Genomic DNA, 72,089 nt, shown 5'->3' with positions numbered 1-72,089 from the left:
GCCACTAAGATAAGTCTTTAACACCATGACTTAACTGTGGGCTTTAAAAGCAATGTGGGAAAAAGATTAGGGTCGTTTACCGCCAGCAATCATGTACACATTCGTTATATACAATGTGTACGATTTCCCATAACCTGCTAACTGAACAACAGCATTTACACACGTAATAGTGGGCATTAATAGGCTACCGGGAATGTTTTCCAGGAGAGTAATACACCATACATTTTGAAAAATACACCATATGTTCTGAAAAAATAAAAACCATGATTGGCGGCAGGGAAAACAAACAGTTGGTTTAGAAGCAGACCATGACTTAGGCACTGTAGCCAAGATGGAACTGCTACTATGAAACCATAACTGCTCTTACGCTCCATTTGTGTACTACGGGCTGGTAATATAGTAAATCACTATGTTGATGACTGGAGTTTGTGGTAGCGCAAGGCCAAGTTACGCAAAATGATATGGATTTGAAAATGCATTTATACTGTGTTTTATTTTGCTAGTCAGATTTCCGGCATAAGTAGTGACCCTCATTCCACTAACGGCCTTGCAAGAAGGGCGGAGGAGTGGACAGAGGTTCAGGTCGCTCCCTTGCCCTTGGGGCAGCCCCTAATGGCACAAGAATCAGCAATGATCAACGACATGAGGATGCAGAAGGCAATGGAAGCCACTGTATTAAACACACGGAATGTGTGTCCACAACGACAAGGAGCTAGTAACTGAAAACGTGTCATGATGACCTATCCAATTCACAAACGATTCCAGACTAGTGCCCCACTATTTCACCGGGAGGAGACAGCCACGCAGGAGGAGACTATGAGCAAAAGATTGAATAAGTGAAAGTGAAGAAGTATTAGAGGATCTGCTGAATGAAATGGACAGTCGAATGAGCATTGAGCATGGATTAAGAGTAAATCAAAGAAATACAAAAGTAATAAGAAGGAGCAGCAACGAAAACATCGATAAACTTTAACACCTGCTTGGTGATTACGAAATAGACGAAGTTAAGGGGTTCTGCTATCGACGAAGCAAACTAACCCAACAAGGGACACATAAAAATCGGACTGTCACTGGCAACAAGGGCATTCTAGGAACAGAAGTTTGTTAGTATCAAACATAGGCCTTAATTTGAGGAAGAAGTTTCTGAGTGTGTACTTCTGGAGAACAACATTGTTTGGTAGTGAAACATAAACTTTGAGAAAACCGAAAAAGAAGGAAACAGAAGTATTTGGGGTGTGGTGTTACAGAAGAATGTTGAAAACTGTGGGCTGATAAGGTAAGGAATGAGAAATTTCTCAGGAGAGTCATCGAGGAAAGGAATGTATGGAAAACACTGACAAGAAGAGGGGATGGCATGGTAGGATGTCTGTTAAGACACCAGGGTATAACTTGCATGGTATTAGAGGGTAAAGACTGTGGAGAAAGACAGAGATTGGAATATACCCAGCAAATAAATGAGGTCGTAGGTTGCAAGTGCTACTCTGACAAGCGGAGGCCGCCAATTGTGAAATTCAGATTCAATTCATACTGCGCATAATAGGAGCTCATGGCCAGAGGTGTAATGTGGCAAAGCACTAAGATGCACTTCTCAGCCGTTGTCGAGAAAATCGACAGTTAAAAGAAACCGTAGCGGTAAAATACTCTCTACGATTAATGAATTACTACAGCGTCGTGGCGCAGCGGTAAGGGCTCGGGTTCGTAATCCGAAGGTCGCGGGATCTAATCTCGCCCTATGTGATTTTTTATCATTAGTATTTTGTAATCCAAATGAATTGCTTATGCATATTGGTGAAGGCGGATCGCTCTCCCATTGACCGCCTCCATTTTTCCGTTTGTTTAACAGGGTGTACCAAAGCTCTCACGTCCGCACTTATTTTCGACGATGTTATAAGTTGCGCTAGGGACCGCATCTACCTTCTTTCGAAGTTAGCAGGCAACTACGCTGTTATGCGGTGGCTCGTTTCGGCCCATTCAACATCTGTCCTTCAACTGTAACGAGCGAGTAACGGAATTTATATTTCATACCTGCCACAGCAAATTTGTGTTCGTGGGGTCTCTGTTCTAATTCGAACGTTTGACTTACGCTATACGTATTCGTTTCGGAATATCGTTTCTACGTCTTCCGTTAACCATACGTGGTTAACATTATGAAGTCAATTAATAACATTTGTGAAATACAACTTTTTTTGCGGAAAACATAATCATGTTCGAAGTTGGCAGTTTTTCCACGACAAACGACTTTCAACAATTTATTATATGCATAATTGATGCAACTGATTGCCGGGAATTATTTATACATAAAACATTTGAATTAAAAATAACAAATACTAAAAAAAAAATTTGCATGGCTCGAGATTCGATCCGGCGACCTTTGGATTACGAACCCAAGCGCTTACCGATGCGCCACGACGCTGTTGAAAATTATTAATCGTGGAGAGTATTTCACCACAACGGTTTCTTTTAACTGTCGATTTGCTCGACAACGGCTGAGAAGTGCATCTTGGTACTTTGCCACATTACCCCTCTGGCCATGAGCTTTTATAATGCGCAGTATGAATCGAATCTGAATTTCATAATTGGCGGCCTCCCCTTGTGAGATGAAGAGGTTGGCACAGGAGAGGAATTAGTGGCGGGCCACATCAAACCAGTCAGAAGACTGATGACTCAAAAAGGAAGTCAGACTTTTTTAATCCTCTCTTTACTTTTCCATGAAAATGAGCGAATGAAAGCGTGAATGTTTATGTTGGGGAAACTATAGGACTAAACAGAGATGAGCAGATGGTGGTGGCTTTGTGAAGATTAATCTGTGGGAAAGGTTGAGCAGACAGGTCTCTTGAGGTTTTCACAACGTATCGATAGCTCAGAGGGAGTCAGGTGGCTTAGCCAAGGGAGACTTGTCCCCCCCCCCCCCCCCCCCAATGTTTCAAGCCAGATGACGTTGGCTCCAAGGTGCGCCATTCAGGCATTGTGTAGCTGGAGAGCCCAGAGAGGGGAAGCCTCTACGTCAGGTACACTGGTATGATAAGAAGACTAGGTGAAAAAGTGCTATATTATCTTGGATCCATGATCTAAACGTACTAGTTAAAGTCAACATGTTTAGGAACCAGTTCTCGGCAGTTAGTAATCATTAGTGTGTATTATTTACTGACGTTCGGTCAAGGTTAAGGGAAATAGCACACCGGTGAGTGCATTTTTATTGATAAATGATTAAGTATAGTGTTTGTTTTTCTTTTACAATGACTGGCGCTGCCACATGTGTGGCTCTGTACTTCCTGTGCTCTTTACAGAGGTACAGGATGCAGTATTAGTTCAGTGAATATCAGAATTATTGTAGTTCTGCTATGCAATCATTACTGTGTGGCGAACTGTGTATGAAATTTGAGTGCTTGAATTTCAGTTAAATTCCAAAATCGTGGTGTAAGCTCACTTAAGATAGAATTTCATAATGCTTGTGACAGTTAAATTCCGTAATTTCTCTAATAACAGCATACACATTTAACGTAATTTTGATAATTTAAATTAACTACATTTAACATAAGACACGAGAGAGACCGTATAGACGGTCATGTCTGAATACTTTCTCTTAAGTGATTACTATAATTAAACTCCATTCAGTTTCTTGCTGATGTGTTGGGGATAAGTTTTTCATTGATTAACGCCTTCTTTAATCATGTAAGTAGCACGATAGAATTTTGACTGGATGAGATTATTCCCATTATATGTTACATGTAGCTTTGCAGTTTTAATCTGAAGGGGTTAAAATGATTATCAATCTGATGAATAAATTCTGTGTAGCAAGATCGATGTGTTGTTCCTGATGATGGAAACCTTCTTTCATGATCAGTGAAAGTAAATTTCAGTAATTCATTGCATTTTCTTGAGGAGGATAATGAAATAACTAAGAAATGAAAGGTCAAAATTATAAAGACTCAAAACAGTTTATGGGCAAAGAAAACCTATACCCCCCTTTACTACTCTCATTGTACTAGCTGATGACAGTGTCATGGTGCATTATTTCAATTAATCTGATTGATGAAAGATAACTAATATTATTCATTGAATTATTCAGGCCATAATTGGAAAGGGATAACCTGTTGGCACTAGCCATAGCAAATAGTGAGAGGTAGCTTCAAGCTATTACCATCCAAACTACACTACTGGCCAATAAAACTGCTACACCGCGAAGATGACGTGTTACAGAGGCGAAATTTAACCGACAGGAAGAAGATGATGTGATATGCAAATGATTAGCTTTTCAGAGCATTCACACAAGGTTGGCGCCGGTGGCGACACCTACAACGTGCTGACATGAGGAAAGTTTCCAACCGATTTCTCATACGCAAACAGCAGTTGATCGGCGTTGTCTGGTGAAACGTTGTTGTGACGCCTCGTGTAAGGAGGAGAAATGCGTACCATCACGTCAGATTGTAGCCTATCGCGATTGCGGTTTATCGTAAACCGACATTGCTGCTCGCGTTGGTCGAGGTCCGATGACTGTTAGCAGAATATAGAATCGGTGGGTTCAGGAGGGTAATACGGAACGCCGTGCTGGACCCCAATGCCCTCGTATCACTAGCAGTCGAGATGACAGGCATTTTATCCACATGGCTGTAACGGATCGTGCAGCCACGTCTCTATCCCTGAGTCAACAGATGGCGACGTTAGCAAGACAACAACCATCTTCACGAACAGTTCGAAAACGTTTGCAGCAGCGTGGACTATCTGCTCGGAGACCATGGCTGTGGTTACCCTTGACGCTGCATCACAGACAGGAGCACCTGCAATGGTGTACTCAACGACGAACATGGGTGCACGAATGACAAAAAGTCATTTTTTCGGATGAATCCAGGTTCCGTTTACAGCATCATGATGGTCGCATCTGTGTTTGGCGACATCGCGGTGAACGGACATTGGAAGCGTGTATTCGTCATCGCCATACTGGTGTATCAGCCGGCGTGATGGTATGAGGTGCCATTGGGTACACGTCTCAGTCGCCTCTTGTTCGCATTGACGGCACTTTGAACAGTGAACGTTACATTACAGTTGTGTTATGACTGGAACTTTGAACAGTGGACGTTACATTTCAGATGTGTTACGACCCGTGGCTCTACCCTACATTCGATCCCTACGAAACCCTACATTTGAGCAGGATAATGCGCGACCGCATGTTGCAGGTCCTGTACAGGCCTTTCTGGATACAGAAAATGTTCGACTGTTGCCTTGGCCAGCGCATTCTCCAGATCTCTCAACAATTGAAAACGTCTGGTCAGTGGTGGCTGAGCAACTGGCTCGTCACCATACACCAGTCACTACTCCTGTCGAACTGTGGTATCGTGTTGAAGCTGCACAGGCAACTGTACCTGTACACGCCATCCAAGCTCTGTTTGACTCAATGCCCACGAGTATCAATGCCGTCATTACGGCCAGAGGTTGTTGTTCTGGGTACTGATTTCTCAGGATCTATGCACCCAAATTGCGTGAAAATGTAATGACATGTTAGTTATAGTATAGTATATTTGTCCAATGAATACCCGTTTATCATCTGCAATTCTTCTTGGTGTAGCAATTTTAATGGCCAGTAGTGTATTAACAAATGAAACAGCCCAGCGCCCATAGTAAGCATGAACCAAAAACAGACTCGATAATAACAGATGGTAAAATCAAACTAGCAAGTAGGGGTGAATTTGCAACTATTAGTATCATTTAAAATCCGTCTCTGTTCTACTCGCTAAAAAAGTGAGGGAAAATCTACTGTTCTCATGTTTCCGCATGAACCCTCATTTATCTCACATTGCCCTCGCTGTCCTTGCTATACGTGTAAGTAGGGGGTAGCAGTAACGCTCTGCAACCGGTCGCAAATTCTGGTCCTCTTAAAGTTCTTAATAGCGTTTCCCGAAAATAGCATCTCCTTCCCTCCAGGGATTTCTATAGCGACTCACGGAAGAACAAGGAGCGCTGCCGCAGCGCGGTGGGAAAAATAACGATGCAATTATTGTAGAAAGCAATCATAGCGCCGCCACCGCCATCTTTGCGAGCCACCGCACCCGACCACGTGTTTACTCACAGTGTCTGTCGAAAGCATCCTACAACACCCTTCAAAAAAAAAAAAAAAAGAAAAAAAGGGGGTGGATTTCCTCCCTACGTCACCCACCACCCACATGAGATTACACGCTTGCGGGAAAATGAACGTGACACGTGGCGAGATTATAGCACCACAATGAGAGTTCTGGAACAGATAACAAGGTGACACCTCTGTGGTGGGCAAACTCCTGGACCAATAAAAAAGAGGCTTACCACCTCCCACCTCCCCTCTCTTCTTAATATAAATGCAACTGCAGGAGCATCGACGTACTTGTTCTGTTAGCCGTAAGAGAGGTACAGCAAAGCCATCATCGAAAGTGTATCCAATGGTAGTGAGTTCTCCCAGTCAGGGTGGAAAATATTGTGGCAGAAGAAGCTCAGTAGCGGAGTCACAGTGATGTAGTGATTATGATGCTAAACTGTTGAATGGAGTGTTGTGAGTTCAAAACTCACCTTAACTGTAAAATTTTGATTTCTATATTCGTTTCGTTTTCATTCTAGAAGTATCTACAAATGTCAAAAATCATTGTACTGGAATGTTCTGTAACTGTATATATACCGTATGTCTTCTGGCCGGAGACAGTTTTCTCCGCGCTCTTGTATGTGCAAGTGATGAATAAACCTTCGTTAAGTGAAGTTAGTGTTCGTCATTCATGTAATTACACCGTCTTCTACGTGACATTATTGTGGTGGAGACGTTGGTTATTGGAACTTGTGATAGCGCACATTATCGACGACACAGTTGCTCCCATCAGGCCACGACAGAGCCGCCGTTTACGTGGCGAAAAACCCGAGTTCGACAGATTGCATTGTGTTGAATATGGCTCGGAGACAGAAGAAGAAAAGGACGTTACGATGACAGTAACTGTGTGCGACCACATGAGACATCCTTCCGGCTTCTCTGGTGACGATGACCAAGATTCAAACAAGTGGCTCAAGGTATATGATCGTATAGCCATGTTTAACAAATTGGATGACTTCATGTGTTTGGCTAACGTATTTTTCTATTTGGAGGTCACTGCCAAGCAATGGTGTGAGAATAACGAGAAGTCCACAAGCTGGGGAGTATTCCAAGCGGAACTGCGCAAGTATTTCGACGACACACAGCGACAGATGTGCAAAGCTGAAGATAAATTAAAGTGTAGGGCACAGCGTCCAGGAGAAACTACAGCATGCTACATTCAAGACGTCTTGGAGCTGTGTAAAATAGTGGATCCTAGAACGAAGGAGGAAGATAAGGTCGCACATCTCATGAAAGGTGTTGTTGAGGACATGTATCGAGCCCTACTCCTGAAGGCGTTTTCGACAGCAGACGACTTCATAAAATGGTGCCAATATATCGAGACAATGCATCAAAAAGTATCGATGTCTGTTATGGAGGAAGGAACTGTTTTTACAAGTGTTCTTCGTCAGATAGTGAGAGAGGAAGTTCAGAAGGCACTTGGTTTGCGCAGCAAGCAAAAAACCGAGACGCTTCAAGAGGTCATAAGGGAGGAAGTGGAACAGACATTGAACCCAATCTCTCGTTCTTCATTTCCCCTAAAAACGGTGAAAAAGTCGAGACCCTGGCGAAGCTACATTCCTACAATGCCGCATGAGGAACATGTTTGGGCACCAAGGAAGACTGACGTCTAGAGAACCCAGGATAACCAACCAGTATGTTTGCGCGTCGGACGACCGGGACATGTTGTGCGCTATTGTCGAGAAAGGCTGCGGATATTTGATGACGTCGACGTAGGTCACCATCGCCGCAAGCCAGCCGCTTGAGAGGACACTCCCCAACACGCAGATCATGGTCTCCATCGCCGTTTAGAAGCTCCAGGCGATCACCTGGCCGCCACAACCTGGAAAACTAAAGGGTGCGACCTTCCTTGGAGGTAAGGCTACCGAAGGGAACAATCCTCCGACGTCGATCACTACAAAAATGATAGGAAACTACGTCGATATCCATATGGATAGCCGACCAGCCCAATCTCTTGTGGTCTCTGGAGCATCATATTCAGTCATTTAGGAGAAGTACTGTTGCCAGTTGCAGAAAACCGTATTCGTCGACAGCCAAGCATCTATGCTGACGGTGGCTAATGGGAAATATGTAAAACCTACAGGAAGATGTGTCATTTGTGTGGGTATAAGTGGCCATACACAGCCCTTAGAATTCATCGTCTTAAAAAATTGTAGTCATGGCGTCATTCGCGGTCGGGAGTTTTTGAAAGCTTCTCACGCAATTATGGATTGTGGTTGCTCGAAGATTGTGCTAGACGAGATGAGATACTGTGGACAGGAAGATGCGGAAAATTGGAAATTTGCGGTAAGGTCTTATGGGACCAAACTGCTGAGATCATCGGTTCCTAAGCTTACACAGTAATTAATGTAACTTTGTAACTTTCGCTAAGGACGACACATGCACACCCATGCCCGAGGGAGGACTCGAACCTCCGACGACTGGGAAGGGGGGGGGGGGGATCCTAGGAAGCTGCTGCTCATCCGAGTGTGTGGAGACTAAGTGTCCTGGATGAAGTGATCATTCCTGCAGTCAGCGCTAGAAAGGTAAATGTCATGTGTCATGCCATGCATCAACCCATGGACCTTGTGGTGGAATGTAAGAGAAGCATACCACTGTAGAATGAACATCCCAGTCTCTGTCGTCTCGTTTAAGAACGTATTCGGTGAATTGTGGATGGTTAACTGGTGCCGAGAACTGCAGATCCTTCCAAGACACATCTGCGTAGCAAACGCTGAACCGTTAATTGCCGAACATCTGAGCGTCATAGACACTTCCCATGCCGAGTCTGTGGGCGAAATTGGCGCTACGACTACGAGACAAGATCTTCTAGCTCGACTATCACCAGATCTCACTAAGGAACAACAGAAGAAGCTACTTGCCATTCTTCAAGAGTTCTCTGAATGCTTCAATTCACAGGTGAAGGGCAAATTAGACAAATCGACGGTGAAGCACCGGATTAGAACTGGAGATCATCAACTAATAAGCCAGAGAGCATACCGTGTGTCAGCAACTGAACGTCGAATAATTCGCGACGAGGTAGAGAAAGTGATGAAGAATGGCATCATTCAGCCTATGGTCGTCACTAGCGGTTCTCGTTAGGAAGAAGGATGGCATTTGGCGCCTTTGTGTTGATTACACGCAGCTAAATAAGATAACTAAAAAGGGCGTTTACCCCTTCCATGAATAGACGATACATTAGGTAATCTGATGGGGGCTAAGTTTTTCTCAACCGTGGACATGTACTCGGGATATTGGCAAATCGAAGTAGATGCGGCTGATTATGAGAAAACTGCTTTCATCACCCCTGAGGGCCTATGAGGTAATGGCGTTTGGTTTGCGTAATGCACCAGTAACTTTTGAACGGATGATGGATAATCTTCTAAGTCACCTGAAGTGAACGATTTATCTTCGTTATTTAGATGACACTATAGTGTTCTCAGAGACATTTTATGAACACGTAAAGAAGAGTGAGGGCCGTTCTTAAGTGTCTCCAACAAGGTGGACTGAAACTTAATCTAAGAAAGTGTCTTTTTGGAGGATAATAAATCAAAATACTTGGACACCTCGCGTCAAACGAAGATGTGCGGTCAGACCCAGAAAAGTGGAGATCTATAACAGAATATCCTATTCGTAAAAGTATTAGAGATGTGAGAAGCTTCCTCGCATTATGTTTTTATTACCGTCGTTTTATCAAAGACTTCTGTATCAAAGCTAGGCTACTCCTAGACTTGCTAAAAGCCGATACTAAATTTATCTGGGGTGGTGCTCAACAAGATTCGTTCGATGTCCTGCGAAAATCTCTGACGACTGACCCTATACTTTGTCTGTATGGTGAGATAGCACCTACAGAACTACACACAGATGCCAGCGAGTGTGGGATCAGTGCTGCCCTGGTGCAAATTTCGAATGGATAAAAGAAGGTTATAGCCTATGCTTCTAGGACACTTACAAAAGCCGAGAGAAACTACTGAACTACAGGAAGAGAATGTCTTGCTGTGATCTGGGCCATGTGCAGATTTCGACAGGATCTCTATGGAAGGCCATTCACAGTTGTTACAGATCATCATTCACTTTGTTGGTTGACAGGTCTTAAGGACCAACAGGACGACTGGCCTGGTTTGCACTACGTCTCCAAGAATAATACATTACTACAGTGTATAAAAGTGGAAGAAAACACCAAGATGCCGACTGTCTCTCAAGAAACCCTGTGCCAGACCATCAAGGCTTTGATGAGGATAGTCACTGTCTCAATGCACTCCAGGATCTCTCTGCAGAGCAGCAGAAGGACGCCAAGATATGCTTGCCTTAAATCGGTCAGAGGATGTGAAAGGACAATTTAAGGTAGTTAACGGACTACTTTGAAAGAAAAACTTAGATCCATTAGGAAAGAGGTGGCTACCAGTGATCACATGCGCTTAGATGTTCTACAGAAATTCCATGACACACCTGAGGCCTGACACTTAGGATTTATGAAGACATACGATAGGATCCGCAAGAGATTTTTCTGGCCAGGTTTATTTAGTAGTGTCAGTCACTATGTGTCGCACTGTCGAGAGTGCCAGAGGAGGAAGGCAGTTCCTCAGAAACCACCTGGCCGACTCATACCAATTCCACCAGCCGAAACGCCTTTCCAGCGCGTCGGTATTGACCTCCTCGGACGATTTCCAACGTCTGCTAGTGGCAATAGATGGATTATTGTTTGCACTGATTATCTGACATGCTATGCCATTACAAAAGCCGTGAAAACAGCCGAAGCATTCGAGGTACCCAAATTCGTGGTGGGAGACATTGTATTAAAACACGGTGCCGCAAGGTCGTTAATTACAGATCGAGGGAAAGTTTTTCAGTCGAATCTGGTGACAGAGATAAACCGTCAATGTTGAGCAGAGCAACTGGGATGAGGTACTACTTTTCGTGACGTTTGCCTACAACATCGCCAAACAAGATACCACCGGATTTAGGCCATTTTCCCTGGTGCATGGGCGTGAAGCTACTGCGACGATGAACACGGTGTTTCCGTTACATCCTGATGATGTGGACGACGACTACATCGGCCAGGTGTTAACCAGAGCTGAGGAAGCTCGGCAGTTAGATCGACTCCGCACGCTCCAGACTCAAGAAAACAATTGCCGAAGGTATGATGCGAGCGACCTCCCTGTTGTCTACCAGCCTGGTGACCTCGTCAAGATTATCACTCCTGTTCGGAAGGTTGGTCTCTCTGAGAAGCTCCTCAGGCGCTACTTTGGACCTTTCAAGGCTGTAAAACAGTTGTCTGATGTTACTTATGAAGTTGAAGATTTCGACCCCGACACAAGACGACGGAAGATCAGAGATACGGTGCATTTCCTAGAATGAAGCCCTGTAAGGATCCAGCAACCCAGGGTAAATTCGAAGCTCCATCGACAGGCAACAAGCGGAAAGGTGACGAAGAGCGTAGCGGCGAAGGACGTTCTAAGAAGATCACCTCCAGGGCGAACATCAGTCATCGGGAGTATGAGTATGCAGGACCGCTGACTCGTTCCCGGTCTAGGAGGACGCAACACCGAGACGCCGTTCTCTTATGGAGGGAGCAATGTCGCAGAAGAAGCTGAGTAGCTCATTCACCGTGGTGAAGCGGTTATGATAATTTACTGTTGCATGGAGGGTCGTGAGGTCAAAACTCACCTCAACAATGAAAATTTAATTTCTATATTTGGTTCCAGTACAGTCTAGAAGTATCCACAAACGTCGAGAATCCTTCTACTGAAATGTTCTGTAACTGTATATATACGGTATGTGTTCTAGCCGGAGGCAGTTCGCTCCGCGCTCTTGTGTGTGCAAGTGCTGAATAAACCTTCGTTAAGAGAGGTTAGTGTTCGTAATTCATCTAATTACACCTTTTCATACGATCTGCAAAATGAAAATAAGGACTTTACCTGCAAATGTGAGAATGACGGATGTCGTCATCATAAGGACAAGATATCAGAGAGACTAGTGCGGATACACACCCTTTCAGTATGGCGAATCATACACAGCGCGCCCATGGACGTATAACGGTAGTTGTGGATTTATTGGCAAGGTGAAGAGGTGCACCCGAACGTAGCCACCAAACTGCAAAAATGACAACCGGGTCTGCGAGCGAGGTTACGTCAACGTCAAATGAAGAATGGGACTGCATTTGTCATGTTTGCCATAGTACCTATTCGAAGCTGGCCGACCACACAGTTTGCGAGGACGTAATGGAGCAGGACGGGCCTCTGGAAAGCGCAGATTGATCTTTGTGGAAAAGTATATAAATAAGTAAATAAAGGAATGTCATATGGCAAATTATGTATTTCACACCCACTGCTAATTGCATGCGAAGTCAGGTGGTCTAGCTAATATTCCGTCAGACATGACCTGGCGCAAAAGACAAGACGTCACAGCTATACCTCTGAGAAGCTATCGCATTCTATAAACAGTCTGCCTATCTCTCTAACCTGCGCCTGGCAAGCCACCAGACCCTGACCTACCGTACAACTCTGTGACTACTCGCTACCAGAGATTTTATACAATTTCTAAAGGTTGAGGGGAAACGTATGCCCATGTAATTTACATGTAAATAATTAAGACTGCAGACAGAAAAGATATACCTTTTTTCTCTGTTTAGCAAAAGTGTCTATATTGCAAATCGGTGCTGATGAATAAAAAAGCTGCCGCTTTTTGGAGACGTTTTGAAGAAACTTTCACATTAGCTGCATACCCTGGTACAACTATCTAATCTCTGCTCTGACAATTTGTACTATCCAACCCAAGATTCTTTCTTCTAATTCCGTGTATGGAGCAATGATGTAGACATTAGGCGATGTCTCCCGATTGCCCTATGTATACAATGCTTTTCTAAGTGTATCTATAATTCAAGATTAATATACCCTCTGAGAACAGCAACCAATCTATATGTTTGTGGTGCTGACCGGCTGTGTGTGGTAACTGGTGCATCTCTGTTCTCACAACTGTTGCTACAGGCTACAGTTTGAGTTACAAAATTTGACACGTCACCAGTAAACTTCAGACAGCGACTATGTTAGGGAGAGAGAGAGAGAGGCTGCAGCATTAAAACAAAACAAAATTCCTTGAAATTACACTCAGCCGTCAGTTCCTGAGAACTCATCGCCATGACGTGTTTACTTTAACGATGTGTTATGTTGCAAGGTATTTACGTGTTTGTGTTGTCTATGTATTTCTGTAGTTGCAGAAAAGAGATTGCTCATACATAAAACTACACACGAATAACATAGCTTGTTGCTACACAATGACGGTTATTCAGGAGATTAATTTCTATTCAGTGTAAACATAACATTTGACTCATCACAAGTGAACCTCAGGCAACGACTATGTAATAAATAATGATATCTTCAGTAACATTCCAGCTGTAAATCCATCACGATATGATAACAGATCTATAGGGGATATTATTATTATTATTATTATTATTACTGTTATTACTGTTATTACTGTTATTTAGACATACATTTACAATGATTATCAAACATGACATTTATTTTATTTGTTCGATAACACTAATTTTTGAACTCCGCGCTACACTATATTACACCATTGCAATATATTAATTAAAAAAATAATATCTTTTGCAACGGCAACACTCAGAATGTTCGTATTCCAGCAGTTTGCTGTTTATGAGCGTGCAGCAGCAGCACTCGTATTATGTTAGTTGGTATGTCGCCTCACAGTGCTGTGAGACGACATATACCAGCTTCAGCTTTGGTATCCATTATCAGCAACACTTAGTGACAGCAGCAGCAGTTTTCGAGGAGTGTTATTGGCAGATTATTTGCCAATATACGAATGCGATTGGCGTGGGCTGTAAGATGAGATGTCACCTTCATTCGATGACAGCATGATGCAGCTTGCGGAAATATACGTCTTTCCAATGTTAAATAACTTAACAAGTAATAAAGGTCTTTGGAAAGCATTGTGATATTAAGTCTAACACAGTGTCACTATCATGTAATTACAGATGTGCATATCTACCATGGGCTGACTGTCACCATCAGCCAGTAATGTACTGCTCCTACCGACAATATAATAATCTAGTCCAATGTGACGCAAAAACATACTACTAAATATACTTACTGTTAGGGAACTCTACAATATCCGCACTGGTGACGGATGAGGCCTCATTGATAACGAGATCCATCTCTGTAAAATGAGAAAGACAAAACACTGTTAGAACTCATACCACAAATGTTCGTCATTGCGTTTAACAGCTAAACGACTATGACCGGAACCTGGGCACCAACGCACATTTATAGGTTCCCTATCTACCGACCTCCAGAGTCAGCAATAATTTACTTTCAATGTTTCGCGTTATAATTGGCCGCCTTTAAAAAATGAAAATGCTGGCGCAACCTATTTATGAAGAAGTACAATATCATATTAGAAACTATGTGCTAGTACCGAGGTTACGTAACTGACGGAGCGAACACTTTCGGAATTTATTGATCCACTATCTGAGCGACTTCCAACAAATGGCACCGCAGACCACCACTCCTGGGTGTCGGGATGTACGGCGGGCGGCATTCAGGTTGGCGACCCACCGTCGTCTCGAGTGTCCCCAGACACGACTTCGATGATCAACAGCGCTCAATTCCGTCTCGTCACTGGAGACAAATCTACTTCAGTCAATGAGATTCCAAGCCGAAGACGTCTCTGGAGTTCCCATAGACAGCGGCGGTATGTCTGCATGACAGAAGGGTGCCATATTGGCCGACGACCAGGGGTGGTCATCTGGGATGCTATTTCATTTCATAACAGAATCCCTTTGGTTGTTGTCCGTGGCACCCGCACGCCACCTTAGTACTTAGACGATATTCTACGCCCAATATCGTTCCCATTCGTTGCAGGCCATCCCGTTCCTTACATTTCAGCAAGACAATGTCCACCTGCGCATGGTGAGAGTCTCTAGTGATTGTCCCCGAGCTTGCCGGACCCTACATTGTCCCGCAGGACGTTTGGAGCATTATGTGCGGGGTCCTCCAACCACCTCAGGATTTTCAGGTTCTAACGTGCCATTTGGACAGAAATTGGTGCGATATCTGTCAGGATATATCAGCAGCTATATCAACCAATGCCAAGCCAAATAACTGATGTCATAAGCGCCAGAGGTGGACCAACGTACCATTGAATTGCTCAATTTGGGTATAGCTTTCTCTGGAAGAAATTATCCAATCAATCCACCGATTTCCGTCCCAACTGGATAATTCCTTCATGGTGTGTCGTTTTCTCTTTTTTGTCTTAGAATGCATTTTTGCATTCGGAGAAGCAAGTTTATATTTATTTATTTGAGTCATCAGTATTCTGACTAGTTTGACGAGTGTCAAAATCTCTTCATCTCAGAGTAGCCCTTGCAACCTACATCCTCAATTATTTGTTAGATATAGACCAATCTCTATATTCCTCTACAGTTTTGGCCTTCTGCAGCTCTCTCTAGTATCCCTGATGTCTTAACAAATGTCCTATCATCCTGTCTCTTCTCCTTGTCAATGTTTTCCACATATTCCTTTTCTCTCCGATTTTGTGCAGAGCCACCTCATTCCCTACCTTACCAGCCCATTTACATTCTATCATTCGTCTGCAGCACATCTCAAATGCTTCTTTTCTCTTTCGTTCCGGGTTTTCCAGAGTCCATGTTTCCCTACCATACAACGCTGTACTCCAAACGTACATGCTCCGAAATTTCTTCCTCAAATTCAGGCCTATGTTTGATACTAGCAGACTTCTTTTGGCCAGGAATCCCGTTTTTGCCAGTGCTAGCCTGTTTTTAATGTCCTCCTTGCTCCGTCTGACATTCATTTGCTGCCTTCGTAGTCGAATTCCTTAACTTTATCTACTTCGTGAGCATCAATCCGGATGTTAAGTTTCTCGCTGCTCTCATTTCTGCTACTTCTCATTACTTTTGTCTTCCTTCGAGTTACTCTAAATCCATATTCTGTACTCATTAGACTGTTCATTCCATTCAGCAGATCCTGTAATTCTCCACTCAGGATAGCGCTGTCATCAGCGAATCCTATCGTTGATATTCTTTGACCTTTAATTTTAATTCCCGTCCTGAACCTTTCTTTTATTTCCGTTATTGCTTCTTCGACGTACAGGCTGAACACCAGGGCCAAAGCCTATATCCCTATCTTACACCTTATTTTTAATCCGAGCACTTCGTTCTTGGCTGTCCACTCTTATTATACCCTCTTGTCTCTTGGCTATATTGTACCTCGTATATTACCCGTCTCTCCCTATAGCTTAGCCCTATTTTTCTCAGAATTTCGAACATCTTGCACCTATTTTGCATTGTCGAACGCTTTTTCCGAGTGGACAGATCCTACGAACGTGTCTTGATTTTTCTTTAGTCTTGCATCCATTATCAGTCGCATCGTCAGAATAGCCTCTCTGGTCGCTTTACCTTTCCTAAAGCCAAATTGATCGTCATCAAACGCATCCTCAATTTTCTCTTTCATTCTTCTGTATAGTATTCTTGTAAGTAACTTTGATGACTGAAATTTAAGGTGATTGTACGATAATTCTCACACTTGTCTGATCATGCAGTCTTCAGAATTCGGTGAATAATATTTTTCCTAAAGTCAGATGGTACGTAGCCAGACTCATACATCCTACACAACAACGTGAATAGTCGTTCTGTTGCCACTTACTCCAATGATTTTAGAAATTATGACGGAATGTTATCTAACCATTCTGCGTTATTTGATATTAAGTCCTCCAAAGCTCTTTTAAATCCTTATTCTAATACTGGATTCCATAGGTCCTGTAAATCAACTCCTGTTTCTTCTTCCATCATCTCAGTCAAATCTTACCCTCACAGAGGCCTTCAATGTACTCCTTCCGTCCATCCGCTCTCTCCTCTGCATTTAACAGTGGAATTTGTGATGTACTCTTAATGTTACCACTTTGGCTTTTAATTTCACTGAATGTTGTTTTGACTTTCCTGTGTGCTGAGTCCGTCTTTGCGACAATCATTTCCTTTTCGATTGTTTCCAATTTTTAATGCAGTAATTTTGCCTTAGCTTCCCTGCACTCCCTATTTATTTCATTTTTCAGTGAGTTGTATTTCTGTATTTCTGAATTTTCCTGAACATTTTTGTACTTTCTTCTTTCATCAGTCAACTGAAGTATTTCTCCTGTTACCTATGGTTTCTCCGCAGTTTCCTTCTTAGTACCCATGTCTCTCTTTTCAACTTCTGTGATTGCCCTTTTTACAGGTGTCCATTCCTCTTCAACTATACAGCCTACTGAGCTATTCCTTATTGCTGTATCTACAGCCTTAGAGAACTTCAAAGGTATCTCGACATTCCTTAGAAAGAGAAAAATGTGGACTAGTAATTAATGTTCAGGGAAAGATATAGAAAGTTTGAGGTTTCCCGATGACATTGTAATTCTGTCAGAAACATCAAAGGACTTGGAAAAGCAATTGAACGAGTAGACAGTGTCTTGAAGAGAGGCTAGAAGAAGAACATTAACAAAACTAAAAATCGGATAACGGAATGTAGTCGAATTAAATCAGGTGTTGCTGAGGGAATTAGATTATGAAACGAGTTTTTCTACTAGGACAGTAAAGTAACTGATTATGGCCGAAGTACAGAGGACATTAAATGTAGACTGACAATGACAATAAAAGCGTTTCCGGAGAAGATAAATTTGATGACATCGAATTAAGCTTAGGAGAAAAGAAATTTGTGCGCAACCTGACTAAAAGAAGCAATTGGTCGATAGGACACATTGAGAGACATCAAGGGATCACCAGTTTAGTGTAGGGGGGTGTGGGGGTAAACATCGTAGAGGGAGGCCAAGAGATGAATACAGTAAGCAGATTGAGAAGGTTGCAGTAATTATTCGAAGATGAAGGTGCTTCCACAGGATAGAGCCGCATGGAGAGCTGCACCAAGCCGGACTTGGGACTAAAGACTAGAACAACAACATGAACTTACGCTTGTCTGCTTGACTTACGAGATGTCCTATTTTCCTGTTTCACCTGCTGCCGATGCCACACTCACAATGAGATCGAGATATACTCCGAGCTGGTCAAAGTATTAGAATATATTAGTCCAAATCATGGCACAAATGTTCACAATGAGATCGATATTAATGGCTAGCTGGATGCAATACTGGAAGTCGCCACTCCAAATGATATCACACCCACTCACAGGCAGACTAATATTGATGCCAAGCTGGATAAAATATTAGAAGTCAACATTCCGATGACAAAAAATTTCAGCTTGTGATGAAGAAGAGGGTCTATCATTAGGAATTCTAACGAGTGGTTCGACGAAAACTGACGAGCCTTGCCGTACTCACCAGTAAACTTTCATGCACTGCTAGAACGGATGCAGAGTATGGGCATACGGTGTATACTTGGCAGTAGTTCGGCATCCCTACTTTAGGGAAATATGCCCTACCAATACACGGACACAGACGTCACCTGCTCGCGGGTATTTACGAGGAATTCTGAAAAACATGGACTCCGGATCTGCCTTTTATTACACAGTGACTTTTCCAATGTGCTTAGTTATGCCAAGGGAAATAACCCGCTATTGAGCGAAGAGGAGTACAAGGGTTCCGAAGATTTGAGTTACATCCCCTACTTGTGTGCAAAACAACCAGTGAGAGCATACTACGCAGCAATATCTCGTAATTGGAGGGTTCTGATAACTGTCCGAAAAGGAAATCGTCGGACTAGGTAAGTTCAGAGCTGTGGCTGCGGATTCTGGTAAGGGATATGTCATGGGAGAGAACTAGTATATCCTGCTTCTAGGTGGTTCCGTCTCTAAGCTCACAACGACGCTAGGGATATCACAAGTAATACAGTAACCTCCAGCAGTACTTCAGCTTCGGAATGGATCTTTTTAAAGTCACCTGTGCCTTCTCCTTCAAACTCTCATGCTGGGCGAAGGAGTACATAGCTGTTAGTACCCAAAAGATGGCTTCTGCGACATGTGATTTCGAAAAAGATTTTTTTTTAAATTAATGAACAGTTCAGCACTGGGGAAAAGTATTGAAGATTTGAGAAGGCGTCGCGAAAATAATTTAGTTTACCTTTGGGATTGACGTTACGGCACTAGGGATTACACCAGAAAGTCAAATGTTAAGTGGGCCACTATCTTCCATCCAGACATAGTTGCTCTAGAGATGCTTAAGGTTTTGATGGATTCCACGACAGCTATCGGTGTCAATGTGTGTAATGGACCTTTACAAACTCCACAAGTACGACTTCCATTATGAAATTGCAAATCCAAATTTTAGAGATCAAGAGTTATTTTATATGGATACTGACAATTGCATCTATTTGTTGAAACGCTGCGATGCATATCGAGTCATAAAGAAGTGAGGTGGAGCAGTGGTTAGCACAGTGGACTCGCATTCGGGAGGACGACGGTTTATATCCCCGTCCGGTCATCAAGATTTTTGTTTTACGTGATTTCTCTAAATCTCTGTAGTCAAATGCCGGGATAGTTCCTTTGAAACGGACATGACCGATTTCCTTCCGTAATCCGAGCTTCTGCTCCGTCTCTAATGGCGTGGCCGTCGACGAGACGTTAAACTCTAATCTTCTTCTCCAGTAAGGTACTAACCCCAAAATTCGACATGTCTGGATACGCAGCTGATAATGCTCACATCATTACATCTCAAAACAAGAAGGTAAATGTCCTGATGAAGGACAAGGCGAATGGTTCACACAGCGTGGAATTTGTGAGGATCAAATCTAAAACGTACGCAATCCATACAGATACAGGCGCCCCGCAGAGACGGGCTGACTTTGTGTATTGTGAGGCCTAGAAGGCTCTCTCGATCGAAGATTACAGTTCGTGCCTGCTCGTGGGTGTCGGCGCTGCTTCACACTTAATGCGCCAAGTAGCCGTTACGTTGGGAGGCCATTAAGTCCATACTGCACTGCAGGTGAAAGATTGGCAGTGGCTAACTGACGAAAAACGGTTAATCTATGGAGAAGTAGTCGGCAGCTTCCCATAGTCACCCTATTCACTTTGATGTTTGTGTGTGTGTGTGTGTGTGTGTGTGTGTGTGTGTGTGTGTGTGTGTTGGTGTGTGCGAGTGTGTATGTGTGTGTGTGTGTGTGTGTGTGTGTGTGTGTGTGTGTGAGAGAGAGAGAGAGAGAGAGAGAGAGGAAATTTTTATACTGTACGTGTGAGTGGAATAGTGGTACGAACCGATTTTCGTAGATGTGTGTATATGTATGTATGTATATACATTGAGTATGTATGTATATACATTGAGTGCCCTTAATCGGGCAGGTAGGCTAGAAAATTTAAAAAGGGAAATGGGTAGGTTAAAGTTGGATATAGAGGGAATTAGCGAAGTTCGGTGGCAGGAGGAACAAGACTTCTGGTTAGGTGAATACAGGGTTATAAATACAAAATCAAATAGGGGTAATGCAGGAGTAGGTTAAATAATGAATAAAAAATAGGAGTGTGGGTAAGCTACTACAAACAGCATAGTGAACGCATTATTGTGGCCAAGATAGACACGAAGCCCACACGCGCTACAGTAGTACAAGTTTATATGCCAACTAGCTCTGCAGTGAAAAGAGACGAAAACTTAATAGTCACGGGTGACTTGAATTCGATAGTAGGAAAAGGGAGAGAAGGAAGCGTAGTAGGTGATTATGGATTGGGGGTAAGAAATAAAAGAAGAAGCGCAAAGTATAACTTAATCATAGCTAACACTTGGTTCAAGAATCGTAAAAGAAGATTGTACACTTGGAAGAAGCTTGGAGATACCGACAGGTTTCAGATAGATTATATAATGGTAAGACAGAGATTTAGGAACCAGGTTTTAAATTGTAAGACATTTCCAGGGGCAGATGTGGACTCTGACCACAATCTGTTGGTTATGAACTGTAGATTAAAACTGAAGAAACTGCAAAAAGGTGGAAATTTAAGGAGATGGGACCTGGATAAACTGAAAGAACCAGAGATTGTACAGAGTTTCAGGGAGAGCATAAGGGAGCAATTGACAGAAATGGGGGAAAGAAATACAGTAGAAGAAGAATGGGTAGCTTTGAGGGATGAATTAATGAAGGCAGCAGAGGATCAAGTAGGTAAAAAGACGAGGGCTAGTAGAAATCCTTGGGTGACAGAAGAAATATTGAATTTAATTGGTGAAAGGAGAAAATATAAAACTGCCGTAAATGAAGCAGGCAAAAAGGAATACAAACGCCTCAAAAACGTGATCGACAGGAAGTGCAAAATGGCTAAGCACGCATGGCTAGAGGGCAAATGTAAGGCTGTAGAGGCTTATCTCACTAGGGGTAAAATAGATACTGCCTACATGAAAATTAAAGAGACCTTTGGAGAAGAGAGAACCACTTGCATGATATATCAAGAGCTCAGATGGAAACCTAGTTCCAAGCAAAGAAGGGAAAGCAGAAATAGGGAAGGAGTCTATAGAGTGTCTACACAAGGGCGACGTACTTCAGGACATATTACGGAAATGGAAGAGGATGTAGATGAAGATGAAATGGGAGATATGATACTGCATGAAGAGTTTGACAGAGCACTGAAAGACCTGAGTCGCAACAAAGCTCCGGGAGTAGACAACATTCCATTAGAACTACTGACTGCCTTGTGAGAGCCAGTCCTGACAAAACTCTACCATCTGGTGAGCAAGATGTATGAGACAGGCTAAATACCCTCAGACTTCAAGAAGAATATAATAATCCCAATCCCAAAGAAAGCAGGTGTTGACAAATGTGAAAATTACCGAACTATCGGCCCGCATCTCGTGGTCATCCGGTAGCGTTCTCGCTTCCCACGCCCGGGTTCCCGGGTTCGATTCCCGTCGGGGTCAGGGATTTTTCCCTGCCTCGTGATGGCTGGATGTTGTGTGATGTCCTTAGGTTCGTTAGGTTTAAGTAGTTCTAAGTTCTAGGGGACTGATGACCATAGATGTGAAGTCCCATAGTGCTCAGAGCCCTTTGATCCAATTTTTTACCGAACTATCAGTTTAATAAGTCACGGCTGCAAAATACTAACGCGAATTCTTTACAGACGAATGAAAAAGTGGTAGAAGCCGATCTCGGCGAAGATCAGTTTGGATTTCGTAGAAATATTGGAACACGTGAGGCAATACTGACCCTACTACTTATCTTAGAATCTGGCTCAGTCAGTAGCGAGCCAGTGGGTGTGTTGGACCTTCCATCGAGCTACAGACCCCCTTGAAGATGTCTTCCGCAGTCGGAGGGGAAACGTTGGGAATTGACTCAGAATTCATCAACCGACCACGGCATAACAGCCCGGATAATTATAATGGACATGATATTTCCGGCCGTGAAGTCTACATTTTAGATGTACTATCTGATTTTCGGAAAAAGATTATCCACGCAATTCTGAAGATCGCAACAGCCGACAAGTGCAGGAATGATCGCACAAACAGCTTAACATTTCATGCATCCAAGCGGATGACAAGAATAAGATAAAAAAGAATGGATAAGAAAATTGCGGACTTGTTTCATGACAATCAGTTTGGCTTTAGGATAGGTAAAGGCACCAGAGAGGCATGTTTGGCGTTGCGGTTGATTATGGAAGAAGACTGAAGAAAAAATAAGACACTTTCATATGATTTGTCGGCAATGTAAAATGATGCAGGCTGTTTGAAATTCCGGGAAAACTAGGTGTACGCTATAGGAAAAGAGAGGTAATATATAGTACGTACATGAACCTATGCGGAACAATAAGTGTGGAAGATCAAGAACCAAGTGCTCAGATTGAAAAGAAAATAATGTAATCTTTCTCCCCTACAATTCAATCTATACATCGAGTAATCAATGGTGAAAATAAAAGGAATATTCAAGTGTGCGATTAAATACAGAATATGGATTGAGAGTAAATCGAAAAAGAACAAAGTGATGAGAAGCAGCAGAAACGAGAGCAGCGGGGAACTTAACATCAGAGCTGCGGATCACGAAGTCAAGGAATTCTGCTATGTAGACAGCAGAATAACCCGTGACAGATGGAGCAAAGAGGATATAAAAAGCAGATTAGCACTGGCAAAAAAAGCATTCTTGGCCAAGAGAAGTTTACTGGTATCAAACATAGGCTTCAACCTGAGGAAGAAATTTCTGAGAACTTACGTTTGGAGCACAGCACTGTATGTTAGTGAAACGGTCTGTGGGAAAAACAGAATAGAAGAGAACTAAAGCATTTGAGAAGTGTAAGAATGAGGAGATTCTTTGCGGAACCGGCGAGGAGAGGAATATATGGAAGAAGAAGGATCAGGGTGATATGACACCTGTTAAGACGTCAGAGAATAACTTCGATGGAACTACAGGGCGCTGCAGAGCGTAATAAATGTAGGGGAAGATAAAGATTGGAATACTTCCAGCAAGTAAATGAGGATAATAAAAAAGAGTTGATGGTAAATCGACCCCTGTTGGCCCAGTGCCATTAGCACATAAAAACAAGAGTCCTTTGTTCCACAACCAGCCCTGTGGTTTGGTGACATCGCTTCATGCCTGAGGGAAAGGAGGGGAGGGAGGCTTACATTATTGGTGGCCCTGATATAATATCATTATCTTGGGCTGGACTGGCACTACCTTTATCTGTGGTATTTTTTACTTCCACTGCCGTTTATATGGCCAAAACTTCAGAGCAGTGATGGAACACGCCACATTCATTTGGTTGCTAGGAGTAAAGGAAGATTCCAGAAGATTAACGAGGTGGTCCTATGATTCTGTGAATCTGATTACCAAGTAGTTCACAATACAAGGAAGAGTTGTAGTAACTCAGATTGTTAGAGTATGAAAGTTGAAATTCTACGAGTATAAGCACTGTGCACAAACATTTCTGAATGGAAAAACGCGCAGGCAGGTCTCACTGACTAACAGATATTCAAATCTCTACCTCAGTTGGTCATACGTGGTGGTTTATTGTCCAGAAAGGAAATGTGTGGACGGCGAGTGGTAGTACACGCACTGTTCTGGTACGAAGTTTTGAAACAAGCACTTTAGCAACTGTTGGCAGGTCATGGTGGTTCCCGAAAAATTTTGGTAGAGGACCAGGAAATGAGATGTCATACGACATATCACTAACTGCGTACTGTGTGCACAACTTCCTGAAATTAGCCACTGACCAGTTTAATTACAAAGGCTACTGGGAACATCTCAACCATTTCATAATAGGGGCGTTAATTTTTGGCACATATTGACCAAAATAGACCACTTCTCTTGATATATTGTGATATTTGCAATCCTTGACCAACGAGCGAGTACAGTTACTGAGGCAATGGTAAACAACTGATTGCTCACATTTGGAATTCTGGGTATTCCAATCGCAGATCAAGGTACTAATTTGGTGAAGTAATTGTGTCGACTGCTACACATTGACGAGCTGCTGACAAGCCGCTTTCACCCTCAGGCCAATAAGAAAACAGAATGAGTTAATTTGAAGATGTTGAGCTGTCAATAGTAGTCACGTTAGCAGCAGTAATGACAACTGAGATGTGTACCTAAATTACGCGAGCCCTATGCTCCGAGATAATATATGGAGGAAAAATGCTTTTACCTTTCGAAGTAATAAAACTGAACTTTGAAACGGACGATAAACTGGTGAAAAAATTCCCGGAAAGGTTGTGAGACGTTTGTCAACAAGTGGAACATGCAAGTACGAAGGCTTAAGAACGCCAGTAGTGGATAAGACAATGCATGGGGAAGTTGCCACACGGTTGGCCAATGGGCACTGGTAGCAAATCTGTAGACATGGAAGGGCGAAACAAATAAATTCGTGACTCGATAGCATGGACCATATAAAATGTTGGAAATGGCATCGACTGTCAGTCTTAAGATACACATGCCAACGGAAACTTCCATCATTATTCATATGGGGCACATTAAGCCATTTAAGGGAGCTGTGGATGCCTTGCCGCAAGTACGACTATCATCACCAACTGCAGAGCGGAATGCGAAATCTGAGAAAATCCAAAGAGATTCTGGTCGTATGTCAAGTACTTTAGCTGCAAGAAACAATCAATGCCTTCTGTGTGCGATAGCAATGGAGATACTATCGAAGACACTGCTGACAAAGCAGAGTTACTAAACACAACCATCCAAAATGCCTTCACAAAAGAAGACGAAGTAAATATTCCAGAATACGAGTCGAGAACAGCTGCCAACATGAGTAACGTAGAAGTAAGTATCCTCGGAGTAGTGAACCAACTTAAATCACTTAATAAAAGAAAGTCTTCTGGTCCAAACTGTATACCAGTTACATTACTTTCAGAGTATGCTGATGATGCATTACCTCCATAATTGACAATCATATACAATCGTTCTCTCGACGAAAGATCCGTACCCAAAGACTGGAAAGTTGCACAGACCATACCAATATTCAAGAAAGGTAGTAGGAGTAATTAAGAATTACAGGTCCATGTCATTAAAGCTGATATGCAGCAGGATTCTGGAACATATATTGGGTTCGAACATTATGAATTACCTCGAAGAAAACGGTCTATTGACACACAGTCAACATGGGTTTAGAGAACATAGTTCTTGTGAAACACAACTAGCTCTTTATTCACATGAAGTGTTGAATGCTATTGACAAGGGACTTCAGATATATTCCGTATTTCTGGATTTCCGGAAGGCTTTTGACACTGTACCACACAAGCGGCTTGCAGCGAAATCGCGTGCTTATGCAATATCGTCTCAGTTATGTGACTGGATTTGTGATTTCCTTTCAGAGAGGTCACAGTTTGTAGTAATTGATGGAAAGTCATCGAGTAAAACAGAACTGATTTCTGGCGTTCCCCAAGGTAGTGTTATAGGCCCTTTGCTGTTCCTTATGTATATAAACGATTTGAGAGACAATCTGAGCAGCCTTCTTCGCCTTGTTTGCAGATGACGCTGTCATTTATCGACTAATAAAGTCATCAGAAGATTAAAAAACTGCAAAACGATTTAGAAAATATATCTGAACGGTGTGAAAAGTGGCAGTTGACCCTAAAAAACGAAAAGAATGAGGTCACCCACACATTGCTAAAAGAAACCCGTTAAACTTCGGTTGCACGATAAATCAGTCAAATATAAAGGCCGTAAATTCAACTAAATATCTAGGAATTACAGTTACTAAGAACTTGAAGTGGAAGGGTCACGTAGAAAATGTTATGGGGAAGGCTAACCAAAGACTGCGTTTTATTGGCAGGACACTTAGAAAATGTAATAGCACTACTAAGGAGACTGCCTATATTACTGCTGCGGGGTGTGGGATCCTTACCAGATTGGACTGACGGAGTACATCAAAAAAGATCAGAGAAGGGCAGCACGTTTTGTATTATCGCGAAATATGGGAGGGAGTGTCATTGAAATGACACAGGATTTGGGCTGGACATCGTTAAATACTGAGGCAATACTGACCCTACGACTTATCTTAGAAGCTAGATTAAGGAAGGGCTAACCTACGTTTCTAGCATTTGTAGACTTAGAGAAAGCTTTTGACAATGTTGACTGGAATACTCTCTTCCAAATTCTGAAGGTGGCAGGGGTAGAATACAGGGAGCGAAAGGCTATTTACAATTTGTACAGAAAACAGTTATAAGAGTCGAGGGACATGAAAGGGAAGCAGTGGTTGGGAAGGGAGTGAGACAGGGTTGTAGTCTCTCCCCGATGTTATTCAATCTGTATATTGAGCAAGCAGTGAAGGAAACAAAAGAAAAATTCGGAGTAGGTATTAAAATCCATGGAGAAGAAATAAAAACTTTGAGGTTCGCCGATGACATCGTAATTCTGTCAGAGACAGCAAAGGACTTGGAAGAGCAGTTGGACGGAATGGATAGTGTCTTGAAAGAAGGATATAAGATGAACATCAACAAAATCAAAACGAGGATAATGGAATGTAGTCGAATTAAGTCGGATGATGTTGAGGGTATTAGATTAGGAAATGAGACACTTAAAGTAGTAAAGAAGTTTTGCTATTTGGGGAGCAAAATAACTGATGATGGTCGAAGTAGAGAGGATATAAAATGTAGACTGGCAATGGCAAGGAAAGGGTTTCTGAAGAAGAGAAATTTGTTAACACCGAGTATAGATTTAAGTGTCAGGAAGTCATTTCTGAAAGTATTTGTATGGAGTGTAGCCATGTATGGAACTGAAATATGGACGATAAATAGTTTGGACAAGAAGAGAATAGAAGCTTTCGAAATGTGGTGCTACAGAAGAATGCTAAAGATTAGATGGGTAGATCACATAACTAATGAGGAAGTATTGAATAGGATTGGGGAGAAGAGAAGTTTGTGGCACAACTTGACCAGAAGAAGGGATCGGTTGGTAGGACATGTTCTGAGGCATCAAGGGAGCACCAATTTACTATTGGAGGGCAGCGTAGATGGCAAAAATCGTAGAGGGAGACCAAGAGATGACTACACTAAGCAGATTCAGAAGGATGTGGGTTGCAGTGGGTACTGGGAGATGAAGCAGCTTGCACAGGATAGAGTAGCATGGAGAGCTGCATCAAACCAGTCTCAGTACTGAAGACCACAACAACAACAACATCGTTAAAAGAAAGGCGTTTTTTGTTGCGACGGAATCTTTCACGAAATTCCAATCACCAACTTTCTCCTCCGAATGCGAAAATATTTTGTTGACACCGACCAACATAGGGAGAAACGATCACCACGATCAAATAAGGGAACTCAGAGCTCGTACGGAAAAATATAGGTGTTCGTTCTTTCCGCCCGCTATACGAGATTGGAATAATAGAGAATTGTGAAGGTGGTTCAATGAACCCTGTGCCAGACCCTTAAATGTGATTTGCAGAGTATCCATGAAGATGTAGACGTAGAAAGCCAATAGGAACAGACGACTTGTGAACGAAATACGTCCAACAAGCTTTATGCATTGGGCCGCATTGATAGATGGGATTTGAGATTATTCTTTGATTATATTTTATTACTATTTTTATCTAGATTATTGAGCAGGATTGAAATTTTATTTTTGTTCTGTTCTATTCGGAATATGTTACGAGCTGTATGTTTACTTTACATTCATAACTAATGTAATGGAGTAGATTCAGTATTACCTATGTACACTATGTGATCAAAAGTATACGGGCACCTGGCTGAAAATGACTTACAAGGTCGTGGGGCCCTCTATCGATAACGCTCGAATTGAGTATGGTGTTGGCCCACCCTTAACCTTGATGGCAGCTTCCACTCTTCTAGGCATAAGTTCAATCAGGTGCTGGAAAGTTTCTTGGGGAATGGCAGCAAATCTTCGCGGAGTGCTGCATTGAGGAGAGGTATCGATTACGGTCGGTGAGGCTGGCACGAAGTCGACATTCCAAAACATCCCAAAGGTGTTGTATAGGATTCAGGACAGGACTCTGTGTAGGCCAGTCCATTACAGGGATGTTATTGTCATGCAACCACACCGCCATAGGTCGAGCATTATGAACAGGTGCTCGATCGTGTTGAAAGATTCAATCGCCATCCCCCAATTGCTCTTCAACAGTGGGAAGCAAGACGGTGCTTAAAACATCAATGAAGGCCTGTACCCTGATAGTGTTACGCAGAACATCAAGGGGTACAAGCCGCCCTTCCCCCCCCTCCCCCCCCCCCCCCATGAGAAACATGACCAGACCTTAACAGTACCGCCTCCGAATTTTATTATTGGCTCTATACACACTGGCAGATGACGTTCACCAGGCTTTCGCCGTACCCACGGGCTGCCATCGGATCGCCACATTGTGTACCGAGATTCGTCACTCCACACAATGTTTTGCCACTGTTCAATCATCCAATGTTTACCTCCTTACATCAAGCGTGGTGTCGTTTGGCATTTACCGGCGTGATGTGTGGCTTATGAACAGCCGTTCGACCATGAAATCCAAGTTTTCTCACCTCCAGCCTAAGTGTCATAGTACTTGCTGTGGATCCTGATGCAATTTGGAATTCCTGCGTGATGGTCTGTATAGATGTCTGCCTATTACACGTTGCGACCATCTTGAACTGTCGGCGTTCTCTGTCAGTCAACAGACGAGGTCGGCTTGTACGCTTTTATTCTGTACGTGTCCCTTCACATTTCCACTTCACTATCGCATCGGAAACCGTGGACCTAGGGATGTTTAGGAGTGTGAAGTCTCGCGTACAGACGTATGACACAAGCGACACCCAATCACCTGACCACGTTCAAAGTCCGTGAGTTCAGCGGAGCGCCTCTTCTGCTCTACTGAGTTCACCGATATGGAGTACCTGGCAGTAGGTGGCAGCACAATGCACCTAATACGAAAAACGCAAGTTTTTGGGGATGTCTGGATACTTTTGATCACACAGTGTATGTGCAGTATTACCTATGCATGTGAAGCTGCACTAGTTTTGTCTGAGTGCTCTCGCCTTTTGCAGGAGAGAGAAGTGATATGGATTCCTTTCTCTCAGGCATAATAACGAAATGGGGATTGTAGAGGAATGACGTTAACATCTCACCAAAAGGTGAGTGGCAATGGACTTACACAACCAGTTCTAGACTCGGGAGTACAGTTCTCCAGGCAACTGGATGCCCTACTGACAAAATCGGTGGGTACTTAGATTGACTTTCAGTGCATGGGAAGGAAGGAATGAAGTGCGTAAACTGCAGGATGCATTTTTCGAGTTGCATTAAGATGCATAGAAGGAAGGAGTACCAACAGACGTACAAGGTGCATACTGAGGTTTACAATCCTCTCGTGGAAAACCAAGGAAACAGTTGAAGCAAGTAATGATCGGATACTAAGTGTTTTGGCTGTAGAAAATGTTAATAATTTTAATTACACTTGAGATCAGAAAAAGTTAATAATTTCAATTACCAAGTCAGATTATAACGTAAGAAGCGAGTTGAGTTTCGTATGCAAGACAGCCCAAGTGTGCGACAGAAGAAAGATAAACAGGATAACAGGATCAGAGAGTTTCAAAGCAGCTCTCTTCGAGACTGGTCAAACGCACCTGCAAGCAATACACTCGGCATTTCACCAGCAGCGCTGAGGGATGAGGTCAAAGGAATGATGGGGAACATTACAATTTGCGCAGTAGAAGAAACCTTAGCACAATTCAGAATGACAGTCAAACATTAAGACGATCACATATCGAGGAAAGCATCCAAGAGAATGCTCCCGACAAAATCGCAGAGGGGCGTGTGTACCAGCAATTAATGTAGATCAAAATAAAAACTTCAGAGAGGGGCAGATTAGACGGTGGAGATAGCAGAAGTAACAGAAATAGTTAAGAGGAAATTCCGTGAGTAATTCGAGCAACTGGGGTGCCGTAACGCTCCTCAGCAGCATCTGATAGAACAACAGAAACTTGATCTACGAGAACGTGGTGACTAAGTCTTATAGACACACGGAAACTGTAACCTAAGTAACAGTTTTCAGTATTCACTGGAATACCATTGAACCGAGACTTCTTGTCTCCGTCCGAAAGAAATAAGTTAAAGGAATTCAATGAACAGTAGTTAAAAGTTACTAATTGGCAATTGTCTCTTGTACTGTAGGGCAAGTGACTGATAGTGAATTACACTCCTGGAAATGGAAAACAGAACACATTGACAACGGTGTGTCAGACCCACCATACTTGCTCCGGACACTGCGAGAGGGCTGTACAAGCAATGATCACACTCACGGCACAGCGGACACACCAGGAACCGCGGTGTTGGCCGTCGAATGGCGCTAGCTGCGCAGCATTTGTGCACCGCCGCCGTCAGTGTCAGCCAGTTTGCCGTGGCATACGGAGCTCCGTCGCAGTCTTTAACACTGGTAGCATACCGCGACAGCGTGGACGTGAACCGTATGTGCAGTTGACGGACTTTGAGCGAGGGCGTATAGTGGGCATGCAGGAGGCCGGGTGGACGTACCGCCGAATTGCTCAACACGTGGGGCGTGAGGTCTCCACAGTACATCGATGTTGTTGCCAGTAGTCGGCGGAAGGTGAACGTGCCCGTCGACCTGGGACCGGACCGCAGCGACGCACGGATGCACGCCAAGACCGTAGGATCCTATGCAATGCCGTAGGGGACCGCACCGCCACTTCCCAGCAAATTAGGGACACTGTTGCTCCTGGGGTATCGGCGAGGACCATTCGCCACCGTCTCCATGAAGCTGGGCTACGGTCCCGCACACCGTTAGGCCGTCTTCCGCTCACGCCCCAACATCGTGCAGCCCGCCTCCAGTGGTGTCGCGACAGGCGTGAATGGAGGGACGAATGGAGACGTGTCGTCTTCAGCGATGAGAGTCGCTTCTGCCTTGGTGCCCATGATGGTCGTATGCGTGTTTGGCGCCGTGCAGGTGAGCGCCACAATCAGGACTGCATACGACCGAGGCACACAGAGCCAACACGCGGCATCATGGTGTGGGGAGCGATCTCCTACACTGGCCGTACACCTCTGGTGATCGTCGAGGGGACACTGAATAGTGCACGGTACATCCAAACCGTCATCGAACCCATCGTTCTACCATTCCTAGACCGGCAAGGGAACTTGCAGTTCCAACAGGACAATGCACGTCTGCATGTATATCGTGCCACCCAAAGTGCTCTAGAAGGTGTAAGTCAACTACCCTGGCCAGCAAGATCTCCGGATCTGTCCCCCATTGAGCATGTTTGGGACTGGATGAAGCGTCGTCTCACGCGGTCTGCACGTCCAGCACGAACGCTGGTCCAACTGAGTCGCCAGGTGGAAATGGCATGGCAAGCCGTTCCACAGGACTATATCCAGCATCTCTACGATCGTCTCCATGGGAGAATAGCAGCCTGCATTGCTGCGAAAGGTGGATATACACTGTACTAGTGCCGACATTGTGCATGCTCTGTTGCCTGTGTCTATGTGCCTGTGGTTCTGTCAGTGTGATCATGTGATGTATCTGACCCCAGGAATGTGTCAATAAAGTTTCCCCTTCCTGGGACAATGAATTCACGGTGTTTTTATTTCAATTTCCAGGAGTGTATTTCAAAGTGTTGGTGATTTATGATTTAGTGGCCACTAGTTAGTAGACCGAGTGGCAGTGAAAGCACTCAGCTCTGATTAAGGTCCTTGCTACTGATAATTGAAACATTTATCATACTGAGTGGCAGTGAAAGCACTCGTCCCTGATAAATGTCCTTCTAAATGATTACTGGAAGCCTCTGACATTCCATTACAGGTGCTTGATCTGGCACCTGAATAAACAAATTTGTTGATATAACAATAAACGAATTGACTAAAAATAATAACTTCCCGCTTCAGCAAATCATTCCTGCCAATTCCATGAAAGTTACCAACCTGTTGCTACCTGACAATCATTGTAATCAAGGAGATTTACTCCCTCTCATCTCTGCTATAAAGGATGACAAACATGTCAACAAAACTCGCATTGTCGTTAACGTCCTGATTGCGCCAAGCAGATAACACCGAAACTAAAGGGAAAAATAGGAATGAAGCGAAACTACCAGGACGCGACACAAGAATTACAGTACGTAAGAAGAGGGAGTGGTTACATGGTACTGAACAGCTATTGAAAACAGTGTTTGACGCAGCAGACGTCTAAGACATTCGGAATATAAACAATAAACAGGACGGATGGAAGTAGTGGATACTGTCAGATCCACGGTAAAATGACGTACCACCCAGCTGTTAAACGTGGAGCAGCATGTGGTGAAAAATACCAGGTTAGTGCCATAATTATGTGCTGAAGTAGCACGGATTTTAGAAGCAGTGCAAAATCGACTTAAAGCATTGGACGGATGAATGCTTGTAGTCAGGTTGTTACGAGCGTGACAGCTAACTTTTACATTGTTACTACCACGGTAATTCACAGCATATTGGAACCAACCAAAGGAAATTTGGCACTATTGTGCCACGTGTTCACCTTTGTAGTAAGTAGTTGCGAAGCAAGATTACGTGTGTTAATTTGGTTCCCACTAGAGGGCTTGAACGCTTTACAACTTTTCCCTATCCTGTGAAGTATAAAACAGCAGGGAAATGGATACATGTAAAAACCAGGAAGTGCTACTCATTTCTGAACAAAGGGAGAATTACTCTCTGATGTCGTTGGAAGTTTTACGGGTATGTAGGAGGGAAAGTATAACGATATGCCCGAATAGCATGACTGACGTACAGATTTGTGAGGCATAGCTATTTCTGGAACAAGCGGACGCCTCATTTCCAGAGAGTAAGCACTCAGTGACTCTACGCAGTTTTTTCAATGGAGGCAGTAACTGTAAATGTTATGAACATGGGAAAGCGAAGGGAATGACTAGAATGAAACTGCGTAGGAGTGCCATACTAATAAATGGTACGGCGTTAGACATTAAGGGCATAATATTTCGTTTACCAGCTACACTCACTGGTACAACCACTCTGAAATGGACACAACTTATGTAGTACTGGATATATGAAAACTGCATCCAGGCAAAAATCTGTGAAATTTGCACCCAGTATACATGAAAACTACCTGCTCACTATGTTACAGCCTAGGTGCACCCGCTACCTGCTCCCTCAGCAGGAAGCTCTTTGGTCCTGTCCGAGTCACGTAAACGCCACCTTGCAAATGAGCAATGTAAACAAAATATCAAACTACTAGAAGGAGAACAGAAGCGCCACCAATTATGTACATAATTCTCTAAAATATACCCTCTTACATACGCATAAGGCATTGGTTCTACTTGTTTTGACGTTTATATCCTACCTTTCCTTCTTTTATGATGCATATCTACATCAAAATCTACAGGACTTCTCTGTAATTAACATTTAAGTACGTGGCAGAGGTGTGATATTCACTATTTTTCTATAGTTCTAATCTCTAACAGCACGCGGGAAAGAGCAGCACCTAAATCTTTCCATACGAGCACGAATTTCTGTCATTTTATTACGACGATCATTTCCCCTATGTAGGTGAGCGTCAACAAACGTTTTAGAAAGTGGGTTTGAAAGTTACAAGTGAAAAGATCTCGTCAATATGAGGAACGCCTTTACTTTAATAATTGTTCCCCCCCCCCCCCCCCCCCCCCCCCAACTCGAGTGTCGTATCCATGACATTCTCACCCTTACTTCGCGATAATACAAAATGATCCACCCTCCTCTCAACTTTTTCGATGTCCTACTCCAATCTCACCAGATAAGTACCCCGTATCACGCAGCAGTACGCACAGGACGGACAAGCGTAGTGTATGCACTCTTTTTAGGAAAACTGTTCCATTTTATAAGTGCTCAGCCTCTTGCATCTTTGCACCTTCTAAGTGTTCTGTCTCTTGCAAGTTCTGTCAATAAAACGCAGTCTTTGTTTCACTTTCCCGACAAAATTATCTCTGTGATAATCGGAGTAGTTCTCAACTCTCATCCCAAGATATTTAGCTGAATTGACAACCTTTACATTTGTGTAATTTGTCCTGTAGCAGAGATTTAACGGATTTCTATTAGAATGTGGATGACATCATAAAGTCCGCTACTTGGAGTCACAATTTCCTCTTTTCGCACCATTCACATTTCCGTCTAAATAATTTTTCAGTTGGTTTTGATACTGTGATGACTTTACTAGACGATGATGGTCGTCGTAATAAAATGAGAGAAATTCGAGCTGGCATGGAAACATTTAGGTGTTGGTCTTTCCCGCGTGCTCTTCGAGATTGGAACGATGGAGAAATAGTGTGAAAGTGGTTCGATAAACCTTATGCCTGGCACTTAAGTGTGAACTGATGCGGATATTAATGTAGATAAGCATCATAAAAGAAGGAAACGTAGGATATAAACGTTCAAACAAGCAAAACCAGTGCCATATGCGTATGTTAGAGGGAATATCATGGAGAATTATGTAGACAATTGGTGGCCCTTTTTTTCCTGGAACCAATCTGAGGTCGCCCAGCTACATCACTCATTACTTCATAAGAATAAACAGTTAGTCAATAGATCGTTTTCTTGGATGTAATAGATAGTATTTGAAAATAGTATATGCTACAAAATCCTATTGGACGTCGATGTCTGTGACATTGGTCTGTAAGTCAGCGGAACGTTCCCATTTCCTTTCTTCTGTATTGCTGTGATCTGTGCAACTTACCCGTCTCCAGGTACTGATCTCTCATCGAGCAGGTGGTTGTATATTATTTCTCATTGTGGAGCTATTACAGCAGCATACTCTGAAAGGCACCTAAATGGTGAATAATATGGACCGGAAGAATTGTCTCTATTAGGTAATCTGAGAGATTTCGCTACGTGGAGTGTATCTACACCTAAGTTACTTGTGTCGACAGCAGTCCTTGATTCGATTTCTAGGCTACTTACTTCGTCTTCTCTGCTGAAGGAATTTCGGAAAATCGAAAAATTGTAATGCTTTGTAATCGTAAAATTTTTTTCTTCGTTTGTTTCTTAAGTTATGACGTTACGTAAATTATGATGAACAGTGTGTCTCACACTGTACATAAATTTTATAATGCTCGTGTATCTTCTACTTCGCAATAACGACAACGATATGCAGGATTATCCAGGAGTGTTTCTTCTACATAATTCTCGTACCACTGCAAAGAGAAATGATACAGATAGTTGGGACAGTGGCCTTGAGAAGCAACTGTTATCACTAAAATTTAACAAAGGTTCAGCACCCAATTGAATCCGCTGTCTGAGTTAAGCCCGTTTCAACCACAATGAATCACAGATGCCTCGAAAAAAGAAAAAGAAAAAATGTCCGCAGCTCGTGGTCTCGTGGTCGCGTTCTCACTTCCCGAGCACGGGTTACCGGGTACGATTCCCTGCGGGGTTAGGGATTTTCACATGCCTCGAGATGAGTAGGTGTTTGTGTTTCCCTCATCATTTCATCATCATTCATGAAAGTGACGAGACTGGACTGAGCAAAGATTGGGCTTTTGTACGGACGCTGATAACCGCGCAGTTGAGCGCCCCACAAACCAAATATCATCGAAAAAATGGTGCCACACTCATCTACAAGAAGTGTATCAGAAGTGAACCACAACATTCTTCAGATCCATTTGTTATAGAATTTTAGAAAATATTTTGAGCTCAAACGCAGTGAGGTATCTCATCCATGTTAATAATAATGGATTTCGGTAAACCTCAACTATCTGAAACCCAATTCACAATTCTTTTACATGACATCCTGATAGCCATGGACCAAGGCCGTCAGGTAAATGTAGTATTTCTCTCTTTGTGAAAAGCATTCAAAAGAATACTACATCTATGCTTGCTATCAAAAGTACGATCATATGGGTCGCCAAGCGAAATTTGCAACTGGATTGAAGATTTTTTTGTTCCTGTTGTTAATGATGTATAGTAATGACCCTGAAGACAATATTTTAGTAACCTCAGATTTTTCGCAGATGATGTAGTTACGATGATGTAGTTACCTATGTTGCGGTATTGTATGTGAGAACAATTAACAGATATTCAGTTAGAAATTGATAAGTTTTCAAAGTAGTGAGAAAATTGACAGCTTGCTTTAAATGTTCAGAAATGTAAAATTGTGCACTTCACAAACTGAAAAAAACGTGGTATCCTATGACGATAACATAAACGGGTCGCAAACAGAATCGATGAGCTCACCAAATACTAGAGCGTAAGAATTTATAGGGGTATGAAATGGTACGATCCCAAAGGCTCAGTCGTAGGTAAATCAGGTGACAGACCTCGGTTCATTAATAGGATGAGACTGCATACAAAACACTGGTACGACCCATCCTAGAATTATGCTCAAGTGTGCGGGACATGTGCCATATAGGACTAACAGAGGGTTTCCGCGAAAAAGAGAAAGTAACAATGGTCACAGGTTTTTTCGTCCTGTGGGAGAGTATCACGGAGATGCCTATAAAACTGGACTGACACTCGCTTGAGGATGGAGGCAACCATGGCGACAAATCCCAGTTAGTAAATTTCTTGAACCAACTTTGAATGATGAATCTAGGAATGTACTACAACCCTCTAGGTGCCGGTCCCATAGCGATCTCGAGGGAAGTTTAAAGAATTACAGCGCCCACTGGGACATTAAAGCAATCATTATTCCCAAGCTCGCTAAGTGAATGGAAAGTCAAGAAGCCTTAATGACTGGGACAATGAAAAGTACTTTCTGCCAAGTACTTTAAGGTGGTTTGCATAGTGTGGATGTAGATGTAGACTCATTGTAACAAAGACAACTGTTCTAATATTTTTAAGTCACATATAGAAGACGCGCACAATTAGTGGTGGAAGTGGGAGAAGAAGCTGTGTTCAAGTCAAATCACGTACTACAGGATGTACAACAATTCCACTGTAAAAATTTCAGCGTTTGTTCAGAGATATTTTATGAGTATTTAGGTAGCTCGTAACAAAGTAACTGTTTCTACGTAAATAGTTTCACTGCAGCAAAAAAGGCTGTAATATCCAATCACCAAAACATAATAATTCGAAAAGATCCGGTTGCTCGTGAGTGAAAAATTTCTGTTAGGTAGTTACCATCACTGTGGGAACAGCTGAATAAATTGTCGTCTTGCCTTTTTCCATTGCATTCAGTGATCTCAGAAACGAGTTGCATAGCGGCCTATTTTTCATCAGTAAATCTATCCATACTGTTGCATAGCACTGTTAACGTACAACTGACACTGCAGGAAAAACCAACCCGAGACAGAACCGAGCACCACTGAATGCAAGTTTGAGGAGCAAGAGTAAATGTAAACATTACTGCTGACATCAGCAAGATTCGTGAATGAAAGGAACAAGTTTGTTTCCAAACAAGATGGACAGCATGTACCGTTGACATTTCCACTGTTGTGTAGATGTTTTCGGTGGAAAAGCGATTCAAGGGGTAAGAAATCAAACGAAATATAATTACTCCGTAACGTATCACTGGAGACCGCGGACCCTATGTACCGAAATATTCGGAAAATATCCCTAGACAGCTTCCGAAATTTTGTTAGTGAACTTCTGTTTCACACTGTATACACTCAAAAATGCCTTTTCGTTAGAATGACAAGTCATCTTATGCACAGATCACATACTCATCCACTGGTGCAGACAATATTTTATTTCGAAATATGCTTTGGGGAGCTATAGAAACATGACAAGACGCAGTCAATACCTTCGCTGGGCAGTGCCGATGGTACTGTTACCGACGACTTGAGCGCAGTTTTCCGAAATTCCTTCACCAGGGAAGACGAATAGAATATTCCAGAATTTGAAACACGAACAGCTGCTAGCATGAATTTGTTAGAAGTAGATACCTTAGGGGTTGCGAAGCAACTCAAATCGTTTGATACAGGCAAGTCTTCAGGTTCAGATTGTATACCGATTAGGTTCCTTTCAGATTACGCTGATACAATAGCTCCCTACTTAGCAATCATATACAACCGATCGCTCACCGATAGATCTGTACCTACAGATTGGAAAATTGCGCAGGTCGCACCAGTGTTTAAGAAGGGTAGTAGGAGTAATCCATCGAACTACAGACCTATATCATTGACGTCGGTTTGCAGTAGGGTTTTGGAGCATATACTGTATTCAAACATTATGAATCACCTCGAAGGGAACTATCTATTGATACGTAATCAGCACGGTTTCAGAAAACATCGTTCTTGTGAAACACAGCTAGCTCTTTATTCGCACGAAGTAACGGCCTCTATCGACAGGGGATCTCAAGTTGATTTCGTATTTCTAGATTTCCGGAAAGCTTTTAACACCGTTCCTCACAAGCGACTTCTAATCAACCTGCGGGCCTACGGGGTATCATCTCAGTTGTGCGACTGGATTTGTGATTTCCTGTCAGGAAGGTCGCAGTTCGTAGTAATAGACGGCAAATCATCGAGTAAAATTGAAATAATATCAGGTGTTCCCCAGGGAAGCGTCCTGGGACCTCTGCTGTTCCTGACCTACATAAATGACCTGGGTGACAATCTTAGCAGTTCTCTTAGGTTGTTCGCAGATGATGCTGTAGTTTACCGTCTAGTAAGGTCATCCGAAGACCAGTATCAGTTGCAAAGCGATTTAGAAAAGATTGCTCTATGGTGTGGCAGGTGGCAGCTGATGCTAAATAACGCAAAGTGTGAGGTGATCCACATGAGTTGCAAAAGAAATCCGTTGGAATTCGATTACTCGATAAATAGTACAATTCTCAAGGCTGTCAATTCAACTAAGTACCTGGGTGTTAAAATTACGAACAACTTCAGTTCGAAAGACCACATAGATAATATTGTGGGGAAGGCGAGCCAAAGGTTGCGTTTCATTGGCAGGACACTTAGAAGATACAACAACTCCACTAAAGAGACAGCTTACACTACACTCGTCCGTCCTCTGTTAGAATATTGCTGTGCAGTGTGGGATTCTTCCCAGGTGGGATTGACGGAAGACATCGAAAGAGTGCAAAAAAGGGCAGCTCGTTTTGTAATATTACGTAGTAGGGGAGAGAATGTGGCAGATATGGTGCGCGAGTTGGGATGGAAGTCATTAAAGCAAAGACGTTTTTCGTCGCGGCGAGATCTATTTACGAATTTTTAGTTACCAACTTTCTCTTCCGAATGCGAAAATATTTTGTTGAGCCCAACCTACATAGGTAGGAATGATCATCAAAATAAAATTATAGAAATCAGAGCTCGAACAGAAAGGTTTAGGTGTTCGTTTCTCCCGCGCGCTGTGCGGGAGTGGAATGGTAGAGAGATAGTATGATAGTGGTACGATGAACCCTCTGCCAAGCACTTAAATGTGAATTGCAGAGTAATCATGTAGATGTAGATGTAGATGCAGATTTTTAAGATCAGTTTTTCATTTGTGTTTTAATGTTTTTGCATTGTGATTTTCTGAAGGTCTGGTTATAAGTAAAAGAAATTATTGAGTCCGAGAGCAAATAATACTACTATACTCACTCCTGATTGCAAAAATTTAGGCCTTACAGCTCTTGATCGAGCACCTCCAGTCCTCATCGCCAGGACACCAAGTAAGTGCAGGATGGGACGGCAGCTCGGCTCTTCTAGCTCTGAACATTAGTGGACCCTTCTCCGGATTTTTCTGTGTGCAAAATGCACTGGAACTATATTTCAAAGGGTTCAGTTTACAGGACACCGTTGTACAGGCCCGAGAAGGAGCTGGATGTGCCACCTACCCAAAACGAAATCTTCCTAAACAAAACCCTCTCCGTGCACTGGTATCAGCACAGAGAGGGAGAACTATTGGAAAGTAAATGCTCCATCATACGCAGTAATAGGCAACGTCGCAGTAGGATAATTAGTAGCGCAACTTCTTCAAGCGGTGTAGTGGTTCTGATTGCAATATGTGTAGTCTACTTCCGTTTCAAACGAAAGTCAGTACGTCACACAAATTAACCTGTTATCCAGATACCCTTTGGTTGGTTTATAAATTAAGTTAAGGGATAGTAAGAGATTACCTGTAAACTATTAGATGAAATTTTGAAGAAGAAGAAAAATCGACGTACCACGAATGGATTATCCAAATGGTTTGGAAATTGGTAGATGTGATGTACGTGTACAGACAAGTACTGATTACTATTTCAGAAAAACTGGATGATTTACTCAAGGGGAAGAGCTTCACAAATTGAGGAAGCAGTTTAGTTATTTGACTTGGTATTGATTCACAGAGTTGTCGGAAGGGCTCCACAGGGATAACGTGCCAAATTATGTCCAACTGTGGCGTTGAATCGACAAAGTCCAGAGCTGGTTGGAGAGCCCTGTCCATAATGCTCCAGAGGTTCTCCGCTGGTAAACGGGGCTCTGTTGGAAGCGGGATTCATCGCTTAACTCAATTCTAGTCCAGTAAATGAGATTGCAGGGCAAAGACGGGTTTGAGACGTCGAGGACAGTGGAGGGAACCAACGTGACTGTCTCTCGCCATAAGGCACAGCAACCGCAAGTGATGCTTTGAGGCCTTTTAATTTCAAAATGGGACCCCTTCCGTTGTCAGTCGCAGTATAGTTACAGCACAGCGGTTCGTCAACGATATTATACGCCTCGTTTTTTTTGCCCTATATGGCAAGCGATTCTGAGCTTACATTTCAGCAAGGTAATGCATGATCGCACACAGCTGTAGTTTCTACTGCTTGTCTTCGTGCATGCCAAACCCTGCTTTGACCAGCAAGGTAGCCGGGTCTCTCTCCAACTGAGAATGTGTGGAGTATTATGGGCAGAGTTCTACAAATATCGCGGGATGTTGATGAGATGACGCGTCAGTTGGACAGAATTTGGCACAATATCTCTCAGGAGGATATCCAGCAACTGTATCCATGAACGCTAAGCTGAATAACTGCTTGGATAAGGGCCAGATTTATTGATTTGCTCAGTTTGTGAAGCCCTTTCTGGGCTTCTACTAGAGCGCCGAGTGAGCACAGGATTTCCAGATTTAGAGTATTGTGTAGGAAGGTTAGGTTTTGGGTAGACAATAGCTCCAGTAGCTTCTCGGGCTAGTACCACGGTGTTATGTAAACCGTTCTTTACAACACTGGAGTCACTGGCCGGCCGTGAAATAACGACTGTCATATGCGCCCGCTATGCTGCAGTATTGCCAAGAGAATGCTTGCCTGCTACTGCTGATGGGCACCACATAGCAGTGGTACAACTGAAATGCCAGCGCCCTGTGAAGACAATTCTGTATTTCTGAACAACAAATGTGTCACTGTGACTCTTGGCAGTCACGAGCGTAAACAGTTCCTCATTTCTGCACCTTGCCCTGCACAATCTTGACGACTGTGCCGCGTCTTAGATCAAATCCCTGTAATGTACACCTACGTTACTTTAGAGCCCATGACTCGTGTGTATTCTTCACAGAACTAAATCTTATTTAAAAGTTCCTTTTGTTTGTTATAAATGAAATTTTACAAAAATTAAATTTTATCATTACAGTTCCTTTTACAGATTCAGCTGTCAGTCTGTTTTATTCTTTGTCCACTGTGTTTCTATTAACGAGAAAAACCTCTCAAACAAGTGTACTGGCTGGCATTGCAAAAACGAAATGTGCAATTTTAATAATCAGCCAAATTGTTCTTCACTGCTACACGTGTCAGTATATCTGCACCATATCTTCTGGCTTTGTTAAAATTTTTGTCATATGCGGTTATGAATTTTTTAAATTTGAAAATAAATCATAACATTTTTCATGATCAGTTCAAAATTTTTATCCAACAAAAGTCTCATATCTGCTACCACATATGTGCATGATGCAGTAATTCAATATCCAAAGCAAAAAGTATATATATTGTTGATTATAGGGGATGAAAACAAAAATCAGAAGATCTTAACTCCCAGATCTGAAAATGTGGACATTTAGAAAGTGTAAAGATGTATGCGGCCGCTACATTCAGCGTCGAAAATGCGGACATGTGCGCATAAAGGCAGAGGTATGATAACCCTAACTTTACCTGAGATGCTGTATTAAGGGACAGCAGGTACAAAATGAGAACGATTGCAAATATGAAATCTAAAAATTTCTACTTCTTTTAACAGAAACGCATAGGTGTGCGCAAGCTGAAACACGAAAACAGAGGAGCGAGAACTGAAACTTTTGAACTCGAGAGCGAGAATTGATAAGTGAGAAATAAGAAGCAAGAACTGAGAAGCGAGAACGGTGAAGGGAGAACCGAAAACAAGAACGTTTGGCATTGATTGCTAGGACCCCACCTGGGGCAGTTCGGCCGCCAAGTTGCAAGTCTTTTCAGGTGACGCCACATTGGACAACTAGAAACTCCACAATGAGCACAATACAACAATCCCAGAGTGAAGAAAATCTCCAACCCGAGCGGGAATGGAACCCGAGACCGCTGTGTGGCCGACAGATGAGCCAACCGCTCAGCCAAGGGGCGAGCACAAGAACTGAAATGCGAGAACAGAAAACCGATAACCAAGTTCAGTTCCTGAGGACGCCGAGAACTCGTTGGACTTGAGAACTTGGTGCTTCTGAGTTCTCGAATTGCTATCACTACTGCGCTGAAGAGCCAAAGAATTTGGCAGACACGCCTAATATCGTGTATCACACGCACGACGAAGCAGAAGTGCCGTGACACGCCGTGGCATGGACTCGACTAATGTCTGAAGTAATGCTAGAGGGAATTGACACCATGAATCCTGCAGGCCTGTGCATAGATCCGTTAGGGTACGAGGAGGAGGAGATCTCTTTTCAACAGCACGTTGCAAGGCATATGCTCAATAATATTCATGCCTGGGGAGTTTGGTACCCAGCGGAAGTCTTTAAACTAAGAGGAACGTCCCTGGAGCCACTTTGTAGGAATTCTGGACGTGTGGGGTGTCGCACTATCCTGCTGGAATTGTGTAAGTCTTCTGTAAGCACAATGGGCATAAATGGGTGTAGGTGATCAGACAGGATGCTTATGTACGTGTCATCTCTCAGAGTCGTATCTAGACGTATCAGGGGTCCTATATCACTCCTACTCCACATTCCCCACACCTTTACATAGCCTCCAACAGCTTTAACAGTCCCCTGCTGACATGCAGGGTCCAAGGATTCATGAGGTTGTCTCCATACCCTTCCACGTCCATCCGGTCGACGCAATTTGAAACGAGACTCGTCCGATGAGTCAACATGTTTCCACTCATCAACAGTCCAATGTCGGTGTTGACGGGTCCAGACGAGGCGTAAAGCTTTGTGTGGTGCAGTCATCAAGGGTACACAAGTAGGCCTTCGACTCCGAAATCTCATATTGATGATGTTTCGAAGAATGGTTCGCACGCTGACAGTTTTTGATGGCCCAGCATTGAAATCTGCAGCAATTTTCGGAACGGTTGCACTTCTGTCACGTTGAACGAATCTCTTCAGTCATCCTTCGATTCGTTCTTGCATGATCTTTCTCCGGCCGTAGCGATGCAAGAGATTTGATGTTTTCACAGATTCCTGATATTCACGGTCCACTCGTGAAATGGTAATACAGGAAAATTCTCACTTCATCGCTACTCGGAGATGCTGTGTCCCATCGCTCTTTCGCCGACTGTAACACCATGTCGGACTCACTTGAATCTTGATAACCTGTCACTGTAGCAGCAGTAGGCTACCTAAGTACTGCGCAAGGTACTTGGTGTCTTATACAGGCATTGTCGACCGCAACTTCGTATTCTGCCTGTTTAGATATCTCTGTATTTGTATACGAATGCATATGCCAGTTTCTTTGGCCATTCAGTGTACATCACATACGGGGTGATGCAAGAACATAAACAAGAATTTTCTTTAAAATTCTACAGCGTGTCAAGGGCACACTGGCACTGAATTGCCGCAGCGGTGAAACTCAATAAGATCACAATAACCATCATTCTCTGTGGCAGTCAAACGCAACAGAAACGTGTAATTCTGCCTGTATTAGTCTGAAGTTATTAATTTTTCCACAGGCCGTCGGTGTCTAGTTTCACTGGTGCCTGATGTGGAGGCGTCCAGTATCCTGTATCGCAGGGGTGGGTGTAGTGTGCCGCCAGAAGTGGGCGACAAGCCGCGGTCCTTGGCCTTGCTCCCCTGGGACCGCGGTGGGCCGGTTCCCTTTCAGCCCTTGGAATTTATCACTCGCCCCTGGCAGCAATTAAAGGGCACCGCTGCGCGTCACGCCCACGCGACATCCGTGCAAACAACGGCCGCTGCCCCTTCTCCAGGAGCTCCTGTTGTTTGGCGGTGGCATCTTCTGCCAGGCACAGAGTTTCTCGACCTTTGGTCTCTTCACGACGTTGCTACATCTGCCGTCGCTGTTGCCTACACATTAGCCACTCCTGAGATAGATATACTTGTTAGTCATTCGTGTGTTATCATGGCTACTATCTGCATTAGCTTTCACGATCCAGTTAGTTATGACGTTAAATTGTTCAAAAATCACTGAACGATTTTTATCGTAACGATACGGAACGAACTATTTTACAACGTTTGTGTAGATACGAGCGTGAGTCAAACGAAAACCTTAAATTTGTAATAACACATCGAAATTTCGCGCCGTTATCCTGTAAGTTGGTAAGCGTGCTACAAACAGAGTGCAGAATGGCCTGTAGGTGGCAGCATAGTGCAGATGCATCCATACCGTCGCAGTATCAGATAATGATGGCCGCCCCACTTGCGACTTGCACCAGGGAAGAACAGTGTTCTGTTATTCGGTTTTTGCGTAGTGAAAGTGTGAAACCCATTGAAAATCATCGACGAATGAAGGTTCAGTACGGCGATGCATGTTTGTCACAGCAGCAAGTCTACGAATGGAGTAGGAAGTTCGCAAATGGTGTGACTTCAGTGGAAGGTGTTCCTCGTCCAGGTCAGGCACAACGAGTTGTGACTCCACAGAACATTGCAGCAGTTGAAGCCATAGTGAAAGAAAACCAACGAGTGACACTGAGATGACATTGCAGCATGTTTACAGATTAGCCATGGGCCAGCACACCACATTGTGCATGATGTGCTCCAGTTTGACAAAGTGTCTGCAAGATGGGTGCCACGGCAGCTGACTCCTGAAATGAGAGAACGAATTGTTGCTGCTTGTGAAGAACTTCTTCGGCGCTTTGAACGAGAAGGCTTCCTTGCAAGGGTCGCTACTGGGGACGAAACCTGGGTTCACTTCCACAACCGGAAACGAAGAGAGCGAGCAAGGAATGGCGCCATTCCTCATCACCAAAACAAAAGAAGTTTCGAACAGAACCATCGGCAGGGAAGGTTATGCTGACTCTCTTTTGGGACGAAAAATGCGTAATTTTGGAGCATTACATGCCTAGAGGGACTATTGCCACCAATACATCATACACAGATCTCCTAAAAAGGATCTGCGGCCTGCAATCAAATCAAAGCGACGTGGATTGCTGTCAGCAGGTGTCCTTTTGCAACATGACAGTGCAAGGCTCCACACTGCCGGTATAACAGTTGCAACAATCACAGACTTGCGTTTTGAGTGTCTTCCTTATCCACCATACTTACCAGACCTTACCCCAAGTGAATCCCATATGTTTGGACCATTCAAAGACGCAATGGGAGGAAAGAAGTTCCGTTCTGATGAAGAGGCACGCCACGCGGACTACCAGAAGAATTTTTTTCTAAAGGAATTTATGCACTTTGTAATCGATGGAGAACTTGCACTGAGCGTGGGGGAGATTATGTTGAAATGTGATACAACTTTGTACCACTTCTGCACAGTAAATAATATTTACAAAAAAAAAAAATTAAAGTTTTCATTTGTCTTACCCTCGTAGTTAGATTCCATGTATGACCACATACCTGCCAGTTACATGTTCCTAAGCGACACACTATCCAACTTATTTTTCGGCCATACTCATGCAGTTACACTTAAAACTAATTTTATTTTTATTTTACAGGCTACTCGTATTCAAACAAAAATTAGACTCTGAAACAGAAAGAGTTATCAAGAGGAAATGACTTTACGTTAGATTTGAAACCCGGTTTACGAACAGTCACACATTTTATGTTACTGGAAAAATGATCAAAATTTTTATTCATGCCTATTTAACTTTCCTGTCTGGTATTCCACACCGGGATACCAAGAACGAAGTGCTTCGGCTAAAAAGGGTGTAATCCAGGGATGCAGTCTTTCGTCACTACTGTTCAATTTGCACATCGAAGGAACACTGACGGAAATAAAAAAAAGGATCAAGAGTGGTTTTTAAAATCCAGGGCGAAAGGATACCAATGAGAAGATTCGCCGATGACATTGCTATTCTCAGTGAAAATCAAGAAGAATTACAGAATCTATTGAATGGAATGAACGATCTAATGACTACAGAATATGGATTGAGGACACATCGAAGAAGGACGAAAACAATGAGAAGTAGCAGATATAAGAGAAACTTAACATCAGGAAGTAGATGAAGTTAAGGAATTCTGCTACGTGAGCACGAAAATAACTGATGACGAATGGAGCAAGGACATAGAAATGAAGCTAAAACTGGCAAAAATTGCATTCCTGGCCAAGAGAAGTCTACTAGTACCATACAACAGGTGTTTATTTCAAGAAGAAATTTCTGAGAATGTTCTTTAGGAGCAAAGCATTGCGTGGTAGTGAAACATGGACGTTGGGAAAACTGTTCCAGAAGAGAATAGAAGCATTTGGCATGTGGTGCTATAGAAGAATGTTGAAAATTAGATGGACTGATAAGTTAAGCAATGAGGAGGTTCTCCACAGAATCGGAAAGGAATGCATGTAAAAAAACTGGCAATAAGAAGAGAAATGATGGTAGGACATCTGTTAATACATCACGGAACAACCTCCATCGTATTAGAGTGAGATGCAGAGGATAGAAACTGTAGGGGAAGAGAGTGGAGTACATGCAGCAAAAAAGGAAAACTTTCTGGGCGTTCGGCAACTTTAATAATGAGTAATTCAGATCATTATATTTATATTATTTTGTTCTTACGGCTGTTCTGCGAGGCAGAAGAATAGTATTGCATTAACTACTTCAAGAATGTTTCGCAAGTTTTCTGGACTTCCACTAACTCTTTCATACTGCGTAAACTGTGCTTGCAAGTTTATCAATACTAAATATGTTCCTCCACTTAATCTGTCATAAGGACGGCTCTAAAATCTATATAATCTAAAATACTTCGTGCAACAATCTTGTGTGTGGTACCTACTGAGGCTGCAGTACGCCTTCTTAGAATTCTCTCAAGAAATACCAGTAATCAGTTAATCATCAAAATAATTGATTTTGTGATTTCGTCCAGGTTCATGCCGTTACAACTAGATATTTAAAGAACAGCTATAAATAAAGCAGCATACCATTAACTCTGTATCGAATGAATCTGTTTTTTATACAAAGCGACTGATTTGTTGAAGTAAATTTCCCTACCGAACTATTTGTTCAAAATTTCCTTAACTACCTATTTGTTCTGAATTTCCTCCCCAAGCTGTTTGTTTAAGTTGTTCTGAGTTTTCTTACCAAGCTGTATATTTATTTTTTCTGAATTTCCCCACCAAGCTGTTTAAGTCGTTCTGAAATTCCTTACCGAGCTATTTATTTAAGTGGTTCTGTATTTCCTTACTGAGCTATTTGTTTAAGGCGTTCTGAATTTCCTTGCCGAGCTGTTTAAGCCGTTCTGAATTTTGTTACAAAAATATTTATTTAAGCCGTCCTTTACTTTCTTACCAAACGAGATGATCAAGTAGCAAGACAATGTAATCGGATTCCGGAGGACGGCGGTTTCAATTGCCGTCTGTCCATCTAGATTTATCTTTTACACGATTTCACAAAATCGCTTAAGGCAAATGCCGTGGTAGTTACTTCGAGAGGACACGGCCGACTTTCTTCGCAGTACTTCTCCAGTCGAGCTTGCGCTACCTCTCCTAATGATCTCGTCGGCAATGGTACTTTTAAAACCGAATCTTCACATCTTGTGAATTTATTTGTTGTTATTCTGTGAGAGTACTTTAACTGCACAGAGAAGTATCAGCGAACGATCTTTAGTGTACCGAGTTCATGTTCTGGTAGTTGATTTACTGAGATGGCGAGTGTACTTTCCTTCCTGACGAACTCTAATTCAAGCATTAAGTACTGGGTTAGTGATAAAATGTTTTTCACTCACTTAATCCTGCTACACCTATAGCCTGTCGGACTAGCTACTGAGATTTACCAAGTTTGTCCATCTGTCATTACGCTAAACTTCTCGGACACCCTTCGGTTAAGCAAATATCTGAACCGTCTACATGTGGTTTAACGAAAGTAAACGTACCTTGGGGAATCCTATATGAATGATTTGCATGCACCTAAGCGGTGTTACCAGATTCTGTGGTGAAAATCTGTTTCTGAGATTTTGTGAATATAATTGCTAGGAATGACGGTAGAGGTACAAGCATGATGGTTCAAGACGGTTAAGGGACAGTTTGATGTTTGTACAGCAATCTCACGTGAGACATCAATGTAACTAATTATTAGTTTTTCTGTTTTCGTACGCTTGCAGTATTGCAGTGTCTCCTATCTCCTGCTAAACCAGCGTGATAGGGTTTCCACACACTCAAGCAGTATTCCAATATAAACCGCATTAGGGCTCTGTAAGCTACTTGCCGCTTCTGAATTTCCGGATATGCCTTCACTGAGCCAAAGCCTGCCGAGTCTGGCCTATCAACGGGTTAGCTGCTGCGATCGTTTTATACCCGTATGCAGAACCACGATACTCCTTGACATTTGTGTAACGCCACTTTCGACAGATGTTATGCATAATGCCTGTATCGGGGATTTGCAATTAATTTCAATCCTCTTCCGACTGCTAATAACTACAGTTTGACGTTTAATCGTATGTAACCATTTCAATTTTCCTAATTCTGTACCGTGTTACCGTCATTATAACAAGATATGATATTGTTTAACTCTGATTTGTATCTTCCTAGTGAAAATACGTAGCCAGGGATGATTACATCGCCTGTGATGATATTTTAGTTAACAGTTTCCTCCAGAACACTCAAGTTTTAAAAGGATGGACCTAGTTACAGTTACAGCGGGCTGTCATTCAAACAGGCTTCCTAAAGTGCACAAAATTTTTCCAATTAACCATTTTTTTCCTTTCATTATGTACTGTCGAAATATTACGAAGAATCTGACAAGTGGACGGTATGTTTTCAGACTATTTCAAATCTTCACCCTTCTTCAAACAGCGATATTGAAATAGAATTGCATGTATCTCACTCCGTCTTCTCCTTTTAACTGTAAACAGTAAATGAAGATGTTCCAGGTGCCCTTAAACATGTTTTCGAAGTAATTGATTTACTTTAATGCTAGTGTCGATTTATAGTCTTTGCGACTCATTTGAGGCATACTACTATGTTCAGCTCTGGAAAGCCTTTCATACGGTTTGGATATTTTCATCGTGTTGTTCTAGGCAACGCATAATGACGTTTTACATTAGCACATCCTGTAGTCGATTTGTATGAGTAAGAGGATTATTGCGTGTTATGAAGTTGTTCTGTCCATTTCATACAAAGAAGATGGTGAATAGCTTTTAAAGTTCTAGTTTTAGCTCAAACATGGCGCGGATCGGAGGCCGAAAAAAATTTATACATGGATTCCATCTATCTGTAACTGTGTGCGTAATCTGTTTTCAATGTGCCACGTCACACACTGCACTTTTTCCTGCACCGAATGAGTGTGAGATCGGCCAAAATTCGTTCTTCGGAAAATAGTGGTGATGATGTTATCGCAGCGTGGTGCTGCCAATACCTTATGAGGGATTTATTTTTTCCTGCAAGATGGCCTTTGGCTGATAAGGCTTGTACAGAACGCTGATGGTGGTGAGAGTATAGTACTACGCAGAGGTATCCACAGACGAGCAAGGAAGAAATATTCAATTAGAGCATGAATCGTTGCATATCGATTGTCGGATCCTGCTCCGGCTCTCTGCCACAAAATAATTCCTTTAATATCATGTTTACTTTTAATTAATAGTTAGTGGTTCCTATTTTTTTGCAACATGTAGCTTCTTCCTGTTTATAAGCGTAATACACTAACTTTCACTTTCACGAGTGCGACGTAACATTCGCCGTGTGACGGAGGTGTGAGTTTGGTTACGCCAAAAATTACACCTAGTCAAATTAAAACTTTTAGTTTCTCCATATCTGGATGATGCTGATTCCGCAACTGTTGTACAGTTAATGGAATGCCGTTCCAGTACTTTTTCTGAACTTTATTAACTTTATATGAGGAAAAGTACCGCCACAGCTGTATTTTGAGAGTGTTTTTGTTCTATCACACCACCATCCCCAGGGTCCATCGCTGCCGAAGGAGTCACTGTCGAAAGAGTACTTGATTTCCCTGGGACAGTTACTTTGGGATCCTTGTTGCTAGCATCGTGGGCTGGCTTTCATCAGGAGTCTATACTCGACATCGTGTTATCTCCAGTCAATAAAGACATTCTCAAGATACAGCTGCGGTAGTACTTTTTCTCACTTATATCATCGGCTGAAGTCCCTCGTCCGTGCAATAAAATGGATATCCATAAGTTTTTATTAAGTTTATATTAGGCCATTATCAAGTGTATCTGGAAGTTGTGCTGTAGAGAAGGAACGTCAAACGACGTCAAAGACTTTGCTTCTCTACAGCACGAGGCCCACGAGAATCACACGCTGCGTTGCGTATGTCACAGCACGTGACTTACGAGCGCCAGCAGTCTCCAGCAGGGAGCGAGTAACTGTTTCAGACGAGTTTAATATTGCTCACTGCGAATTTCACTGCAAATAAGCTCTCGGTAGCAAACGGCATAGTTAAGACTTTTAATGGATACCTTTTCATTGACATATTGATTTCCCTTGGCCCCTGCATGGAGCCGAGCGTTCGTGAAGTATAGCGGAAGAAGTAACTAGTGTGACGTCACAAGATCGTTACGGGGCCTGTTTGTATTGTGGATCCTATATATAGCATAAATTTCAGACACTTGATAATGGCCTAATATAAACTTCGAAACCGGTGTGTAAAGTTGTGCTCTTCATTAAAAGTTACCGTTTTCTTAATGTATTTTTATTTCCTGGACGTGAATCATTTCCAGATAGGACTATTCATAATAAAATTAATAAACTGCGTTCATCAAAGTGAGCCATAGCGTCTGGGAGCCAAGCGAGTAATTTCAGTATGAGCTAAACGCATATCTCTGATGCGTGACGAAATTGTGTTAAGAGGCTTTCACTTCCTATTCTGCACCAAGTAAAGGTCAAAAATGTCTAACTGTGCAAGCAAGAGCGCCAATGCATGTGTGTGTATGTGTGTGTGTGTGTGTGTGTGTGTGTGTGTGTGTGTGTGTGTGTGTCCCCGACTGTATGTGTGTGTGTGTGTGTGTGTGTACATGCAAGCACGAACAGAGAAAGGAAAGAGAGAGAGAGAGAGAGAAATGGAAAGAGGTGGGAGTGGGTGGTGAGGCAGCTGGCCTGCTGACCAGCGACGGCACGCGAGGTTGCGTTCTCTGGCGGCTATCGTATCGACCTATCGCGCCTCTGGCCAGGCCTTATCTTGAGCTACACCGACCACTGAGGCTCATGGCCTCCGCCTCCAAAACGTCCTCGACCTAAAAGCAGACACTGCAGTCTATGCGCAGCTTTCCCGTCACACTACGGACTTGGTGGTGCACCTCTGCAGTGTCTCAAAAATTACCTATACTTACAAACTTCTAACGGGCGAAACTCTTAAAGGTATTTCTGTTTTTAGAATGGTTCTTCTGTAACCGTTTGTTACTCATTTTCTTGTAAAGGTGACTACAGGTCGATCAGCATACTACCTGCAATATCTAAAGCCCTAAAATACATCGTCCCAGTTGACTTTGATATATTACTAATAAAAATGAAACAGCTGAATTTCTCAAACAGCGCAATACACTGGTTCGACAGCCACGTCAGAAACATAACTCAACAAGTCATTTGTGGGTCGGAGAAGTCATCACGGAAAAACGTGCGCTCTGGAGTTCCCCAAGGCTCCGTCCTTGGTCCATTACTCTTCTCACTGTACATTAATGATATTTCTTCAGTGATTCACTCCTCCAACTACCATTTATATGCCGACGACATCCAACTGTACATAAGTGCAAGCCCCAAGAACATTGCTGACGCAATAGCGAGTATGAACGCAGATCTTTGCTCTGTTTCTCGATGGGCACAGAACCTAGGTCTGAAACTAAACCCCAAGAAATCCCAGGTCATTCTTATATCTTATCTAAAGTTAATCAGTCGGTACTTTCGCGAAACAGTCCCTAAAATACTCCTCAATGGTACCCAACTAACATACCAAAAACAGTGAAAGACCTTGGAATAATCTTGGATGAACACCTAAACTGGGAAGAACAAAGAGTCACAGCTTGCCGGAAATCGCTCTCCTCCCTTCATGCAATCCAAAAATTTAGAAAAATATTTCCAACCCATGTTAAAAAAAATTAGTCCAAATACTAGTCTTGCTTAATCTTTACTACTGTGATGTAGTTCAACACGGCACAAATAGTGAAAATTCGAGATGCCTCGAGCTAGTGATGAATGCTTGCGTTAGATACGTGTGCAATAAACGGTTGTATGATCATATCAGTCCTTCATACTCCCAGCTAGGTTGCATACGCCCACATAAGACACGCGATCTCCACACGATGTGCTTACTTCATCGATTTCTTAGCTACTGGTGCCCCCAATACTTACCTTCTCACATTAAACACCTATCATCATTCCACAACCGCAATACCAGATCGGATACGTCTAGCATCCTGGCTGTACCTTTACATAACACAAAATCTTTCTCCGTGTCATTCTCCATCTCAGCCATACGACTATGGAACGCGCTTGACTATGATATGCGTCTTATCCAGAACCACTCAACATTCAAGAGGGAACTCAAAACTTACATATTAGGGACGATATAGCCACTTTTGTTGCGCCCCTCTCATCTCTTTCATTCTCCTCTCCATCATAGCTTCGAATTTTACCATTCTATTTCTCTTCCTGTAACCTAGCTACCTATTCTATATCTCTTTCACCCCATTCTCACAAGCTGCAAGAACATAACGAGAAACTTCCCAACTAGCAATAGGACTGAAATTCATAAAAGAAAAATATGTTTACTTTCATATGCATAGTCATTACTATTATTATTATTCTTCTTGATTGTTATAATTATTTTTTTGATTGTTATAATTATCATTGTACTACTGTTATAATATTTATTTTTTCTTCTTTAATATTAATACTGTATAACACGTTATATTTGCTTAATGTTCTGTACAAACTGAAATTTGAGAATGCCTGGTTAGATGTAGGAGAGGGCCTGCAGGTCTAATCTTGCCAGGTAAAATAAATGCATAAATGCATAAATAAATAAATAAATAATGTTACAGGTGTTCATTAGATATTTGTCGTATTAGCGAAATATCTTGTCCAAACTAGTTTGGACAAGAAGAGAATAGAAGCTTTCGAAATGTGGTGCTACAGAAGAATACTGAAGATAAGGTGGATAGATCACGTAACTAATGAGGAGGTATTGAATAGGATTGGGGAGAAGAGAAGTTTGTGGCACAACTTGACTAGAAGAAGGGATCGGTTGGTAGGACATGTTTTAAGGCATCAAGGGATCACAAATTTAGCGTTGGAGGGCAGCGTGGAGGGTAAAAATCGTAGAGGGAGACCCGAGAGATGAGTACACTAAGCAGATTCAGAAGGATGTAGGTTGCAGTAGGTACTGGGAGATGAAGCAGCTTGCACAGGATAGAGTAGCATGGAGAGCTGCATCAAACCAGTCTCAGGACTGAAGACAACAACAACAACAGCGAAATATCGAAGTGATGAAAAATTTAATGCTCCTGCAGTGTTACCTACTCGTACTAAAGGGTTAAGCGGAGGATGTGTACCGATCCGTATTATTTTGTAAAAGAGCCCGGAAAATACGTATAATATTCACACGGAATTTAACCGTTGATAATGAAGAGGAGAACGGCCCACGGCACAAGATGTTGGAAACTGTGATTTCGATGCAGCAATCCGTCGCTGTCACGTATCTACTCATAATCATCTCCGGTATGCTCTGTACCGAGAATAATACGACTGCCAAAATGCGGCGTTCGATAATCCGGCAGACCAGATAGTCTGGCATACACTGAAAATTTTCCCGTATTTTTAGTGTGGGGTGGCAGTACAGTCGCACGCCTTCGAGAGACGCGGCGCCTCCGCAGTAACAATTGTCTGCCTCACTGGTCAAAGAAGTCGAGATGGAAAAAGATGTAAATGGTGATGTGTTGTCAACTAACTGCTGTGAGCCGGTCGAGGTGGCCGAGTGGTTCTGGGCCCTTCGGTCTGGAACCGCGCGACCGCTAAGGTCGCAGGTTCGAATCCTGCCTCGGGCATAGATGTGTGTGAAGTCCTTAGGTTAGTTCGGTTTAAGTAGTTCTAAGTTCTAGGGGACTGATGACCTCAGATGTTAAGTCCCATAGTGCTCAGAGCCATTTCAATCATTTTTTAATCGCTGTGGAGTTGTACGAGTAATAAGTTCAGCAACCGCTAATGAACTGAGTGCGTTTTCAGCAGAAGAAGCTGAAGAATAGACCACTATTGACATAGGTATAGCTATCGAAAAAAGGCTGACTGTCGCTGTGACAGCTCAAAGTGTTTTCAACCAACAGGAGGCAAAAAATGACGAAGAAGAACAGCCGATCCATCTACAACTCACGTGAAGGTCATGGTTAAAGCAGGCTGAGACATGGTAATTGGATGTCTCTATAGGCCCCCTGGCTCAGCAGCTGCTGTGGCTGAACACCTGAAGGATAATTTGGAGAATATTTCGAGAATATTTCTGTTATAGTTCTGGGCGGAGATTTTAATTTGCCGGATATGGACTGGGAGACTCAAACGTTCATAAACGTTCATGATGCTGTGGTGTATCGAGAGGTTGTAACATGGAAAATTGTACTGAAATGCAGGAGGATCTGCAGCGAATTGACGCATAGTGCAGGGAATGGCAATTGAATCTCAATGCAGACAAGTGTAATGTGCTGCGAATACACTCCTGGAAATTGAAATAAGAACACCGTGAATTCATTGTCCCAGGAAGGGGAAACTTTATTGACACATTCCTGGGGTCAGATACATCACATGATCACACTGACAGAACCACAGGCACATAGACACAGGCAACAGAGCATGCACAATGTCGGCACTAGTACAGTGTATATCCACCTTGACAGCAATGCAGGCTGCTATTCTCCCATGGAGACGATCGTAGAGATGCTGGATGTAGTCCTGTGGAATGGCTTGCCATGCCATTTCCATCTGGCGCCTCAGTTGGACCAGCGTTCGTGCTGGACGTGCAGACCGCGTGAGACGACGCTTCATCCAGTCCCAAACATGCTCAATGGGGGACAGATCCGGAGATCTTGCTGGTCAGGGTAGTTGACTTACACCATTTAGAGCACGTTGTGTGGCACGGGATACATGCGGACGTGCATTGTCCTGTTGGAACAGTAAGTTCCCTTGCCGGTCTAGGAATAGTAGAACGACGGGTTCGGTGACGGTTTGGCTGTACCGTGCACTATTCAGTGTCCCCTCGACGATCACCAGAGGTGTACGGCCAGTGAAGGAGATCACTCCCCACGCCATGATGCCGGGTGTTGGCCCTGTGTGCCTCGGTCGTATGCAGTCCTGATTGTGGCGCTCACCTGCACGGCGCCAAACACGCATACGACCATCATTGACACCAAGGCAGAAGCGACTCTCATCGCTGAAGACGACACGTCTCAATTCGTCCCTCCATTCACGCCTGTCGCGACACCACTGGAGGCGGGCTGCACGATGTTGGGGCGTGAGCGGAAGACGGCCTAACGGTGTGCGTGACCGTAGCCCAGCTTCATGGAGACGGTTGCGAATGGTCCTCGCCGATACCCCAGGAGCAACAGTGTCCCTAATTTGCTGGCAAGTGGCGGTGCGGTCCCCTACGGCACTGCGTAGGATCCTACGGTCTTGGCGTGCATCCGTGCATCGCTGCGGTCCGGTCCCAGGTCGACGGGCACGTGCACCTTCCGCCGACCACTGGCGACAACATCGATGTACTGTGGAGACGTCACGCCCCACGTGTTGAGCAATTCGACGGTACGTCCACCCGGCCTCCCGGATGCCCAGTATACGCCCTCGCTCAAAGTCCGTCAACTGCACATACGGTTCACGTCCACGCTGTCGCGGCACGCTACCAGTGTTAAAGACTGCGATGGAGCTCCATATGCCACGGCAAACTGGCTGACACTGACGGCGGCGGTGCACAAATGCTGCGCAGCTAGCGCCATTCGACGGCCAACACCGCGGTTCCTGGTGTGTCCGCTGTGCCGTGCGTGTGATCATTGCTTGTACAGCCCTCTCGCAGTGTCCGGAGCAAGTATGGTGGGTCTGACAGACCGACGTCAATGTGTTCTTTTTTCCATTTCCAGGAGTGTACATAGATTCCTTATCATTTAGCTACAATATAGGAGGATAGCAACTGGAAGCAGTTAATTCCATACATTATTTGGGAGTACGCATTAGGAGTGATTTAAAAAGGAATGATCATATGAAGTTGATCGTCGGTAAAGCAGATGCCAGACTGAGATTCATTAGAAGAATCTTAAGGAAATGCAATCCGAAAACAAAGGAAGTAGGTTACAGTACGCTTGTTCGCCCACTGCTTGAATACTGCTCAGCAGTGTGGCATCCATACCAGATAGGGTTGATAGAAGAGACAGAGAAGGTCCAACGGAGAGCAGTGCGCTTCGTTACAGGATCATTCAGTAATCGCGAAGCGTTACGAATATAATAGATAAACTCCAGTGGAAGATTCTGCAGAGAGGCCCTTATGTACTTCGCTGTGTATTACGTTTGAGTGATTGAGGAGGGCAGACGTATTTATTGACCACTTGAATGCAACACAGTATGTCATTCACAGTAAAAGAGCATATGCTCCTGATCGAGTGTTATGCAAAGCACTATTCATGAAAAACATGTGCACAACTGATCGTGCAAGAGTTTAAGACTGTAGGTGTTTTGGCAAAACCTGCGGCAAAGTCTGTAATAAAAACCTTGTGGCAAACTGGCGCGAAACGGTCCCTGTAGGGAATAAAATCCATAACTACCCGAAAAGTTTTCAACCATCAGAAAACACTGCTTGAATGGAAGGAGGGCTGGAACAAAGACCTACAAAATCTAAAAGCTGTTTACGCGAGAAAGTGGGAGTTAAGAGATGGTCAAGTTAAAATCATACAGTGCAGGCTTTCACGGCCGGAATAGTCTTCAGTTAAAACTTTCGGGCTGAGAGGCCGTGGTCGATGTATAAAATTTCCACCTGACGTTTCGTCTCCAGCTGCGGGAGACATCTTCCGAGGTCGTCCGGCTACTGCCACTGAGGCTCCAGGTACTCTCGCATTTATAGAGCGCATAGAGGGCACCACCATTCGTCACGTGATGCCGACAGTATGCCTATCTTTGGAGGCGTCATTATTCTCGATTAAGAGTAATCGATTATCATTCTTCTTGCGCAACGTCGACATCCATATTTTGTCCAATTTTAAAACTTCCTCTTTTCTATTAAAATTGTTGTGGTGTTTGTGGATCTCTATTGCTTCCCTATACATGCGTGCATGATAATGGGATGTTCGTGCTAGAACGCTAGTCTCATTAAATTTAATTTCGTGGTTCCCATCTGGAAAAACATGCTCAGCTACGGCCGATTTTTCGATGTGTCCTAAGCGACAGTTTCTCTTATGTTCGGCTAAGCAGGTGTTTACACTTCTTTTTGTTGTTCCAATGTATACTTGTCCACAACTGCATGGAATTTTGTATACCCCAGGTGTTGCTAGGGGGTGTCGAGCGTCTTTTGCAGTTCTTAAATATTCCTTAATCTTCTTGGTGGGTCTGAAGATAGTTTCGATCCCATGTTTAGCCAAAACTTTGCCGATGCGGTCCGTGACTTTATTAATGAACGGTAAGAAAACTTTTCCAGTAGGTGACCGTTGTTGCTCTGGAATTCTGGCTTCTTTTCTTCTTTGATGGAGTTCCTTGCTGGTATATCCGTTTTTCATGAAGGCCGAACGTAAGTGATATAATTCGTCTTGCAAGTAAGCCGGCTCGCAGATTTTGTTGGCTCTGTCCACCAAGGTTTTCATGACACCTCTCTTTTGCCTAGGATGATGGTTTGATTCCTTGTGGAGGTATCGATCCGTGTGAGTGTTCTTTCTATATACCTTGTGGCCCAGCGTCCCATCCACCCGTTTAATTACCGACACATCCAGGAAATTGAGTTGACCGTTGCTCTCTTTCTCCATCGTAAACTGTATCTTCGGGTTAATATTGTTCAGGTGCACCAAGAAGACATTCAGGTCTTCTTCACCATGAGTCCACACTACAAATGTGTCATCAACATAGCGGTACCATTTAGCTGGCTTTTTACTGGCAGTCTGCAGCGCTCGCTGTTCGAAGATCTCCATAAATAAATTGGCAACTGCTGGGCTGAGAGTTCTTCCCATCGCCACCCCGTCGATCTGTTCGTAAAACTCGTTGTTGTACTGGAAATAAGTTGTCGTCAGGCAGTGTCTAAATAAAGCCACTAAGTCAGTCGGGAAAATATCTGCTATATATGAAATAGCTTCGTTTACAGGCACCATGGTGAACAATGACACTACATCGAAGCTCACAAGAATATCACTTGAGCTAACGTTAATCTCCCTCAGTTTTTCAATAAAATGTGCCGAGTTTTTAAAATAACTGTCAGTTCTGCCAATGTATGGTTGCAGCCAGCAGGCGAGATATCTGGCCACCTCTTGTGTTGGAGATCCTATAGCACTCACAATCGGTCTTAACGGTACCTGTGCTTTATGTACCTTCGGGAGTCCATATAGCCTGGGCGGATAAGCTTCCGTTTTGCAGAGTTGTTTTTTATCATCCGAAGAAAGAGAAGATTGTTTTACCAGTTGATTGGTATTTCTCAAAATTTTGTTTGTAGGATCCTTCTGAAGCTTTTTATACGTAGTGGGATCCAAAAGGTCACTAATCTTCTTGTGATAATCATCGGTGTTTAACAAAACCGTAGCATTTCCTTTATCAGCTGCAAGTATAATAATGGAAAATAAATCTGCGAGCCTGCTTACTTGCAAGACGAATTATATCACTTACGTTCGGCCTTCATGAAAAACGGATATACCAGCAAGGAACTCCATCAAAGAAGAAAAGATGCCAGAATTCCAGAGCAACAACGGTCACCTACTGGAAAAGTTTTCTTACCGTTCATTAATAAAGTCACGGACCGCATCGGCAGAGTTTTGGCTAAACATGGGATCGAAACTATCTTCAGACCCACCAAGAAGATTAAGGAATATTTAAGAACTGCAAAAGACGCTCGACACCCCCTAGCAACACCTGGGGTATACAAAATTCCATGCAGTTGTGGACAAGTATACATTGGAACAACAAAAAGAAGTGTAAACACCCGCTTAGCCGAACATAAGAGAAACTGTCGCTTAGGACACATCGAAAAATCGGCCGTAGCTGAGCATGTTTTTCCAGATGGGAACCACGAAATTAAATTTAATGAGACTAGCGTTCTAGCACGAACATCCCATTATCATGCACGCATGTATAGGGAAGCAATAGAGATCCACAAACACCACAACAATTTTAATAGAAAAGAGGAAGTTTTAAAATTGGACAAAATATGGATGTCGACGTTGCGCAAGAAGAATGATAATCGATTACTCTTAATCGAGAATAATGACGCCTCCAAAGATAGGCATACTGTCGGCATCACGTGACGAATGGTGGTGCCCTCTATGCGCTCTATAAATGCGAGAGTACCTGGAGCCTCAGTGGCAGTAGCCGGACGACCTCGGAAGATGTCTCCCGCAGCTGGAGACGAAACGTCAGGTGGAAATTTTATACATCGACCCCGGCCTCTCAGCCCGGAAGATTTAACTGAAGGTCAAGTTAAAAGTTTATCAGACTGATTCTGTGCTTGTATCTTTACAAATTTAGTGTTATGGATGAGTTAAAGTGTTCAGAATAGCTTCCATATGTTGAGCTCTTCCTGTAGTTTCTAAGTGAAATGGTATAACGACTTTTGTGTCAGTTTTTTCTGTCTTCAAATGAGACATGGGTCAGCTTGTCGCAGTATTTGAACTCATAGAACATGCGCCATTATGCATCAGAAAATCCCCAGCAGTACTTTGAATGGTTGGTTCAAATGGCTTTGAGCACTATGGGACTTAACATCGGAGGTCATCAGTCCCTTAGAACTACTTAAACACAACTAACCTAAGGACGTCACACATATCCATGCCCGAGGTAGGATTCGAACCTGCGACCGTAGCAGTCGCTCGGTTCCGAACTGAAGCGCTTAGAACCGCTCGGTCACAGCGGCCAGCAGTACTTTGAAGAACCGTTTCATAATCTCAAGGATGCTCTTTGGTGTGCAATGTATGGTGTCCATATCGTAATGCGATTCTTTCGCCAAAAGCTGGTGGAGCTTTAGCTCACCGGCATGTTCAGAAATTTTAATCCATTTGTGGATCAAATCACAGAACGACTGTGTGGATACTTCCAGCAAGAAGGAACAACAGAACACACCGTATTGGGGACATTGTCACGAGTGCCTGAGGTCTTCGGTGAGAAGAGGACAATCAGCAGACGCAGTGAAATGTCCTGATCACGTCGACTGTCTGATCTCAGTCACGGGGTTTTTACCTGTGGGGGACATTGCCTCAGACAGGCAGGGAAGCTAGGCACTTCTCTCAGTTTGATACATCGAGCACAGTGCTGCATCGACATCTACGGTGGCCCGTTTCCAGGATCTTGTGTGACGGTCATTAACAAGATCTATCCCACGTCTGTCTTACGTAAATATTTTGCGGAGCTATATGTGAGATGTTCCTGTGCTTAAAATGTGTGTTGCTTTCTATAAATCAATACCTAATAACACAAATTACGAGACCTCGATGAGGATATTTGTCAAATAAATGATACCTAAACAAAATAGAATGTTTGAAATGGCTTAGGTAGAATTTGTAACAACAATCGCATAAAAGTGGTGTGCGCTAGAGCTCAAAATATAAAACGTACTAAATGTGAATTAAAGGGTAATAGAACCGAAACTACACCCATAATAAGACAAAGATTAATGACAGGGGATGTTTTAGGATGTATAGTGTCAGCAAACACTACATCGTAATCAAAACAGTGAAGAAAGAACAAAGGTAAAATGTTAGTACGTTCTCAATCAATTCAGAGAATAGAACAGACCCCTACCGAAAAAGGAAAACGTTAAAAACTTCACCACATGACCCAGGGCGAACTGCGAGCGAAACAAAAAACAAACTACGGTTAACCTTCAAGCAAGAGGCTATAAACACTCACTTACGTAATTATGTAGGTATATTATCTCGACATCCATTTAAAATTGTTTAAAATGTGTTAATTCTGTTTGAAAGAAAGCAGGCAGACTGTAACGTAACATTGCTGGTCACACCATTCGATCATGTATGCTAAGGGCTCCACAGATGGCATCCGATGGAAAGTGGCTTTGACTAGAAGGGAGCCGATATGTTAGTCTTTTCCTGGTTCACCAGTAGTGGGCTGTGTTCAGAGTCTAGTAGGTCGGCTGCAGGGCTAGTGATTTTCCATGGCGACAGGAGCCTTGCAGCAGCAGGTGTTCAAATGAAATTGCGAACATTAGTGCCAGGAATCAACACTTCCAAGAGGAGTGCCGTTAGCCTATGCAGGAAATGACTAACAACAGTATCTGAATTCTGCTCGTAAGGGTAACTGATTGAAAGAATTGAATGTTAAATCAGTTTTGGAGGCTTCCGGGAGTTCACTAAATCTAGGCGTCAAGTAGCAGCCTTTCTGCGGTTAGGGCACAAACAGTGGGTCCTGTGGTGCATCGATCTGATGTATGTATCATATCGATCGTTAGTTATCTTTAGAGAAAAAAAAAGCAATTTTTGCAATATGGAAAACGTTCAGATATTCGAAAACGCTATCGTATGTGTGGACGGGAAATGTGGTCCGTAATTTTCTGTGTTCGGCAGACAGAGGCATCACACCAGATCACAGACTGGCTAGGTAGGTGATGTTTAGTATCAGAAGTGGACATGCCAAGTCTAGCTGAAGCCAATTTATTTCCATGGGAACTGGAGGTTGAAAAGTGGCAAGCCCTTCAGCCTATCTCTTTTCGTTTACTTGTTATTAAGGAGAGGAGTTAGTACATTGATGTACACAGTGTGTTATCAAACATGGTGCTAGCTACATTAATTTGCTTCTGTGGGCAAGATTTGGAAGTGAGGAGTACTGCGAATATGATGAAGGTGATTTGTGGCAGGGCTCAGCAGAATGATACCCAGGTAGCTGAGGGTATGTGGACCTTCACTGAGGTAGAGGCGCCTAGCCATATTGGGCAGTAAGCCCCTTTGGAGAGTTATGTAGTGGCGCACAGGATATCGTGCTGTTTATTGCACAGGTCCACTGTAGATGGCCGACCTAAAGGAATTCTTTCCGGAGTAGTAATTACGTCAGTGGGAGGCAGGCTCAAGGACCCTGTTAAGAGTTATACGTAAGCAGATAAACATCTCCCGGCTTTCCAAAAAACATGGCAAAACAGCTCTGACGTACTAAAGATTCAGAATTTGCAGCAGAGTTGTCGAGTAGCCTCATGGATTATTTTTTGGCATTTCTCTGGGACGGTAATGTAGTGCTAACTGGTGGTTGAGATAGCACTGATTGATGTGACAGAGGTGATGTCAGGAGGACGTAACATGCAGTGGTAAGCTTTTATTAAAAAAGAAAGGAGTAAATTTAGTTCATTGACTTGTTGATGTTTCGCCTTTTCTTGTCGGGATATTTTGTTGAAGATGTAGTTATGCTATTAGAGGACAGCAGAAACTTTAAAGATAATTGGTGATTGAATTCCATTGATAGGAAAGAAGGAAGCAAGCAGCTTTTTACGGACTTGAAAAATTAGGATATCGTTGCAGGGCTTGAAGCTGATGAGATAAGAGCTTTGCAGGTTAGGAATGGAGGGGCCAACTGGAATCCAGTGTTCGTATCCTCAGCAGACTCCGATCGTAGTATCCGAACTTCGTGGAAATAGGGCACGGCGTTTCCAGTCTGCTCGAATTATGCTGAAGGTTGTGGTGAGTGTCACTTTCAAAATGGTTCAAATGGCTCTGAGCACTAAGGGACTTAACATCTATGGTCATCAGTCCCCTAGCACTTAGAACTACTTAAACCTAACTAACCTAAGGACAGCACACAAAACCCAGTGATCACGAGGCAGAAAAAAACCCTGACCCCGTCGGGAATCGAACCCAGGAACCCGAGCGCGGGAAGCGAAAACGCTACCGCACGACCACGAGCTGCGGACAGTGTCACATTCAGTTGAGGCGTATTAGGAGAAGTGCTAGTTTTTAGTTCAGACAAAGGAGGGTTTCAGTTTCTCATGTTCGTCAGTGCATCCTCACAGCTATGGGATTCTTCACTTATTGATTCAGACACATTCACTTTATTGGTTATATAGTTAGACGTGATACATTTCACAGAGCGAAATGCACGTCGTTTAGCAATTCCACACGTAGATTATCTTTACGAACTGATGGTCTTAGTCTTGTAACTATCATGGGAGGATAAGTCATAGTAATACTGTTAATTTCATAACTGTTTTGAATACTTAATAATTTCATTACCTTTTATAATGAACCCTAAAGTGCATTTATACCTTGAGTTTATTATTACATTTTTTAATCAATGATAAATGTTATGTCAATTCCACACCTTAACGTTCACTGCAGGGGCCAAAATAATTTATTTCGTTATTAATTCGGTTGCATAAATTCATTTCAGCGCCGAGTCTCAAGAGTGTACCTGTTTCATGATTAACTCTGATTCAGTTAAATTCACTTACACACATAGAGTTTTGCAAGGTGTGGTGTTTTGTGTGTCAAATGGTTCAAATGGCTCTGAGCACTATGGGACTTAACTTCTGAGGTCATCAGTCCCCTAGAACTTAGAACTACCTAAAGCTAATTAACTTAAGGACATCGCACACATGCATGCTCGAGGCAGGATTCGAACCTGCGACCGTAGCGGTCGCGCGGTTGCAGCCTGTAGTGCCAAGAACCGCTCAGCCACCCCGGCCGGCTTTTGTGTGTCATTTCCAGCTGTAATCCTATCTTTTTGCAGAAGTGGAATTTCCAAGAAATCGGCTGGAAGTGGTGTCTTGACTTTAAGTGACGAAAGTTTTTCAAATCCAGTGGTCGGATCTCGAAATATTTATTAACGCCATCAGCTAGTTAATGAACTTAAATTACTATTTTTGGAGCATTGACAAATTAAACCATATCTCGAAGGTGAAATAGACGCTAGCGACCGTTCTGTAGGCTAGATTAATAGTGAAGCAGTGCAGTAACTGAGCCGAGTGTGTCAATAAATGTTTGCCAGTTAATCTTGAGGGCGATGCGTCTTGTGATGCGTCTTCGTGGCTATATCACCTAGATTCCGGGCGCTACCACGAGTGAACCTTTACTCGACTCCACGGAAGCTCTAAGAAGTTGAGGAAAGAACGTTTCAAGGTCAACACTGTTACCGAAAAGTTTTAAAGTACGAAGATGCACAAGTCACACTACTGAAGACATAAAATCTGTGACGAAACTACTCTTTGTGTAGATATCAATGAAAAGTAAACAGAATAGAAAAAGGAAGCCGCTTGATGAGCCCCTAAAGGCCAACCGATGGTCTACCAACAGCCTCGTCATTCTCAATCATACACCATTGGATGAGGTGTGAAGGGGCATGGGGACTGCACACTGCAATGCCGGCCTTTGTCGACGTTCCATCCTTGAAGCCATTCCTCTCAATGATCTACCTTCTCAGTTGGCATCACGAGGATGAGTGCACCCCTTTACAGCCGTCTCATCACGGAAGAATCACTGTTAAGCACCGGGACTCGAACCTGGGTCTGCTGCATGAGAGTCTGTAATGTTGACCACAGTACGCTCCGACAAATTAATAAGAGAAAGTTTGGGCCTCACAACAACGCTGTTTAATACAAAAAATTGTGGACTAGACATTACCACGTAGAAATCGAAGGTTCACTCACCGATTTAAGGAGGGGAAAAACGCTCCTTATAGGTAATGTTGTTTGTTATCAATTTTGGAGGACAGTGAAAATTAAAACATGGAGTTTTCACTTTAATCGAGACAGCAAGAGCATATTATCTGAAAATTCTTGTAGCTAAGAGAAGTAGAGTATCATTTAAAGAAAAGTTGCCATAAAGTAGACAAACAGTTAAACACCGTTCGCTGTTAAAACGCTAGAACTAGAAACTATAGCAAATAACGAAATTTTATAGTACGGTAAGAAAGACAAATTTGGAGTAGGAATTAAAAGCCATGCAGAAGAAATAAAAACGTTGAGGTATGCCGATGACAGTGTAATTCTGTCGGAGACAGCAAAGGACCTGAAACAGCACTTGAAAGGAATGGACAGTGTCTTGAAAGGAGGGTATAAGATGAACATCAACAAAAGCAAAACGAGGGTAATGGAATGTAGTCGAATTAAATCAGGTGAAGCTGAGGGAATTAGATTAGGAGATGAGACACTTAAAGTAGTAAGTGAGTTTTGCTGTTTGGGAAGCAAAATAACTGATGGTCGAAGTAGAGATGATATAAAATGTAGACTGGCTATGGCAAGGAAAGCGTTTCTGAGGAAGAGAAATATGTTAATATCGAGTATAGATTTAAGTGTCTTTTCTGAAAGTATTTGTATGGAGTGTAGCCATGTATGGAAGTGAAACATGGCCGATAAATAGTTTAGACAAGAAGAGAACAGAAGCTTTCGAAATGGGATGCTACGGAAGAATTCTGAGGTTTAGTTGGGTAGATCACGTAACTGATGAGAAGGTACTGAACAGAATTGGGGAGAAGAGGAATTTTTGACAACTTGACTAGAAGAACGTATTGGTTGGTAGGATATCTTCTGAGGCATCAAGGGATCACCAGTTTAGCATTGGAGGACAGCGTTGATGGTAAACTTCGTAGAGGGAGACCAAGAGATGAATACACTACCAGATTCAGAATGACGTAGGTTGTAGTAGTTACTTGGAGATGAAGAAGCTTGCACATGGAGAGCTGCATCAAACCAGTCTTTGGACTGAAGACCACAACAACAAGAAGAATGCACGATTAAATTTGTAGTTTATTTAGGCCTATAAACACACTATCTGAACAGGCCTTGAAAGCCAACAGTACCGATTGGCTGCCGTGTCATCTGCAGTCCTTAGGCGTCACTAGATGCAGATACAGAGGGGCATGTGGTCAGCACACCGCTCTCCTGGTCATTGTCAGTTTTCGTGACTGGTACCACTACTTCTCTATCAAATAGCTCCTCAAATGGTCTCAGAAGTGCTGAATACACCCTGCATGCCAATAGCACTCGGCAGACCCGGAGTGTGACCCATCCAAGTGTTAGCCAAGGCCGACAGTGCTTAACTTTGGTGGTCTGATGGGAACCGATGTTACCACTGCGGCCAGCCCATTGACATTTACAGGTATTAAGAGTTCTCGTAATTTAGTACACAGAACTGTCACCTCCTTGTAACAATGAATGCTCTTATCTGGTTGGCCATACAGTCAAACTAAGCTTTGACAAAGGAATAGATGTGGCTCTCTCAGCAACCCATGACCAGATGCTTACAATAGGTGAGAGATTTGGTGAACTTGCTGGATGACAAGTTCTGTACATAGTGACACGGCATACCGTGATGCCAAGTGCTGGCTAGTCTGATGATCACAAATGCAATCTGGCATCGTTCATTCTTCTCGGAACCTCCACACTTGGGTAAGTCCAAGGTGATGTCATATGGTGACACTATGTGGATTATACCTGATTCGATAGACAGATAATGAAGGGACTGATGACCTCACAGTTTGGTCCTTTTAACTTCAACAACCAACCAAGCAACCACAACCAATGCTCTCGCTGCCCACACCATTGTCGGCGCGCCTCTCTCTGCTGCTGTGTCAAGCAAGACGCAACAATTGTCTCCCTGTCGACAGTCAGTGGTGCTCCAGACGCCTTGGTGCTACCCATGTGGATACTTGCTGCAAACAAAATCATTACTTTTCTCAGGGTCTGTATGCTTCTGTACAGCCAACTGAACAATAATAAACAATGTTGGTCCTGTGGACCACTGAGGTTCTGAATATCAGCTTCGACATGAATGAAAAATGAACAGACGTAGGTTTTCATAAATTAATGTGGCAAAGGGTCGGTGTCTTACTTCTGGTCGTATTATGATAGCGTTGCTTTCAGCTCCGGTATATTAGAACAAGTGAGAGACTGATGATATGTCTAACTGTCTCACGTTCCTTAGTGCGTCCTCAGATCTTGATGCAGACAGTCAGTCACTGCAATCGTCATAGAGTCTGGATGCAATACGTTTCACAGAGTAGATGAGAGATTCTTAAGCAACTCCGCCCATCGAGTAACTCTGTCGAGTAATATCTTAGTTTTGTAATTCTCATGGGAAAGTAAGTCATATCTGATTCGAATGCTTTATGATTCCAGTGTTTTATATAATAAACCTAATAAACCACATAGCACATTTAAACCTTGAGTGTATTATTACTTTTAATCCTTTCTAATAATAAATAAAACCCTCAATTATAAGACAGTTAACGACACATCACACGAAAATTTTCAAGACAATGGAAGTTCTAGTACTTATGTGTAGAAATGAATTAAAAAACAAGCTCTTGGATTTATTGGCCAGAAAGTTCCCTGTGGAATTCCTGATCAATGACTTCCATGGGATCCTGATCGATGAGAGCAGCAACGTCACTGAAGATAAACTGCGTTCTTCATGAGCCCTTGTCCTGCCGCTGTCGAATTCTTACACATTTCGTGAACGTTTCTCCTTCCTACCCTAGGGAACAACACGAACTTCTCACAAACGATCAACACTCAAATGCGATTTCTGCATGAGAAAGCCACTTTCATTAAGTACAGAATGTAAACGCCGTTACTCTTATCTAATTATTGCGGTTTGCCTGAAATGCTGATCATTTCAATATCCAGTCATGTAACACAGTTCATGCTAATTTGACGTTTGTGTATGTCGCCCTTGTAGTATTGCAAATTTATTGGCCATCAGCTTGGAAGCTAAATTTATACCTTAAACAAAATAATTTAGATATTACATTTCATATAAGAATAATATAGAAGCAGGTGAAAAGCTGAATAAATGTATACGAAAGTACTCACAAAATCTCAGTAATAAGACATTTCAGGGCACACACAGGCAAAATTTTTCCAGACAACTTAGGTTCTAATTCTTAATTGTGGAAGTTCTAAGCATCACTACCCTCTTATAATCCAAAGAAGATTAATTAATTTTGAAGTAAGTTTAAATTTGGGTGGTTGGTCACAGTTTCCTAAAGTTTGGCACTCTGACATAATGACACACTGCAGAGAGAGGTCGTGACGATAGAATTTAAATAAAGAGTTTTCTTAGTATTCATGTGTTATGGTCCTTCGTTGTTGTTAATAACTGTAGGCTCGTAGTCGATGTCCATGCTAGATTTTGAAATGCAACTTCATATAGATGATGCTCTACTTAATTTTCTTAAATTTTATGAATGATGGTCGAGTTTCTATTGTCGCATTTTTAGTTTGTTCACTTCACAATACAGTTAAGTCCATCCTCCTTGCTGACTCAACACTCATGTAACTTGTGCTGCGTACTCGTACTGTAGAAGAACAAAGATTTACCTATAACAATATGCAGCAAAGAAAATGCTATCGTATATCGATCTATTCATGCATACTCATCTTTGGACCATACATTACAAGAACAATGTAAAAATAATTGTTTATCATCGTTTACCTTTTTAAGAAGTCCATAATAATCATAGTAACTGCATAAAGTGTCCATATTTGTTGACGTTTATACATTTTCTTATAGGTATTTGGTAGTGGATTTCTGGGTTTTGAGTCTTTGACTTGAGAATCAATCATTTCATGCTATACAAGATCGGTTAGTGCACTTTATCTCACTAGAACCAGTTTTATTACAAAATAAAAATGAAAAAAAGATATGACTGGATTTCAAGCACTTAGATTTGTTGTCAGAAAGAAGAAAATATATGTAGAACAAAAATTTAAAGTGATACGAAATGCAACTAACAGAATACGTTATGTACATTTATGAGAGGTTCCAGAGGTCGCCATGAACTTTGTTCCAAAAGTAAATAAGTTCGGGGATACAAAAAAGCAGCTCTCCCCCTTCTGCGAATGAAATTCTGGCAGTGAGGTTATTTAGTGAGACAATAGTTCAGGTAGCGGATGAACTTCAAGGGAGAAAAAAGTTCGACTGTCCTTCCTCCCGTCGGAGATGCTTTAGCAGAATTTATATCGTTCTATTACTGTTCTAGCCAAGCGGTCTAAGGCGTTACAGTCATGGGCTGTGCGGCTGGTCCCGGTGGAGGTTCGAGTCCTCCCTTGGGCTTGGGTGTGTGTGGTTGTCCTTAAGATAATTTAGGTTAAGTAGTGTGTACGCATATTGACTGATGACCTTAGCAGTTCAGTCCCATAAGATTTCATACACATCTGAACATTTTATTATTGTTCTTAGGAGTAACTGATACTATTTCAATGTTATTTGCTCATATTTATATGTAAATGGCTGCTCAAAGGTGTTGGATCATTTCTCTCATCTGAGATGTATGAGGGTATTTTGGAAAGTGAAGATACAACGTACGTCAGAGGAACAGAAGAGTTTTGGCAAGCAAGATGGCAACACTGGTGTTAACCTTGAACCGTTAGCTTTCTCCTCGTAGTTGCTGCGGATAAAGGCAGCTGCTAAATCTGTAGTGCGGTAGATGTTCTGCTGTCCTCAGGATATGCTAATGCAGAGTCTTATCCTCAATTCAAACGTTAAAAATTACACGAAAATTACTCTCCTTCCAAACAGCTGCCCCAAAAATTAATGAGATGCTATGAAAGCATAAAACACGTCACAGTATCAAAAGAAAAATGGAATCTAGTTGACTATATTAGCGATGTAGATGAGGTAGTGAAACAGAATTTGTTTAGTGTGCTGGGACAACACTCTTCAGTATTTTCTGAACGTTATGTATGATACAATAAGAAATTGGATTCCAAACTAACCAGAAACTGATAGACCATTGACATTAGATGTGTTCCTGCGAACATTTCATGGTATTAAGGTCCTGTCTCCTATTGATTATAGCAAGCTACTGGCAGATAGAGCTCCTTCGTTCATGCCATAAATTCACAGCACTCCTCTGTTGTGGCTGATGCTATCAATTTTACAAGCTATCCTTTGCGGTGAATGAGGTTTTAATAGCATTCTTCCAGTTCATTTGTGAAAAAGGTTGTCTAAATATATTGATTGTTCGTTTATATCAGGTTTGGAAAAACATAATTGAATTTTGAATAAATTGTTGAGCACTTTCCAAAGTTACAGTATCAATGTTAATTTAGAAAATTCTGCATTTGGTAGGAATCAGGTGAAATTACTTGGACATATTTTGACTGCATCACGGATTTAACAGATCGTGAAAAGACTTAGGCAATGAGAGACTTTCCTCTTCTTAAGGTGAGGAAACAGATTACAGCATTTCTTGATACAATTAATGTACACAGCTGGTTGATAAACATGAACATTTTGGCAATGTCATGACATTGTTCACTGACAAGGAAGAAAACTCCCCAAGAATGGGTTATCCAAACATAGACAGAGTTTGAATGTGTAAAGCAGATGAATGTGTAAAACAGGCTTTCTAGGAGCAGTTCTTCTGTCCACTGATATTTTGTTAAAGATTTTTGTCTCTGTACAGATATTTATTTATTACATTACAACTCGCACCTATAATTTAAGCACATGCTGTATTGATTGTGAATACAGATAGTTGTAAAAAGGGTCTTAAAGTTGAGCTTTTCCAAGAATTTGAAGTGAATGGGGTAATGAAGCATCATGCAATTGTTTTTTTGAGAGGAATGCTCAGCACATGTGTACACAACTATTCAGTTGTGTAGGTTGAGGCACTATCTGTTGTGAAGGGTTTCATGAGGTCCAGGCAATACTTCACTTATATATTACTGGTGGGACAATAAACATGATAAAGGAACATTACGGAAAGAGATTAAGGAGAAGTGAAGATTCAATGACAATATTGCCAGTAGACATTTTTATCTGGCGAAAGATGATATTTTGCTTAAGAAGAGAAATTATGAGAATTTGAAAAGAGTTGTCTATATTGCTGACGACTTTTTCAATAAACAGATGTGGCAACAGATTTCAGATATTTCCACATTGGTACAAGAAAATGCGAGGGTTGGAACTTAAATAGTGGCAACTATTTATTCACAACCGATACAAAAGAGTTACATGTTTGCACCTGTTACTGTCCTTCAAAGTAGTCACCAGCGATGTGTAGAACCCGTTGCCAGCGATGTGATAGTATATCGTTAGCAGAGCCTGTTTTGTTGGTGGTACAAATGAAGCAGTATATTGCCTGTCTAATCTCTGGAACAGTTCTGAAGCGAATGTCACGAAGTGTTTCCTTCCTCTTCGGAATCAAATCAAAGTCACAAGGAC

This window comes from Schistocerca gregaria, chromosome 3, assembly GCF_023897955.1.
Source record: "Schistocerca gregaria isolate iqSchGreg1 chromosome 3, iqSchGreg1.2, whole genome shotgun sequence".
Taxonomy (NCBI): domain Eukaryota; kingdom Metazoa; phylum Arthropoda; class Insecta; order Orthoptera; family Acrididae; genus Schistocerca; species Schistocerca gregaria.
This window is presented reverse-complemented; position numbering follows the sequence as displayed.